The sequence below is a fragment of the Astatotilapia calliptera genome, chromosome 20 (assembly GCF_900246225.1).
Source record: "Astatotilapia calliptera chromosome 20, fAstCal1.2, whole genome shotgun sequence".
Taxonomy (NCBI): domain Eukaryota; kingdom Metazoa; phylum Chordata; class Actinopteri; order Cichliformes; family Cichlidae; genus Astatotilapia; species Astatotilapia calliptera.
In genome coordinates this window covers 29,900,566-29,965,626 of record NC_039321.1, presented here as the reverse complement: position 1 = coordinate 29,965,626, position 65,061 = coordinate 29,900,566, and the positions used below count along the sequence as shown (strand labels likewise).

Sequence of the window (65,061 nt, the reverse complement as noted above, 5' to 3'; positions counted from 1 at the left end):
TCAAATTATATGCATGGATTATGCTTTTTGTTTCACTTTGTTGCATAGAAGGAAATCCTCCATTAGCAGCTGCTCACTGTTGTGTCGGGGCGCAGGTTGTTTGTCTCCGCGAACTCGGTTTCTTTTTTTTTTTTTTAAATGACATCAGAAACAGCAGTATGCGACATTACGTGATGGCAGAGCTTCAGTTCATCCTTTGTCTTTTTTTTTTTTTTTTTTTTTAATAAATAGGACAGGGGGAATGAATGAGAGAAAGAGGGGGAGAGAAAGAAAGAAAACCAAAGGGGAGAAGAGACGGTGAGAAGGGGGGGGAAGAGAGAGAAAAAAAAAAAGAACTCCTGGGTCACCTGTATGGAGAAAAAAAAAAAACAAACAAAAAAAACAAACAGAGGAGACAGCAAACAACAAAGAGCAACATAATAATAGAGAAAACAAAGCACCATCACAATAAACTAGCTAGTCATAGATATCAATATTTACTAAATAATAAACGATATTGTGCAGCACGCAAGATAGACAGCGCACAGTGTGCTTTGAGGCAGCAGCCAAGAAAGCTTTAGTCCGCGTCTGTGAATACCCATGTGTGCATACCTGTGTGGATCAGCATGCTTGCATTCCAAAGGTTTCTCCATGTAATGATCTGCGAACTCGGTTTCTGACATCACTGACTTTCTGTGGCCTGCTACTGCTATCCCAAGCATGTGTGGGGGCTGATGATGCATGGAACAAAAAGTAGCAGATATGGAGATAAAGGCTGCATGTGTGTGTGGGGTGGAGAGGAATAAACAGTAATGTAGATGTAAATATTTAGAGAGATATTCTCACTGTCAGACAAACATCGCAGGTTTGAAAGATGACCAGCAGTGCCCTCCCCAGCCCTCTCCCACATACAACCCCGCCCCACCCCCACTGCCCCCATCTCCTCACAGACGAAATGGGACACTCCAGTGAATACAGAGCATGCAGGTTGGATCGCACAAACTCTTCAGGAGCAGGGTGAATGTGAAGTGTCCCACCCTTAGTTAGCTAAAGTGCTGGTATTTTCATTTCGTGAAACTTAATCCTTTGACACATTTTGAGAAGAAGGTCTCGCTTCACTAATGCAGCTAGGTGCTAAAAGCTTGAAATGCAAAAGCGCTTCTGATGAATGCAGTCAGCATTACTGTATCCTAGCTTCTTCCAGGTTATCAGACAAATGCAAGCATCTTTAAAAGGAGGGCGCACGCGGTGGTTCAGCTAAAGATATGAAGTGCAAATCAAACACGAACGTGAGAAATAAACCTGAGCGCTTTTCTAGCCTGAGTGCGTTGGATCAAAATGCAAATGTCTCAATTACGGTTTATACTTCCAGGAGCTGAATGTTCTAAGATGATGCTCACTGAGTCCATCCAACTAATGATTTTTGGATTTCTGTTAAATGCCACTTGTTTTCTCAGGGCGAGATTGTGAAATCATTAGGGCTTTTATCTTTATCGACTTTCATGGCTAATTTCTGTTTAAATATCCTGACCTGGGCAAACTGACAGACCAAATAGCCAAGTTATTGCTTGTGAAATTCACTAGCAGCCAGTTTTAAAAATAGAGATTAACGACCTCATTTCAGTTTCACTTCAGGTTCTCCCGTTTGCTTTGAACTTTGAGCACAGAGACACCAAATAAAAATGGTTTTTATCCCGTCGATAAACTGTCTAAAAATGAAGAAGCTCCTTGCCTCTTGCTGCCATGTTTTTTGGATTGTTCATTCCCGGAGGTGCTGCAAAAAGCAACTGTGACCAAACACTATATCTAATTCTCTCTGTGTCTTTGGCCAAACAAAAGATGAGTCATATTCTAAAGAACGAAAGAGACCAGAAAAGAACAGATGAGCAGAGCAATGGTAGATAATGCTGTCATGACATCACCCTGGCGCTGATTAATGGGGTATCACTGTGTCTGTATTCAAACAATTTATGTGAGCAGAGGAGAGCCCCACAGCTAGGATTATTTCCATGATAATATTTAAACAGAGCTGGTGTATACTCTACTTCAAGCCTGATATGCCCTGTCAGCTGCACCTTCAGTGTCCTCATACCTAGGCCCTGTCATAGCATTATGTATATTTGTGTATGCATGATAACATGTGGGCTGCAAAGTCTTTGGAACTCAGAGAATCTATTGCATGGCATGATATGAGTAACTGCAGTTTCCGTATTCAGAAACGGATTATGTTATTCTAACCTCTACCCCCATCTAACCTCTGTTTCTCATTTGGCTTTTCTGCTTTTACTCTCAGGCAGCCGTGAAGCAGCATTCGTCTATGCCATCTCCTCAGCAGGAGTAGTCTACGCGCTCACTCGAGCCTGCAGCCAGGGGGAGCTGAGGACGTGCAACTGCGACCCACACAAACGCGGACGAGATAAAGACGATAGAGGAGAATTTGATTGGGGTGGCTGTAGCGATAACATCAACTACGGGATAAAATTTTCCAAAACCTTCATAGATGCCAAAGAGAGAACGGTCCGAGATGCTCGGGCACTCATGAACCTACACAACAACCGCTGTGGCAGAACAGTAAGTGTGTGACTGCTATGCATTGAGACACACTGAACATAAGGAACCCCTGATGTGGATGTTTCAAGCGTACATTTAACAACATTTAAAAGCAAACAGACACTTTCAGTTTCATATTCGCGAACTGGATAATCATCAGTGGCTTTCACAGTTACATTGTTACTGAATCTACATGTGAAAACTATGGTGGCCCTGAAAGGTTAAAAACACTGCTGATTAAGAAAACAGGAGCAAAATAGAAAAATGCTGCAAAAGCACAAATAAACATATTAAAGTTCAATAAAACACAATGGAAAAAAAATCTCACAAAAACAACCCAAAGAGGGAACTCAGAACTCGCATGTCAGAATTCAGGAGTGACTTCACTCCCGAGTTAGCGCGTTACAGCGCTAATGGTAAATGGCCTGTATTTGTATAGAGCTTTTACTAGTCCCCCCCTAGGGACCCCAAAGCACACACACATTCACACACTGGTGGAGGCAGCTACAGTTGTAGCCACAGCTGCCCTGGAGCAGACTGACAGAGGCGAGGCTGCCATATCGCGCCATCGGCCCTTCTGGCCAACACCAGTAGGCGATAGGTGAAGCGTCTTGCCCAAGGACACAACGACCGAGACTGAACGAGCCGGGGCTCGAACCGGCGACCTTCCGATTACAAGGCAAACTCCCAACTCTTGAGCCACGATCGCCCCGTGATAAAGTCTTAAAAGTGAAAACAGGATTTGTTTTGGTTATTAGCAGGATAGAACCAGTCATGTACAGCCAGCAATGCAGCATATTTGCTCTTTTCCACTTAAAAGCACGGCTGCAGCACCTTCATGCATAGAGCCTGGTCAGTGCTCTGTGTATGGCTTATTTAGCAACTCACAAATACACAACAGTTGCAAGTTTTAGAGTTTTAGTACTGTCCAAGTATTCACTTGGACTGTTGGGACTTAGGGTTGGTGGGGGTGTTCCAGATTAAGATTTTGACATCTTATATAATCTGGAAGAGCACAACAACAAATCAATAATTGTATAACATTTACACACAGTCTTATTAGAGTCTAGTGAATAAAACACACGTTACCCTGCATTTCTTTTTCTCCCTCACTACTCCAAACATTCTGTCTCAGTGCGATCCTTCACATGTTTTGGTTTTTGTCACTTCTGCAGCTGTTTCGTCACATTAATGTCTCTCAAAAACACTTCCATTGTGTTTTGTGTGTTTTTGCTGTTTTTTTCTTAAATTGCAGTGTGGTTGACCTCTCAGGGCCACCGTAGAAACCATCTAGGCAGAGATGAAGACGGTGTTGTCTTTAATTCTAATCCGATGTGAATCGGATTCATTACAAAATTCAGTAGAACATCTCTTTCTGGAAATGGCATCCAGCCCCATGGTAATTTGCTGATGGCAGTGACGTTGGGAAATTCAGTAAAAAACAAGCTAATTAACTCAAAATCTGAGCTAACAAAGCTAAAACTACCCACAAGACATTGGGTGTAGTAAGAGGTGCATTTAATGAGGAAATATGTCATAATTTGTATAAAAGAAAATAAAAATAAAAAATCCTGCAGTGGTGCTGCATTCTGAGAATTTGCAAAATCTCCTTCACTTAGGCGGTGAAGCGCTTCATGAAGCTGGAGTGTAAATGTCACGGAGTGAGCGGCTCTTGTACGCTACGGACATGCTGGAATGCTATGTCAGACTTCAGGAAGACGGGTGACTACCTGAGGAGAAAATACAACGGGGCTATCGAGGTGATGATGAATCAAGATGGGACAGGTCTCACTGTAGCTAACAAGGACTTCAGGAAGCCTACCAAAAATGACCTGGTGTACTTTGAGAGCTCCCCGGATTACTGCCTGCAGGACAAAGCAGCAGGTAAGACGGCAGAACTGAAAGACGGGGAAGCATTTTCTCATGGATGTTGATGGATTGCCCCGACTGTGTTATGTTTTAGTGGTGTTATGTGTATGCTGTGTGTATACTCATGCATGACTAGTGTGTTTGTGTGTGTCCGTGTGTGTGTGTGTGTAATGGTAGTCAGATAACACAGCCTGTGTGATGTCTGTGGAAGCTAATATCCTTGTACCCTGGGGAAACAGCCGTTGACGGCCGTGACCACCTGACCTCTGTCAGTCTCTGTCAACGCACACACACATATACACATGACCCCATGGTCCGGGGATGTCTTCATCAACCTTTGCACAATGCACCTGATCATTTATGTCCGTTTCTGATTGGCTCTTTGATGGATGCATTACTATCAGACAGTTTTTGGGGCACTGACATCAATGCCCGCATCACCGAGAAGCTCTTCCCAGTTCTCCCTCACCCTTGCTCCCTTTGTCTGCCTTTTCCTTTGCCCCTCATCTGTCCTCCCCCTCTTTCTCACCTTCCCAGTGGAATCCACAGCCTAGGGACACAAGCAGCTAATTTAATTTCTGTCTGTCACAGTCTCTCTCCCTCTCTGTCTGTCTGAACTAAGCATAGCTGGAGGCCAAAGTGGGCCTCAGAGTGTGAGAGCCTGTCTGTCTGTCACGCTCCACTGTCCATTTAACCCGCACACACACACCCATACACACACATAGGGTGGCTTCAAAGGGAGCAGTGGCTTGGGAAAGGCAGTGTAACTATAGGCCACTCTACCAACACCGCATAGTTGTGTGTGTGGGTTTGTTGTTCTACGGGCAGCTTGTTGTGATAGGTAGCAGTTCAAACAGGGAGCTTCTCACACCAAACATGAGCGCTAATCTCGTTTGGGGTGACTTTCACATAAGACACAGACGATATGAAACGGCAATGCTACGATACATTCACTATTGGCCAACACGTTGCACTGATCAAACCTCTGACTTCTGTTGCAGAAATTAAAAAAAAGATTATTATTTGTATTACAGTGATTGCAAAGGCAAAGATAAACGTGTTTATGGGACGTACTTAAAGATGGTGAATTTTTAAAAAAAGTAAATTGTTGTACTTACATATTTCTGTTTTTAGCAGCCAGAGTACCTATCTTCTGATCATATCTTATTGTATTTCATTTTTGTTTTATAATTCAGACATGCAGCTCTGCCTCTTTGTTGCGCAGCCACGTTTCTAATAAAGATTTTGGTTGCTTGAAAAACAAGACAAAGATATTTATCAGATGTTCAACACATTGGATCCAGGTGTGCTCCTGCAGGGCTGACATTACCTGCTTGCCTCCATGTTTATCCTTGTGCCAGAATCACTTCATACCTTCTATGGCACAATTTTCATCCTCTTTATACTTCCCAAAGACAGTTTGCTTTGGCAGGTGATTGGTCAGCCATCGGGAGATGTGACCTAACTGCTACATGCTCTTCCTAATGTTTTTCCCCGTTGTCTCGGTCTCGTTATGTCTTGCCACCTGATGGAAAGTATCTGGCGAGAGGGCTGCTGGGTGTGCTAAACTGTGTGTGCTTGAGAAATGTCTCTTAAAAAAACAACAAAAAAAACCCAAGATGCTAAAGGTTTAATTTTATGTTTGCAATATATTTAAAAACAACCTGGATAAGAGTCATGTTTACCACTGTGTTATTTCACCTCTTCTTCTAGCAACACTGTAAATGTTTGGGAGCTAAGCAGACTGCTGCAGATCTAAAATGTTTTCCCATTCTTGTTAGATATCAAGGCCTCCTTTGCATCATTTTATAATGCGCTGAATGTTTTCTGCACTGCAGGCAGCCTGGTGGGGCCGTGCTGCAGTAATACATGCAGGATGTGGTTTGCTGTTGTCTTCCTGAAATAAGCAAGTCATTGCCTGAAAAAGACTTAATTTGGACAGCAGCCTATGTTACTCAAAAACCTGCAATATTCTTTTATATATATATATATATTTTATAAGCTCTAAATTATGTATTCATTAAAAAAACATACACAATGTCTTAACTTTTTAGGAAATTAGGTTTTACTTTTGCTGACAGCTACTAACAAAAGGAGCCAATGCGTAAATGCAGCCATGTTGCGACCAGATGAATTTCAGATATGAAAATAGGAGGGGAAGACAAAAAAGAGTGTAGATAAGGATGACTGCATTATGATCAATCTAAATAATTCAGAACACTTTTAGTGTATGGTATTTTATGCACAAGTTGAGACCTGTAAATCATCAGCGTGACTCTATCGATATCTGACGACAGCCTTGTGTTTAGAGCTGAGTAAGTAGCAGAGAAGTGAAACGGGACCAGTAAATTCTGTTTTGCCATTCTGTTGCAGGTTCCCTGGGCACAGCCGGACGGGTCTGCAATAAGACATCGCGCGGCACAGACGGCTGTGAGGTCATGTGCTGTGGGCGTGGCTACGACACCACGAGAGTCAAGCAAATCACCAAGTGCGAGTGCAAGTTCAAGTGGTGCTGCTCTGTGGAGTGTAAGGACTGTGAGGAAGCTGTAGACATACACACGTGCAAGGCTCCCAAACGAGCTGAATGGCTGGACCAGACCTGAGGACACGCCCCCTTCGCTCCCTGCAAAGCAACCCCGCCCCTTTCCCCTGTGCAGGATATCCTGTGGAACACGGCATTCTGGGAAAGTTTGTCCAAAAGTGCTCTGGATCTCCGCCTTCCCCTTTCCCGCAACCTCGACTCAATGCATGGCTTTTCTCCCCGTCTCTGTGAAAGCACTAGAATTCAGTACCCGTCAATATGAATTAATACCCATTAGCCCCTGTTTGTGAAAGGCCCTGAGACTGAACTGCTGGGATCAGATGAACAGTGATACCACCTTTGGGGTTCAGGTGGGTTAGGCTTTCACTGAAGACTCAGTTGTTGGGTTGAAATGGTTTGCTGCTTTCATGATGCTTTAAAGACGAATTTTGACATTAACTGAGCCTTCAGACATATCCAGTATTATTACAACAACATCATATACTCACATAACGTTGCTTCGTTTTGGGGGAAACACACTTTTACCTAAAAAAGAAAACGAAAAAAAGAATACTAGGTTGGACTTGGTAAGTGCAATTTGAGTGGACATCTGAGTGTAAGTTTGGCTGTGTGCGGCCAAGCAGTCCAAACAGAGGACTAACAGATGACGGAGACACAGACATTGTGTTATTGGAACTTTGAATGCGACTGCGAAAACAAAAAAACAGAAGAAGAAGGAAAAAAAGCTGTTTAAAGCGATTTATTTAAGCTGTAAAGTGCTGTTTGGTTTCTCTTTCGAGGAAGACGCTGCACTACATTGGCTGACAAAAGGAGAGAGAAGAGCACTCCCATTACTGTGATTATCTGGTGTGCTCCAGTTTTCAGCTTGCTGCTGAGAAGAAGATGAAGAAAACCGAGGCCTTGATGGCTGTTCAGTCACACCAAACCATAACATCAGACAGATTTCACTTCTTTGCTCTTCATCTTGCTTGTATAACATTGTGTATATTGCCTTATCTAAGCAGATGTTCATATGAAATATATGGTGCATTAGTCTGACACTGGAATCCTGGTTTTTTGTTCAGATGAGCATATCGAGGCTGCAGAGCCAGTCTGTAAACATTACATGCTGTCATAACGTGCCGTGTTATTGCCCACACACACACACACACACACACACACACACACACACACACACACACACACACACACACACACACACACACACACACACACAATGGAGCACTAATAATACAATCTATGTCAGTACAAAGGCTGATTCTGTGTGGGTTGGGGAGGGTGTGTGATATCAGTCAAGGGGAGGGAAGTGTTTGATTAAAGGCCCAGCTTAAACCCCAACCCCTGCTGGCCCTATCCCACCCTGCGCTATGTGGAATTCCAGGTGGGTCCCAGGCTAATGACTAGATGGCTGTAATTACCCGGGGCTGTTGATAGCTGGTGATTGGACATGGTTGTGCCACAGAGGACCTAGTGTGGGCTCCTGCTGGGACCACATTTAATCAAAGGCTTCTTGGCCGGCTTATCAAAGGGAATACTTTTCCAGCAATCTTCTTTGCTTCAGCCCCCTCAGCTCCCCAGACTCTGTCCAGTTCAGTCTCAGTTATATTAGAGAGTCCAGAGACTCCCGATAAGATGTACGGGATATCACATACAAGAACAAAAAGACCTGACAGATAAAGCTTTGAACTGCTGCTTCTTCACCACAGCTAAAATTTGTCTTATTACAATTTTTTGATGCAAGGTTGTAATACCTGAAGCTGTTTCAGAAACCATCCGTTCTTCTCCTCAGCCCGGAGAGATCATCTCTGGGCTCTCTGCATCTGCAGGCTGTGGTCTGGAGACCACAGTGGTCTTTTAATAGCCATGGGAGGCCAATATCATTAGATAAGATAAGCTTTATTGTCCCTTAGGGTAATTTTATCAAGCCATTCCAGTCACTGAGACTATTCTAGTGCCAGCGTCTGGTGGCAGAGTCTATCTGTGTCCTGGATGCCAGGCTGGGAGCATTCCAGTTCAAGAGTATGACAGGCAAACCATTACTCTTTGCTGCTGGCAGGCAGCAGGAAGAGAAGAGGGAGGCTGTACTAACTGAGGGGACAAATAAAGCATCAAACAACACAGAGGGTTTAAAGGATACATCATTTTCTTGGTCAGCTTAGATCCTTTCCTGTTTGGTTACTGGCACAGTAGGTTAGGATTACTCACTAAATTAACTGCTGCATTTAGGATTTTTTTAATTGGGTAGCTTAACTAACACAAACAGTAAGATGCAGAATAGCCAAAGTAAACAAACCAAAAGTAGGACACAATTTTGCAAAGATCCGTCACATTTTAGAGACTGCACCGCTCATCTCGAGGAAAGTTTTTGGAGGTGGTTGGTTTTCCAGTACAGCGAGGAATTATTTCATGATTACTGACATTACAGGTGTGCCAGCGTGTTCTGACTTCCAAATAAAGAAGCCCCCCCTTTTCCCCTGTTGTAGCAGCGCTTGCCATGTTTCCAGTTCTCAGCAATTAACTTAGTGGGCTATTATCAAAATCAATACAAACAATGGCCAAAGCTGTAACATAAAATCTAGGCTGTAGTAAATCAAAGTTATCCGTTAATCCCGTAAGGCCAAGTAGCCTGACTTGGATCACTGCTTTGAGAGGAGCTTTGTGGTAAAGTCACAAGGTACAAGCGCTGCTCAGATGGAGCTGAATTTTCTGCATTTTCTCTTTAAAAAGCGGAGAGCGTTCAAACTGGTATAATGAAAAATGCTGCTGTAAGTGTCTTTGGATTTTTCTCTCTCTCGCTTTTTTTTTACAGTTTTTTTTTTCACATTTTCTAAATTTTTGAGTGTTTTTTCATTTTAAACACTTGCTCTATATTTTCTCTGTCTTGCTCTCTAAACTCCTCCTGTGTCTCAGTACTGACAGTTAAAAAGATTGATAAACCTTATGCCCCGGCTGTAATGCGTGTCAGTCTGAGCTCTGGGAGCCAAATGACAACAACTCTGAGAATAGAGAATGAACTCCGGTTACATATAAATCCGTGAACACTCATGCTAGGTACATAGGCAGAACTTAAGCTTACACTGGAAGAGAGATTTTAATGACAGTGGGGAGGAAGACGCTGACTTAAACTGGTAGATTTAGGAGAGAAAGAAATGTATAAGGTTACCCAGAGAGCTGGCGGGCATGTTTATCAGCAGATCCTAATCTGAGCCAAACTATGCTCCTCACAATTCATCATCATTACCCGCCCCGTGTGGCACATCTCTTTGACCGCCCTCCATCCACCTCCCCCCTCCCTCGACCACCTCCGATACAGGCGTCCTGTTGGTGGGAATCTAGCCGGAGATCCACCTTGGGGGTGGTCTGGGTGTCGGCCATGCGATCTGTTTTGCACACATATTCACATGTACGTACCTGCACGCTTGTATAGCACCCCATCACTGCTCCCTGAACTACCCTATCACCTGTCTGGTAAAACCCTCAGCGTGTTGGCGGTCCTTCCTACTGTGTCACTCACCGATCATGACCAATGCATCGCAACATACAAGTGTTTGTGTGTGTGTGCAGTGGGATGAGTTTACGCCTCAAGGCCAGAAGGACCTGTTTTCAGGTTTAACGTGAGTCTAGTAAGGTCGGGGGTCATGAAGTTTAGGCGTATTAACAGAAAAGCTCTGGCACTGTGAATGACCAGCAGCGATTTGCTGCCTGTTGACACCTCCTAAACATTAAGAGCTTGCTCATGTAGCTAAGCTCTCCTCAGGCTGGCCAGCAATGAGGTAAAGCTATTCAGGAGAACACCTGCTTTGCTGGATTTAAATCTGGCCTGCAGTGAGCTGCTCACTCTTGTCAACTCCTTCACTCATCTTTTATTCTTTTGCTCTGCCTCTATTTGATGTGGTGGGTGTCAGCCATTAGGTATTACACGGTGTAGCTTTGCAGAAACACTGTTGGATTGGAGGGCCTTTGGGAGCAGCAGGAGGTGCAGATTTGTTAGGGAGCTCAAACTAATATTTACGTGACCTCCTGAGACCTGCCTGAGGAGTGTAAAGACAGAAAGGGAGGAAAAAAGCACGAGTATGAATTGATGTGTGCTTTAAGTGGAAAAAGGGATTATGACATTAAAGATTTATCTGCTGAGATCCACTGCAACTGCCCTCCAACCCCCAAATTGTCCAGTTTTTCACTAACTGCTGCCTTTGCTCAGCCGCTCATGTAGCTGAGTGACTGCAAAGCATTGTGGTACAGCAGTGCAACGCCAAAACTATAGTCAACACACTGGTCTGAGAGGCTTGCCAAATCAATTCTGGCAAAAAAACCTTTCCTCTAAACTTTTTCATTCACACATACTGTTGTAGATGCAATATTTCCCTTGCTTTTGCAATTTGCTCCAACTGACGCATACAAGCATATGTCAGTGGACCTAAAGGAATTTTCCAGAGCAGAAAGCTTGTTTGACCTGGTCCATCATCAATTTGTCATCACTAATATATTCGTGATTTAACTCCTGACTGCTGGGCCAGAAGTCAAGCTTAGTGTTGGCTTGAAGAATACACAGGCGAGAGCTCAGTGCTGAGCCGGAGTCAGACAGTTAGAGAGTTAGTCGCGGTGAATTCTTCACCGTACAAGGTGTGGGCTGCAATGTGACGAGGTTTGTATATGTGTGTGACAGTGAGAGTGTGTTTATCTCCCTCCCTGTGTGGGGATTTACAGACACACCTCGCAAGGCACAAACAACAGTGACCTGGAAAAATAGCCGAAATTCCACCAACATACCAGGAAATCTGGGGTTTAGGCTGACAATACACAAGCAAGACAGAGGTGTGGGAAATGGGAGAGATACAGGGTCAGGGTGTAGGCCTCACAGATACAGATACCAATGAGTGATACCAGCTGACTCACACTGATGCTGACACTAACAGTGATAGCATGGCTACCTGAGTGGCATTGACAGATAGATCCTGGAGCGCACACACAATCACGGCTTCTAATTAGCATGTGATGTGCCACAAAGCTATCCTTGTTCCTCAGACTTCTGGAAGTGGGAACAATATCTAGTGTTACCAGTGTTACAAACCGTCCAATCTGATCTTAGTAAAAGTCCCTTTTTTGTTGAGGTAAAGTAGTTTAACTGCACATTTAATCTCTGGGATTTCTAATTTTCATAAAAAGAAGTGAAATTTCAATAATCCCAGCTTTTCTACATGATAAAGAAATGCTTTATCGTGCAATGTCGTGGTTGAGCTGAGAAACATTTGTTAGTAGGACTGAAATTACTGTCCTGTGATTATAAAAAGTTTCTGTTAATTCACAGAAAAATTCCTATTTATTTATTTATTTTACTGTGGAATTGTGAAAAACAAATTTATATAGCCAAAAGTGGAAAAACATGACTTTCCGCCTCATTTAATTGATTATATGTTACTTAATCACTTTGGTGTAATGTGAATGTCCATGTGGGTGAGATTGGAGTTTTTGCTGGGCCCATTCTGGCCCCTGGGCCTTACGTTGGACACCTCTGTTTTAAAAGATCTCAATAACAATGTTAAGAGGCAAGAAAGTAAAAGCATCCACTGGAGTGTATACCTGTACTCAAACACGTTCACAACTGTGTGTTTGTTGATGCTGAGAGTGGTGTAGATGTGTCGAGTCACTGGAGTCAACATCCCTCTGTCAGTCTCCAATCGTCCTCACCTTCAAAAACACAAACCACTGAAGACACACACAGTTTCAGCCATGTGACGGATCCCAAACTCTGACCGCACAAACAAACACTCTCCATGTGGAATGTGGGAGGCTGTTGTTTGTGTTCGGAGGTGCACATTTATCCAGTGTTCTTTCCCCAAACGCTCTGTAAATTTGCATTGGCACAGAAGCCGGTCCATACACACAATTACAGAAACCTGACATTATCTTTAGCTTCATGTCTGTTTTACTTTTCCATCTACAGCCATTTGCAGAAGCAGCAAGCCTCCCTGCTTCGCCTGTCGTGATTTCACCTTCTACCCACATTGAGACAGTTGATCAGGAGCAAGGACACGGTACAGTAGCCCCTATCGCTCAGTAAACAGTGGTAAACAGAGCAAGCGCTCGGCATGAAATGGAGGAATACTGCACACAAAACATTTACATAGAGCTGCCACAGGAACAATATCATTTCAGTTTTACAATAAAGTGCTGGCCTAACAAAAACAACTGACGGAAACTCATCTGTCCCTCTGCCTGTTCGGAGTGACTTGTTTATGCTCTGGCCTCCCACTCTGTGTAAGGAGATAATTCAATCAAGTATAATAGAGCTTTCACACGAGCTTAACCCAGCTTCAATCCTAATGCTGCCGGACCAAACCTGGAGCCTGATCTCATATATCTAGCATTTCATCCTGAACCACAGCAGCAGATGAGAGGTTTTAAAGTTACTGTTCATAATTTGACATTAATGAAAATCAGAGGATGTAGTTTTACTGCTAAACAGTGAATCAGTTTAATGTTGTTCTAAATTAACATTCGTGGTTTATTTGGAAATTTAAAAAAAAAACACAACTCAAAACTAAAGCAGTGTGGAAAAGATGACATCATAACGCAGTGCAACAACCTGCATTATTGCAGATAAAGGTTTAGGTGGAAAATAGAAGCTTTGTGTTGTGACTGGTGCCCCAGTGCCTGAAAGAGTGGTGGTATTTTAAATTGCACCCAGGGGCACACCACACCTTCTTTTGGCAATACTCCATTGTGTCTACATCTCTCTCCAGTAACTACAGCCAACTACTGACATTGTTTTGATCCATCTCAGAATGGAAAACTGTTCCTCTCGTGCAGAGAGTGTAGGGGCAGCCAGCAGCACTATAGTTAGTATACATCATGCATAACACATGGAACTTATGAATGTGTTGTATATACATTGTTCATGCACAGACCCATGCCCACAGTGTTACATGCAACTGATAAATTATCTAAAAGAACATTTCGTCTTATCCTCCATATATGTTTCACAGTTGCAAAACCTGTGCAGCAGCATGCAAGTTCACTAAATCACCAGATGCTCTATTCAAACACATGTGCTATATGCAAACACTAAAACTGGGTCATAGAATTGAATTTATGGCATCTGCATGATGGACGCCTCGATATTACGGTAAAGAAAGCTGCAAGCTGGAAAATTATTTGAGACATATCAGAAACGTTTTCCATTCTGGCAACATAGAGGCATAGATGTTAACTGCACATGACTTTTATGCATGCACGTGTTAAACACGAGAGGGTAGCGTGATTTTGTACAATGCTAAGATAAAGCGCACTCACATCTTCATTACTGGCTAAGAGATCCAAATCTATCAAGTGTTTGAACTGGGATAGTTTAGAGGAGAGTAAACAACAGTCTAATGTGTTTATCAGGCACTAAAGCACACACCAACAGCTGTTTACCACACAGAGAGCCAAAACGCATACAACAACAGCACCAAGGACATGCAGTCTGATGGCACTGCACAGTATAAGTGAAAGGTGATGTTGAGAGGGCTTTGCCTTTGAAATGTTTGGGAGAATGTGAACGCATAATTACCCCCCATGTGAATATCCAGCTGCTGCAATATACCACTATCGTTTCAACAGAGAAAGGGAGAGTGAGACCTTAACATTTCCTACTCTATAGTGCCAGTCAATCAACAAATTGCCTAATGCATTTTGACAAATAAATACAGTGCCAGACAATCAACCAGAAGGAAGAAAGTGAGGCATGCAGCCATGCTTTAAAATAAAAACTGATAAATTAACTATGCATAGAGTAAATGCTTCTTACAACTGGATTTAATGAAAAGAATGCCAGGTTACTTCAAAGACATAATTTAATTCAAGGCATAGTTTCTTTAAATTCAGATGTGGATGAAAATGACATAAAAACAATTTCCTAAAAGTAACATTCTGTATGTATCATAAAAACAAAACACTAACGTTTATGGCAGGAAACCATGTTCATCCATTCTGAATAATGACATGCTCCAACATACGATCTGAGCATTATTCAAAAAACCCCAAAACCAAACCAGTGGGATGTTTTGGGAGCTACTGTATGCTAATTTGCTGTGAGCTGGATGAAAAACAAAATGCTTAAAGCTCGTATAATTAATATGCATTTTCTAAACTCAGTTAGTCTAAGAGACTAACTGAGTTTAGTTTAATGGCTTAAAATAGCTTGCATGGCATAGTTTAAAACTCATAAAACCTCACCAACCAGCCACTTCAAAGTTACTAGTCTTAACATTAAAACTTGTTTTAAGACTGCGAGTGGAAAAATTGCATTCAGTGGTGGGAAACACTACCAGACACTGTTTGCATAACCTGTGCAGCAAGCAAAGACTGAAAAGTTAGAACCAGCGCTGGTGGGGAGTTAACAAAGCACCACACACCTGCAAAACTGCATATTGTGCAGCAAAGTTAGAACAGTTGTGTGGTGTAGGTGCAGCTCTTCCTGCTTCAGATGTTAGTGCTAATACCGATTTCATTAGGTACCCGTCTTTAATGCAAATATCTAATGAGCCAATCACATGGCAGCAACTTAGCACATTTAGGCATGAAGACATGGTCAAGATGACAAGCTAAAGTTCAAACTCACTGTCAAAATTAGGAAGAAAAGTGATTTAAGTGACTTTGAATTGTTGTTGGTGCTAGATGTGCTGGTCTGAGTATTTCACAAAATGCTGATCTACTGGGATTTTCACATCTCTATCCATCTCTACCTGACTCTAGGGTTTACAGAGAGGTCCAAAAAAAAGTGAGCAGCAGTTCTCTGGGTGAAAAGTCTTTGTTGATGCCAGAGGTCAGAGGTGAATGGACTACTTTCAAATGATTAAAAGGCAAGAGTAACTCAAATAACCACTTCCAAAGTATGGAAAAGAGCATCTCTGAATGAACAGCACATCGATCCTGGGCTAGACCACATGGGGGATATTCCATAAGGGGATGTTTTCTTGCCACAATTTGGCCCCATATTACCACCTGAACATTGTTTAAGCCTACCCGAGTAATGTTACCTGACTATGTCTATCCCTATATGACTACAGTGTACCTATCTTCTAACGACTCCTTCTAGCAGGATAGAAGCTCAAATAATCTCACACTGGTTTGTTGAACATGTCAGTGAGTTCAGGACACTGAGTTATTGAACTGAGAGCTGGTGACTGTCCAAAACAGCACTTTTGAGATGAGGTTAAATGGGAGTTTGCATCATGGATGACCAGCTGACAAGTTTGCAGCAACTGCTTGATGCTGTTATGTCAATGTGGACCAAAATCAGCGCCCTGTTGAATCTATGCAAAGAAGAATCGAGACGGTTCTGAAGCCAAAAGGCCGTCCACCCTGAAGCTGTACCTAATAAAGAGGTCAGTAAGTGTATGGACGGATCAAATCTTCTTCAGTTCGACAACCTGTCTCAGCTTATTTATATTCTTAAGCAACATTTGACAGCAGACTACATTACTAACAATCTTTTTTTTAACCAAATAATAAAATATTTTTTCATGTTTCGACAGCACTATCATGTTAGTCTAAACTGTGCACACACAACTTGCTTTGGTTACATGGAACCAGGCTGTTTTGTCTGGGCTGTGTAACTTTCTATAACCAGGTTAGCCTTTTCACATGTGGAGATTTACACAAATTAAGTCATGAGATTAAATACCATTTGTTATTAAATTTAGTAATTTTTATCTTCTTTGTTTAATTTGACATGTGAGGTTTAGTGTTTGTATATACTGTAGTCTGTGTGCGTGTGGGGGGTGAGTGAAGGTGGACAGTTGCAGTATTTCAAACAGCTATTTTTGTCTGTCCTGTGAGCAAGGACCTCCCGCACTGCTGTTTGTAAGAATATTTTTCATGCTTAGGTTAAATAACCAGGTTGTTTAACACAATCTCTGAGTGAGAGGAAGCCTGAGAAACTTTTCCTGGAGGAAAAGTTTACTGGTAGTTAGGGAGAGAGGTGACGATGAATCAGACGATCAGCGTGTAGCAGTGTGGCTTCATGCTGAGAAATAGCACTGGAGATGTGATGCTTGCTTTGAGAGTGTTTATGGAGACGTACAAAGAAGGTAAGGAGGAGTCGCACTCTGTCTTTGTGGATCTAGAGAAAGCATATAATAGGGAGCCAAAAGAGGAGCTGTGGTACTGCCAGGAGTGGGACAGAAGTATGTGCAGGACATGTATGAGGACAGAGAGACAGGGGTGATGTATGCAGTAGGAGTGACAGATGGGTTCAAGGTGGGGGTGGGATTACATCAGCGATCTGATCAGAGCCCCACCTTGTTTGACATGGTGACAGATGAGGTCAGGCAAGAGCATCCTGTGATGTTTGCAGATGACATTATGAACTGTAGTCAGATTAGGGAGCAGGTGAGAGAGAGCGAAGACGGAAAGAACAGAGGAAGTGAAGGTGGATGAGTTTCATTTCCTGGGGTCAATGGACAGAGCGCAAGAAAGGTAAAAATGAGAGACAGACAGGGTGGAAATAGTGGAGACAAGTATCAGAGGGGATTTGTGACACAAGGACAGAAGGTACTGAGATCTTCAATCACGTACTTTGGAGATATTGGCACCAACAAAAGGACATGAGCCTGAGCTGAAAATGCTAAAATTTCTATTGGGAGTGACCCAAATGGAAAGGATTGAGCAGTTTGGAGACAAAGAGAGAAAGATAAAGCTGAGATGGTTTGGATATGGGCAGAACAGGGATAGTGGGTATATTAGTCATGGATGTTGAAGATGGAACTGCTAGACAGGAAGAAAAGAGGGAGACCAAGTCAAGAGTGAGGAAGATTAAAAGGAAAGTACATTACAAGTCTTTATATGACCTCTATTTTTTTAAGATTGACATTTTATTTTACAAATTAGAGATCAGAGGGATCCTGGATGGCATAAAGAGCATTTTTGTGGCATTCACTGTATGTTATCAAATCTGTTTGAGCCACATATTTTCTGTAGGATATGATGGTTTTAGAACTGACTGAATCTCTTTCCCTTTCTCTTTCTCAATATGTAAGAAGAAAGGGGCCAATAAAATCACAGACACAGCACATCCAAATCCTATTATGTGATTAATATGAAAATCCAAAATGCAAAATTGGTGTAAATGAATCAATCTGTTTTGCAAATATGAGTGGAATCTGCATGCCACGTGTGCAATTACCCAAGAAGCAAGCACTGGAGGCCTGGTTGGGAATCTTAGAGCAGACCATGTTCAGATAGTCTGATAAATGTTATCTGCTAAAGTCTGCATAGATTGCTAAGGCCGGTTTCTATAGCACCAAGGATCCTTCATGCCTCTCTCAGGCCCTGTGTGTATACTGTCATGTCAGGAAAAAAAACAGTATCATCTGGCATCTCCAGACATCATTATCACAACCATCGACTGTCCAGTCCTCACACACACACACGATCATTACCTTTAGCGATATGCAGCACTCCGACAACTGTAAGGACGGCGGTAGGTTGAGGGGGTCTGAGTGTGGGACCGAGCCCAGAAGAAAGAGGCCTCTCTGGTGTGAGGAGGGCAGGATCAGTGTGGCACTCAGCCCTGTCTGGATCCAGTAGTGAGTGTGATGCGAGAGGGGATGGTAGGAGATAAGTCCACTTCACCAAACTCAATGGGACACTTCAGCAGAAGCACAGCTCTCACCCTGAGCACCGTCTGTCTGAGAGTATGAAGGACAGAGACTTTCATTTGATTACAACAAAATTCAAATGAAAAACTGCTTACTTGTGTTAGTTTGTATAGTCATTTATGGTCTGAGTAGCACCATATAGTCCAGCGATGGTGCATCTAATAAAGGCAGCATCACTGCAGAGGATATTTCATTTGTATAGGTAGGTACAAGCATTTAAGTGTGTGTGCGCACAGTGACAGAGACAGATTAGGTGTCTGAGAGGGACAGATGGCCTTACAACCAACCTCCACTCACTCATTGAGTGAGATAAAGAGCCACATTCTCTCTCTCTCTCTCTCTCTCACACACACACACACACACACACACACACACACACACACACACACACACACACACACACACTCCATTGCTGGCATCCAACCAATTGTGTGGAGAAATAACTCAACCCTTAACATGAACAAATAAGTGTGGATATTAGGCCTGTGCTGGGTCCGCTGAAAAACTGTAGATTCATCACAAGCTTCAAACAAACAGATTAGAAGACGACCGTCGTGGTATTCAAATGGACTTATGGGATTTGTCCGTGTATATACTCGGCCGAGCTGTGTGAGATTCGGGAGGGTTAGCAAGTATGAGTGTGTTTGTGTGTGTGTGTGTGCCAAAACAGTGACAGGACATTCTTCTACAAACAGGTTTTCAGCAAAGCTCTTATCTCCTGCTCTCTCCTCATCCATCCCCTTGTTTCGTCCTCTCGTCTGCTGGAAGAAACGCCTTTTGATTACATTTCCATCACAAATACGCTTGCAAAATGCAGCCTATTTCTCAGGAAGACAGCGTTGTAATAGGTAGACGCTTAAACCAGATATAGAACAAATGACGGACAAAGTCAAGCAGCATTACTGGTTTGTGAGTGTTTTGGGAAGGTCTGTGTTTCCGGGTGACCCCAGTGGCCCAGTCTGCCTGTCTATTAGAGCCGGGGCTATTAGACCATCAGAAAGTGGGAGCATCCCCTCTTGCCATGGTGATAAGATCAAGGCATTCCGACAGCCAAAGCGGTCATTACCCTGCGCTCTAGCCCATAATGTTCCTCTATTAAAACACCCTGTTGCCATGGAAATGCAGCTGTGGCCATTTAAGTCATTTCTTGGCCCTGCTGTCTCTCTGGGTCATTGACACACACGCACACAAACACACAATGCGCTGACATGTCGACTGATAAACATTTACACATGCACGCTGCTATCTGGGGCACTGTTTCCCTCCAACACGCACAGCAGAAACATGCACAGGTCCTGCTGTCTGGGCGTCTGGCTCATGTGGGGTCACGGCTGACCGGGCAGGAAGATGGTGAACATGGATGTCAGACGGTACAGTAAGACAGCCTGGAAGGCGGAGCCATTGTTACAGAATTTGGCTTCAAACACAGTCACAGACGTAGTCAAGTAGATGGATAGGAGGCTGACAGAAACACACGACAGATGCGTGCACAACACAAACACTGATCAGAGTAAACAAACACGTCGGGATGCTCAGAAGATTGTGTCAAACAAAGCCGACCCCCCTGTTCCACTAATCCTTTGGTGTCATCAGTAGACACCTCCTACGCTTGCACACACTTACAAACACACACACCAAATAATTCTTATAAACCACCAAACTCGACATCTTCCAGAAAAGCTTACCTAACCCTAATGAGCATACTGTAAAGCTCAGGTTTATTGAACTCAGTTCATCTCTGTTCTGCTTTTTTCTAAATGCACCAACTTTCAGAGTTTTGCTCTTAGTTTAGTTGTTCTTAGCCCGTCTTGGGGTAGGGAATAACATTATAGTCTGTGTGGTGAGGGTTCATCAATAGCCCTTCTTGTTCTGCTACCTTAGGCTCAAAATCCTGAAAAACAGAACCACAAGCTAAATCTAGAATAGTAATCATTGATCATCAGATCCTCCATCTGCTTGTGTTTTAACATCCGACCTTAAGAGACATCTAAATGGATTTGACAGGTTTAACAATTTCCAATTCATGTGATATTTTCTGTGCCTTCAATGTAATTTATTTTAATACAAAAGCACCTCATTCTACCAAACACATGGGTGATATCCTGAATGAAACTTGTAGTAAAAAGTGCTTTGAATTCCATTTTTTAAAATGCCATATAAATACCAGTCCATTTGCCATAGTGGTCTCGAGCAGTAGTTCTCCAGGTTTCCTTCGGACATTTCAGACCTGACGATTTTCACAGGTCAAAGTATTGCATGAATCAACCATCAGACACTATAAAGTGTGTCTGATGGTTGGCGATGATCCCAAACATGTTGCCAATGAAGTAAAAGTACACATAGATAGAAAAACACAGTGGGATGCACCCAGTCATGGATTGGTCTTCCAAGAGCATGGAAAAAACAATTATTGAAGCAAAGTATGAACATCGTGACAGAAGACATGATAAAAGTCAGCCAGTATCCAAAGAACAGCTTTGAATGTCCTTCTCCAAAAAACCTATAAACTATACCTGAAGTCTACTTCAAGCTGTATTAAAGAATAAAGGTGGTCACACCAAATATTCACTTTCAAAATAAATCACAGGATCGGTTTCCAATTTTCCTATAGAAGTATAAAGGAATGAGGGGTGGCTTGAGACTTTTGCACAGCACTGCAAGAAATCTAATAGCTTTAAAAAATCGTTGAACTTAAAAAATACAATAAATATACCACAACAAAACATTTAAATTTGACATTTTACAAGACCCTCATTCTATGATCACTGAGCACTGCAGAAATACTCTACATGCAAGCTTAATACAACAACTTTAAACACTTCAAAACATCAAAAACACATCAATCAATCAATCAATCAAAGCTTTATTTGTCACAGGCAGGTTGCCCTGCACATAAATAATCTACAGTTTGTTTTAACTGTATACTTACATTTATCAGAAATATGGATGCTGAATATTAGAGAAAGTCAACAGTGTGTCCCTTATACAGAGCAAAGTGGCCAAAGTTTGAATGTATGAAACTTATGAGCTCTGCCTTATCAAAGTCATTTCCTACCAGCTGGGGTGCACAGTAGCCTGCATTACATGCACCGGTATAGTGTTTTATGTGGGACTTTATGGTGGACTACTACACCAAAGGTGTTTTCTATAATCATTTTTCTCCTGGCTAATGTTCTGTAACATTAGCTCGTCTTGTATCACAGTTTAATTGCTAGCTTTTTTTACACAGCTGTAGAAAATACCAACATATAAAATACTGATAATCTGAACTCCTGTGGTTGAGCTAGGTGGTAGCTTAGCTAGCTGTTTTTATTAGTTACTTTACCAGCTGTACAAGCTAACTATTGTCAGATTTATATAGCTTACCCAGGTTACAGCTAAGGTGCTAATAATAGCATTATTGCTAGAAAATTCATATAAAATAGAAATGCCAAATAACTTAAGTGCTAACTTGTGCAATCATATTGGCATGCACTCACCTACATCTTTATCAGGTACATATGTTCAGCTACTCATCATGGAAAAACCTAATCAGCCAATCACAAAGCAGGACCCCAAGTCGCTTAAGACCAGTACACATCCTCAGGACAGCCTGCTGAAGTTAAACTGAGCATCAACTGAACAAAAGTCATTTTTAAGTGACTTTGATTGTGGCATGGTTGTTGATGTCAGAAGGTCTGGTCAGAATATTTAAGAAACTGCTGATCTATTGAGATTTCCCAAGAGAACCATCTCTAGGGTTTATAGATAATGGTCCTAAAATATATATCCAATAAACAGCAGTTTTCTGTGTAAAAATGAGGTCTGAAGAGAACGGGCAGACTGCTTCGAGGTGATAGAATGGAAACAGTAAATTTAATAATCACTCTTTACAACTAAGGTATGCAGAAGAGCATCTCTGAATGTGCAACATGTAGAATCTTGAAGCTACAGCAGCAGAAGACCACACCAGCTGCCACTCCTGGAAATCAAGGCTATAGTTCACACAGGCTCACCAAAACGGGACAACAGAAGTGGATAGATACATAAGATTAGAACTACGTTCTTGGCACACCTTTAGCCTCCCTGTGTCAACTGAGCATTGTTAAAATGTCACAGGCTACCTGAGTACTGTTGCTGATGATGTCTATCCTTTGATAATTACAGTCTACCCACGTCACAAAGCTCAAATCATTTCAAACTGGTTTCTTGAACATGACAGGTTACTGTACTAAAATGCCTTCCACAACTATCTAACATCAAGTAGCATTGATATTTGTTTTGTTTTTCATATCAAAGCACAAAGAGAAAAGTCTTTTACTTAACAGCTGATTTATACAGGAAGAGCCAATAGCAAGTCAGCCTATACTGATATATACCATATGATATCTCACTGAAGGTCATGAAATATCTTTTCAGACATTTCTCATCAGTCTTTTCCCCCCTTTTTTCTGTTTTTTGCTCTTCCTCACCCTCCAATTTTTTTATGGTTTCCCATTTTTTCTTCTCTTCTTTCAGGTATTTGTAGTTGTACCAAATGTTTCTCTTTTCTTTATTAAATTTAATTTTCTTTATTAGATTTTTGCTACATTCTCCTCTGGTTGATTGTATTTTTATTCCCTGTCTTTATGCTCATTCTGCAGTTCTTCATTTTGTGTTTGTCTTTTCAAACTCTTCTTTGTCAGAATTGGTCCCTTTGTACCAGAAATCTCTGCACTGGATCATTTGGTGTGTGCGATCTCTCGGGGTACAGCTTTCCTTTCGACAGACTTCACATACCCTTTAGAGCCAAGGTGTACCTCAGACTTATTGCTGAGACTTAGTGCCCCAGTGAAGAGGTTTAAACAAATCCTTTGTATTTTGGATAGAGTCACAAACAAAAAACACAAACACACTTTGTCCACACAGCAAACAGGATCAATTTTTAAAAAATCCATTTCTTGAATGAAATCTATTACTTATAAGGCCTCGTCTACTGTAAATATACCACTCACCTTTATCTTTTTATGGTATTCTTTCTCAACTGAAACATGAATCTAATACAAGGGATCCACATATATGAAACACATGTGTACTACACTCTAGTCCTGGCCCAACTTCCTGTCCATTTTCAGCTTAAGAGTTTACTGATTGCTTTTAAGGCTCGTAATGGACAGACCCCAGTTTATATCACTAGTGTCGTTTGTTTATGTTCAGCTCCCAGGTCTCTCAGATTTACTGGCATAAATCTCTTACATGTCCTAAGGTCAGGCCTCAAACGAAACGGTGACAGACCTTTGCAGCTGCTGCACCACGTTTGTGAAATTGGCTACAGCTTAACACAAAAGGAGTGCCCTTCATCTCTGCTTTTGAGACTATAGGCTCAAAACTCATCTTTATTCTCTGTCCTTTCCATCCCACTTATCTCCTGTTTGCTGTTACCTCTGTAACTCTGTCTCCTGCTGTCCTCTGGTGGTTGTTGTAGTTGTTATTCATTTGCTTATTGCCGATGGCCTCTTAATTCCGTGTCCATGTTTTACATAATTACATGCACATTTGTGTATATAGGTAGTCAGTGAAAGCTTTGTTTAAATGTTCTTTATAAATAAATTTGACTTAAATCTATTAATATCTAGATAAACAGACAAATTAGAAATGTATTTCATTATTTGTGTGAACAACAAAAAATAATTTTAAAACTAAAAATAAAATAAAAACGTTCAAATGGAAATTTGATTTATAGAAACAGCAAGAGAAAAAAAAAGGGGGGGGGGGGGGGTGTTACTATTGAACTGTTGCTTCAGCATTTAATGGGTTAAATCATGATAAGAGCCTTAAATAAAGATGATATCACTGAGTATTCTGTGAACTTTCTGTGCTGTTTTTCACAAATGTGCAAATGTTCTCATCTCTCTCCTTCGAGGTTCACGTGTGTCAGCCAAACACCTCTAACACATCTACTTTATTTATTATGATTATTTGGATTTTATGTTGATGTAAATCTGACGTTTTGGTGTCAAAAATGGAAATCTAAGTATTCTTCTATTTTCTACCACTCATGCGGGCATCCTATTGTCATTCTTATTTAATTGCTTAAGTTAATTACTTTAAACCTAAACACAGCAAAAAGTAAAAAAAACAAAAAGGTAATAGTAGTTTATTGTGGGTCTGCACTTCTGTGTGTATAAGACCAAAGCAAACACACTTCAAGCCTGACACACATTGACCTCAGGGTTTCTGTGGGACCCTTGAGTACATGTGCTTTGTTTTAGGTGAGCAAACTGCACCACCATGTGAACCCACAGCAACACTACAACTAAAGTGCTAACTGGTCGTCTTTTTTTGAAGACTAATTAGGTGTCATCGCTTTTTTTTTTTTTTTTTAAATCACATCACATAGACACATCTACCAGACAATAGCTCACCTAATTTAACTGTTTTATTGTAAGTTATTGTGTAAAGTTCATATGTAAATTGAATAAAAATGAATGAAAATGCTGAAAAATCTAGAAGTGCACTGGTGCTGATTTTAATAGCAAAGGTTAAGTGCAGAGCTGTAGTAGCTACAGAGGGACAAAGCTGCTGAGCCATACCATGAAGTTATAGGAATGAGTTGATGAAGGTACGTTAAGAAGAGAAGTGACAATCAGTGAGCAGCAGTTTGGCTTCATGCTAACAGAAAACACCACAGATGCAATGTGTGGAGTTGCAGTGTGTCTTTAAAGATCTATGGAAAACAGAGGATGGTGCCAAGAGAGTAGCTGTGGTTCTGTATGTGAGGGTGGTGCAGGACAAGTATGAGGACAGTGAGACAGTAGTGATACGTGCAGTGGGAATGATAAATGGCTTTGAGGTGGGGGTTGTCCTGATTCAGTTTTGATGTGCTGAGAATAAACAACCAATACATAACAACAGGCAATGTTCTCTGCAACTCTGCACAAAGCTTCCTGCTCTGCATAGTTTCAGTCTGGGTAAAGAACCTAATGACCTCTGGCACAGTTTATAACTGAAAGGTGGCCTCGTTATTAAATGCATAAGACAAAATACACAGCAAATAAAACATAAAATATATTTTCCTAACAGGGTGGTATTACATGAACGATCAGTGCCTCTTCTTGTTTGTAATGGTGATGGATGGGTTGACTCCTGAGGTCAGGCAAGTCTCAATAAACTGATGTTTGCTGACAACATTGTGAGCTATACTGAGAACAGGAGGGGGAGGGAGAAGAGCCTGGAGAAGTGGAGCAATGATTTGGAGAGAAGAGGAATGAAACAAGACCACATACACTGTCACAGTGAAGACGCAAGGTGTAGAGATCAAGAATGGATGAGTTTAAATACCTGGGGTCAACTATTCAAAGCACTGGAGAATGCACAAGGGAGTGAAGAAGAGAGTGCAGGCAGGATGGAGACTAGTGTCAGGCTTGATATGTAACAAAAGGATGGCAACAAGAGTGAAAGGGAAGATTCACATGATGGTAGTAAGATCTGCTGTGATGCATGGTGCGGAGAGAGTGACACTAACAAAGACAGGAGGTGAAGCTGAAGGTGGCAGAGTGGAAGATACTAAGACTTGTTTGGTGTGAGCAGGGTGGGCAGGGTTAGAAATATATCAGAGAGAGTCAGGTTGAGCTGTGTGGAGATGAAGTTAGAAAGCCAAGGCTGATTGTGACATGCGCAGAGGAGGGATAGTGGATATAATAAACATGGTGAATATGGAGCTGACAGGCAGGAGAAAAAAAGAAGAAGACGGAGAAAAGACTTGATGTAGTAAAGGTCTAATAGTAGAGGCCTGTTCTGTTACATGAGACAGAGACATCTGCTGTAAAGGTAGCAGTCAGAAGAAGAATAAGTAGAAGCAGAACACTTTAAGCTCTGCATTTGAATTCATATGAAATATTTTTTAATTCCTAATCTCGTGCATTTTGGGGTTTGCGGTTTCTATTTAATTTGTTGTATTTTTTACATTTTTTTTTATTATATTTGTATATATAATAGGGAAGCACCACACAGGGGAATGTGAAAATCGTATAACATAGAACATATTTTTTTACACTCTTAGAAATATAAGGCGCAGAAAAGGCGACTGATTGAAACCCTCAGTTAAAGTTATCAGGCCCTATTCCATTTTCTAAAACATGCCGACTTGTTTGATAAGACTTGAGTTTGTTTCTTTTTTTGGGGGTAAGGGTATTTATAAAAAAGGGTTTACATATTTATCTAATACGTAAAATACTCCCAGTTTGAGGTTATGAGGATGCACAAATCCTTTGGAGGTTGTTTTAGCAGGAATCAAATGTGATACAACAAAGATTTGGTGCTACTTGCTCTGGTGACCCCATGTGAAGGAAGCAGCTGAAAGTAGCTTTTCTTTGGATTCTTTTTATGAACTGCAAACCAGTTGGTTATGGTAATGTACCATAGGGCACATATGGACCCAGCACCATCGGGCTTAGGTGGGCAGCCCACTATAGGCCCCATTACTGGATATGTGGGGCACATCTGGCCCTGTGCTGTTAGGTGGGGCCCAAATAGTGCCCGAAACCTACAGTGTTGGCATATTGTTAGTTTACTGCAGGCCTACATGAGCCCCCATTGTGGCCCCCTCTCTGCTTTGCTTAGTGTGGGCAGTCCACAGTCAACCCACATCATGGGCAACCCCACTGGGCACATCTGGGCCCTACATTTCCCAACAGGACTGTGTAAAGTGTGAGTCTGCAAACCTCTGCTCTTGCCCAACACATGCCCCAAGGGGACAGGTTCTGATTGAGAACCCATCAGTTGTTTGAACTTTTCTTTGTGGCTTAATAAAACTCTTATTCCTTGTCTCATGAACCACCTCAAAGCCAAGACAAAACAAAAGGAAGGTTTTAAGACAAGTTGTCAAGCTGACCCTGTTGTTATATTCTGTGTCCATGTAATCTTTCAAATATGCCACATGTCCATGCACAAGGACATTGCTTCTGATAAGCAATGTTTTGGCTGTATCGTGTGACCATGGAAGATGGAAAACTTGTCTCTATAAAGACAAGGTCACAAAGCATGCAGATTCCTGTCATACAGTTTGCATTGTTGTTTGACCCTTTTGCAGAGATTACTGAAACTCATAAAGACAACCCGTTTGTGTGAACCTCAGTTTCTATCAGATTTTGCCAACAGAAGCTCACACATCCCAAGAAGCTTTGAAGAACATTTAATTAATTAATTAATTAAAACTAAAAAAAGAAACTCAAAACTAAACAAACAACGCGCTGCCTGCTGGAGAGATTAGAGAGAAAATGTTAGCTTCCAAGTCTTTTTAAACAGTTAGCTGAATGCCAACAGGTGTGAGCTCTCTCTGCGCCTCACACACCTGCCTGCCTCCTACACAACACCAGAGAGGGGAAAGAGCGCACAGAGTCAGTAGGGTTGTGTATTCTGTTTTATCTTGTTTTATCTTTATCTTGTCCAAGGTTTCATTTTCAAGGTTTCCCCTTTTAATTTCATTTGCAGTCGATTAAAGTTTCCACTGGTGTGTAAAGGCTGCACTTTGGCCTTTAAGGGGCTCTATCTCTTTCTTTGTGTCCTCTTTTTGTTTTTCAAGAAGTCTCTCTTTGCCCTATTACCAGAAGTAGAAGAGTCACAGGGCTGTTGGTACTCGCTTTGTACCTGGTTCAGTTTTTTCAAACACTCAAACGCATTATGTAATGTAAAAAAGGGTTTACCTTTTATTTTTCAGAGTAATGATTAATAATGATTATTAATTGGCTGAGCTAACAGGTGTTAATGCTCAATGAACACTTAAAAACACTATTTATCAAGCTAAATAGGCATAAACAATCAAATCAATATAGAACAGTCCTCTTAACACAGGAAGTGGCTTGATGAGAGTTTTTATTCCACACAACTGTGTACTGAATCACACAACTTGTTTCCTTCTTTTTTGCAGATAAGTATCTCTGTGTGAAGTGTATGTAGTGTAAAATTAAGCTATGTCAAAAAATGAGGAAGAGTCTAAGTATCCTGTTTTTTCTGTAAGATAAATGGTTTCTGCTGACAACAGAGATTGAGGAATACAACCAGAATGTGGTTCTTTGTTTAGACTCGTGAAAAGCAACACTGAACATCTTGTTCTGTGTGTGATGTGACTCATACAGACTGTGGTGTCAAAGCTAAAAAATCATGGTTTCTCTGGCTGAAACCTTGACGACTTAGGGCCTTACTTAAAAAAAAGTCATGCATGTATAATTTAAAAAGTCTTAACTGAACGTACTATAAACAATACTCGACGCATGCTCAGCATTTCAACTCAGTTTGTCAGACTCAGAGTGAACTCTTACTCAGGCAGAGGAGCCCTGTTTTAGCACTGACATGCATTCAGACACCTCATTAACGGCATCAAACTGCTTATTTGTGTTTTCATCGAAAGACATAACAACACGTTTATTTTGTCGTTTTTATTTGTCTCTCATCTCCTGGGACCGCTTCTTCCGCACTTATATGTGTTCTACAACGTGCACGAGCGCGCAGGGGAGGCAGGGGAGGGGCCGGTTGCGTTAGGAGACTTGATTGGACAATCCCGTTTCAGAACAGAAAATAACCCAATGGGCTGCTGTCAGTGTTGTCAGTGTTTGTAGGGCCGGTGCGCAGCCACAAGTGGGTCGGGCCACAGGGCAAATGCCCGATATGTCAGATTACAGGTCGAGGCCTGTTTGCGAGCATGTTCGTCGCTGTTATTGAATTTCCATGGCTTTGATAAACAGGCGGCTTGTTATTACCACCTAATGGCAATGTTTTGCATATCATTTTAAGCGAATATATATCTGTCTTCCTTTCTGTCCTTGATCCTACTTTAGGAGTGGGATGATGGGCCAGAGTATAAGTCGTGTTTTAAGTCATAAAGCTCAATGCATGCTACAGCCATACCATTCATTATGTTTCTTTTTCTATTTTTGAGTCAATAATAAAACAAAAACAAATTAAGACAAATTTAATTATGGGCGTTGTGTTGACCCATTTTGATTCAAGGAAAGAAGTTCAAGGAAGGTAACTCAGCTTGTCTCGTGCCATTGCAACCAGTACGTGGTTTCAACAGATATTAGAGCGAGATAACAGTCACGCAATTAATAGTGACGTGGCAGAGACTGCCTCGTCCTATGGCATCGCTTTATTGCGCTGTTATGTTTTGTTTGCAGATGCTCTCAGATGATTTTGCATCTCAGCGCGTTAAGTTTCATTTCTCCGGCCTGACTGACTCTCTGGGTGTGCCTGCTTTTAATCTCCGAGCATGACTGTTTCAGTACGCAGCAGATAGCATAGAGGTGCTCCGCCCATGCGGGCGGTCAAGGAATGGAAAGCTAAAGCCCAGTCTTAGGGTATTGCTTTATGAAATAAACACAAGCTGTGCGTTGATGCGTTACATCCGCATTTAGACGATCGGCACGGACGATTTAGGATATACTCTGATAATATCAACTATTGATCATGGTTAATGTGAAGTTATCTATCCGCTGCCAAATTGGACTCGAGTTCTTCGAGTTTTTGAAGGAGACTAATCGAGTATCCATCACAGACAGGATTCAGCTGAGAGACATTTACAACAATGAGTTCCGGATGAGGTGGGTTCTTGATCACTGTTATTTATAAAAATATCCATAACCAAAAACTGCAGTAAAAGTTGAAGTACTGAATCGACTTCTTGAAGTAAAAGCCAAAAAGTGCAGGCTCTGAAATGTACTCAAAGTGAGAACGTAAAAAAGTAGGTCCTTGAGGGAATTCTACCACCAATTTTTGTGCAACTGAACCTTGTGCCAAATTAATATAAGACTGAAATCAGTCTGTTATGTAGGATACCAGCAAAACAAACAAATTTATATATATAAATTTTTCTTCTGATGTCTACATTGTGGAGGGTGACTTTGCCTTGAGTACAATCAGAGGTTAAAGTGGAATTCGGCTGGTATGGAAGCCCTAAGATCAGTTGTTGTCGTTTAGTGGGGAAAAGAATGATAACTCACAATTTTATGATCGGCTAACCTGCTGCTCTTTGTGGATTTACAGAAATGAATTGAACAAGATGTCAGCAGATGTTTCACAACCTATCTCGGCTTTTTTCCATTTCCTAAACAAACAGCATTGGTATAAATTTTACAGGTCATACACAGATGTGATTGAAAATGACGACATTAATCTTTAAATCTGTATCAGAAATCACTGTGCAGTCCTTCCCTTTACACATAACCCCTCTTTTTCCTTTTGTCTCCTGTCTGTCTTACAATTTTCTCCATCTCTGACTAAAGTTAGAATTCTCTCCCTGAAAAAGCAGCAGTACAGCAGCTGGACCTTTCGTTAGCAACACTGTGCGGCAGACTGCGCACAGTTTGTGTTCTTGCTGATGTTTGTTGAGTTAATAGAAATGTTGCATTTGATATTTTCTGCCACTTGAAAAGTGAACTTACTTTGTTACCAATGATATTCTTTGTAAACACTTCAGGAATCCAGAGGCCAAAGATCCAAACTTTGGGTCAGTCCTGTATGCCCTGAAAGTGTCCAACAAAATAACAAGACGAAGAGACACTATTCGTTTCAACTCCAAGGTATGCACTACTCCTCTTTCATTATCTGTTATACCAGAATCTCTAACGGTACATGTGTTTCTTAACAATTACTGATTTCAATGATTGATTGATTGATTGATTTTTTTACCATAAAACTTACATTTTCACATTTTATTTAAGCACATCACTCAGTCTTGTAGTTGAGATAACAAGGCATGTCTGATATTTTTTTAGAATCTCTCAGTGATACAACTTCAAGTGAAACATTTAAATTTAAAATCAGTTAATCATACAGGTAAATAATGTTTATCTGATGAAACAAAAACAAAAACAAAATACTGGCGGCTGATTATAGCCCAATGAAATGAATCTTAGCCTTTAGTCATTGTTGGGTAAAGTCCAGATGGCAGCTCGTGGATTGAGGTAGGTGCGGTGCTGGTGTTGAGTTGGTGATCACGTGCCACACTGATGTTCCCTTAGAGTCAGTGCTACAGTGTCAATGGAAAATTGTATTTAGTAGTCAGTATAATCTTTTAGTGATATAAGTTTGCTTATGGTAGGATGCTGTTTGTAGTTATTTGGTAGTGACAGGATGTGTGATTTTTAGCAGGCTTGGTTCACCCCCACATCCTGGGAGCGTGGGAGAGGTCGTACCTTGTTTTATTGTTTTAACGTAGCTATGTCTGTTTTAGTCTAAGTGCTTTAACTGCTGGACTTCCTCACCGTGCCATCTAGGGTGGGGGAGACTACCCTCTTTATGACCAAGGATGTACCTTTTGTGCTTTCATGTTATATGACCCTTTGATCAACACACACACACACACACACACACACACACACACACACACACACACACACACACACACACACACTGGAGTCTCTTAGAGTGGAGGCTACCCTTGCTAGCAAGAAGTTCTGTGTGTTTCTCTTCTCTGAGTCTTTACTGAAGAAGTGTTTTAGAACATTTTCCCTAACATACAGTATAAAGAAGAACAGGGCTTTATTTGGAATATCTATTCCATAATTGTGTTTACATCAAGCGTCAGGATACAGCTAATCCGCTGACATTATGCAAATGTTTTTACAGTGACTGTGAGGCATATATACCACTTAGGTATCAGCAAAGACTTCATTGTTAGCTGTTACTTCCTGTTTCTCCAGTGCACAATAGTGAACATATTTTTATTTGGTTTTCAAGGTTTTATGTTTTCAACATTTGACAATAAAATGAATAAATGAAACAATTTTTTCCAAATTGTGATGTTTTTACAGACATAATACAGGTCATTGATAGTAGTCGTAGTTTCTCTGACAGTGTTTATCATTTTGGTAATTTCCTTCTGTGACTTTTCCAGAATAACTTTTGTATTTTAATATAACCGTACCAATAAAACAGTTATCTGCCCTTCCATTTTCATACCTGAGAATGCCACAGAGTTAAATCTGGGCTATGCAGGCTTATTTTTTTTTAATGTAAAAAGGCAAACTTCTTGGTTATCACAGAGGAGGTCAAAGAGTAAAGCTATTCTCAACCTGTTATATGTTGATATAAATGAGTGTTCATATCTTATCTCATATCCCTCCCCGTTGCTTGGCTCTTGCTTGCTCACAAGGGGTCGTCTGATTGTTGGGGTTTTCTGTGTATTATTGTGTCTGTCCGTCCGTCCATCCGTTCAGCATTTTGAGCACTTTTTAGCTGTTTTCGTGCCTTTGGAAGGATTTTATCAGCAGGATAGCACTAAAACCATCTAAGAGACCATCATGAACTTCACACACGTGTAACAGTTGAAATCAAAGTGATGATTTATTTGGAGGGAGTGTGCTTTGAGCCATGAGTACTTAATAAAGGTTATCCCAGCACAAAGGTATAGCTGCAATCTGTTCTTTTAGCAACATAAATGTTACATCAGAGAAATTTATTGAAATGGGCTTTTGAAATTGGTATTGTGAGTTTTAAATCATGATGTGCCATCTACTGTACACCTCATGTATTCTAACTTCAGTGTTAGAGGAGGTGCAAGTGGAAGCAAAGTTCATATTTACAGTAAACATTCTTACCCTAGTTTGCTATTGACAGAGGGCAACTGTTTCCTTGTTTTCAGCATGTTTGACCTCACCTCATAGTAAAAAGCCAAACAGGTTCTAAAAGACATTAAGGTATTATTATTGTCTAAAACAAAACTGGTTCAGCTTGCTCTTCTTCTTCTTTTTTTGTATTTGTTAATAGGAGGATCATTAATTGTGTTAGCAATGGTTAAAATAAAATAGCTTTTTTTTTTATAGGACAACATTTTATAGGACTTAATATTCTTAAACTGTCCACAGGAATCAGTTTAAAATTTTGAAGTCAAAGCGAGTTAAGGAATCAGAGTTCACGTAAGGACAGGATGCTGTCACTTCCTCAAAAATACATCCTGTTGTCTGAAGAAAATACTTCAGAGTTTCTTAAGACGACGCTCATTCTCTTTCTTGGTTGCAACTTTATAAGCTCAGATAAATAAAGCCAGAAACGTGACAGTGGTTTTTCTTTTTCTAAATCCTAAAATAAAACTGACATGAAGTGATGATCCACACAGGTCAAAGCTCTTTACGTGGACCAGTGGCAGTGGCAGAGAGACCGTAAACCGACGCCTGCCCAGAATGGAGCAGCCAGTCCGGGGATGGGACAGACAGGAGCCTCTGCAGATGAGGCAGAGACAGGAGTAAGATACCGGAGGAAAACGGCCAGTCTCCTGATGAACAAACTCAAGTCAGAGAGGTAACCTGGCACAATGCAACTCACAGTGTGAACATGCTTTTTATTTTTAAGGCAAACCATTAGGAATGTTTTTGTTTAATGAGTAAATGAAATGTGAAACATGGGAAAACACAACTCATGTGTGAAGGAAATTGCCGTCCCGGGTTTCCTCCGTGGCGTGAGCGATAAGCAGAGTTTTGTCCTTTCCTTATAAGACTCCTAATTATTCAAAGTAACACTCAGGTATGCCGTTCAGCTGGGTTAGTTACGATATCGGGAGCAGTTAGGAGAACAAAGTGATACAGAGACTGTTCAGATTGCTTTCCCAGAATCAACTCAAAGGTTTATTTGGTACACAGCAGTTTATATAGAGAAAAAAAGGTTCGTGTGTCAGCTTTCCCAGTTCAAACCGGTACAGACTAAATAAGGAAACGTCTTCCTGCCTTCTGAGCAAAGTATCCCTTGTGTGGTTTATCAGTTCAGCTATAATTTATGATCATCCCAGCAAAATACACTCCTAGACATAAAATACAGAGTTCTTTCATTAGTGAATTCTGAAACAAACCACCTAGCCTTTAACGAGCCTTTTCCAGGAGATAAAGAAAAAGGGAGGATGGGAGTAAGGAAGTGGTCTCGTCTCTGTGGTGTTTTCGACCTTGGGGTACCAGCTTGTGAGTCTTACACATTAATTCTTGGGTCACAGAGAAAGAGAAAAACAACTAGTAGATGGGCCTTATTGAGTAACAGTTTTCCTGTGTAAAACAATATCCTGTAAATGCTAACCGTGGTATCAAAATATCACAACAATGTGCTGTGGCAAACAGGCCAGGCATGTATGCAGAACATGGAGGTGCGAGTGTGGCTACTTCAGTCCATTAACCTCTGTCACTCACTCAGAGCATCCGCCTCTGCTGCCTGTATTACTTCTGCATGCAGCTAGAAAAGAAAGGCAAACGTGAAAGAAGTGGCCTGAACCCCTGCAGTAAAACAGTGAATCAATGCCTCTGATCTTCTCCCACCTACAGAACCCACTTCATATCTGACAAAAATGGGATCAGCATCACATCCGAACGTTCGTTTGAGAATGGAAAACTTCACTTACGTGTGGAAGAGACCTTTGAGGTATTTAAGCCATCAGATTGCAATGTTCCCCGATATATACATGTGCTTACAAACAAACAAAGAAAAAACTTTACAAAATGATGTGTTTTGCTAACAGAGTGAGATAACCCTGCATGTGAAGAACACTGGAACAGAAACTGTGTATTTCACCTACTACACACCTCTACACTGGCTCAAGTGCTTGTCGCTGGTTGACGAGCAGAAAGTGACCAAACAGAACCCCCTGACACTAAAACCAGGTGACGCGAGCATCACAGATAAGCTAGCTCGTTTGACTCACATTTGACTCACAGATTACAGGTTGAATTTGACCATTAATGCACTCAACATCCGGGTTTCAGGTGACAGCTATAAAATCCAGGCTGTCTTCCGCTTCAGCTTGGTTGGTTTCTATCCAGCTACACTCGCCTTTGAATTCAAACCAGACCTGCAGCCATCCTCTGCTGCATTTTACATTGTGCGCTTTATTGAGGCTGAGTGTGTAACTTCCTTGGGACTGGAGCTAGCACCTACAGCCCCCTACAAACCTCGCTCCATCCCCGCCTGGACTCCTGAGGTTGATTGCATGACTGTGGAAGGGGTGCCACCTGAAGGGTACTAAGCTTTATTTAGCTGTTAAACGTACTCTGTAAATGTACAAAAATACATTTTCTGTCTCTTTTATAATACTACACCTTTATTTGTCTCCTTAAGGCTGGCATTAATACATCTAAAATACGTGGTTAAGCTGAAAGAGTATCGAGTACCATCATACATCCGTAACCTCCTTACATCACTGAAGTACTCATCATTCAATGCTAAAAGGTAAGAAAGAGCCTTGAGATTGTGGTAAATGTTAAATGGTAGTTTGCCTCACTCATGTTTATTTTCCATTAGTTTTTTATGAGGTTAAAGTGTTTTAAAAATTGCAGTGTTATCAGTTTGTTGTCAGTGTCTTCTGATTTCACTAATCTGGTGACATCTTTTATGATATTTAACAATGATCTCTTTTGAGACAATAGGACAAAAACATAGATTAACTAGAGGGGCAGTGGAAGAACATACACCAAGGCAATGTTATTTCAATTCCATTCTGCACTAAAACTAATTTAGTCGTCTTCTTTTTTTTTGAACACCTTTCCACCAAAGCAGTTTTACACAACTTTTCTGTGTGTTATCGATCGTAAATGTATGTGAATGTCCTTCCCAGCTGGATGGGATGTTAGTTGGTCTTCCACATTGTGGGAAAGGAGCAGGTGCTTTTACCACTAGAAAGTGGGCATGATGTCTAGTTTCCCTGCATATCCAGTATTTCCAGTAGTGACAATCCTTCTAAAAGACACTGCTGTTTGCTATATGTGAGAAAGGGCGACTGTGGAAAACACGTCATCTCATTCTCCTGAGATTGTCCTAAATTTGTGTGTGATATGGCTCAATTTTTCATAAAATTCAAGCTTGGTAGTTTTTGTGTAATCTTGGTGACAAACAGCAATGATCAGCAATTAAGAAATTGATGTGATCTACTGAGATCCTCTAATCTCAACTCAGCTTCTGTGATATGATTTGCAGTATACAATGTCATCTGTTTTTCATGTGGTGTGTCTCAAAGAGCCATACTGGAGAGTCCCTTGAACTGGGAGAACTACACAGAGAGGTTCCAGGTGCTGCTGTATCTGGAGGAGCTTCAGATGGAGGTGGACATCAAGAGATACAACATCCCCAACACTGACAGAGGACATGCTACCATGACTAAAGACAAAACGAACAAGAAGCTTCTTGTTCTGGAGGTAAATGTATCAGATATGTCAGATATATGATTCTGATCACATTTAGTTGTTACCATTAGTTCAATTATAAAAATGTATAAGACCAACTAACAGCTCAGCCTCTCTTAGTGCTATATGTAATATGGTGAGAAAGAACAGTACAACACCTGAAAAATTAAAGAAATAAGCAAGTTGTTAGTGAGCATATAACTGAAGGTTTCATTCATTTCATGAAGAGTTATAAAAATTAACACGGAAAAATACCCCTCAGTTATGAAGGTCATTCATTTAAACCCATATCAAACTCATACAAAACATACTACATACCTAAATATGGTCATTCTTCACTGACCCATTCATATGTTAAGCTTGTTTTTCATGTCGGTTCCTAAAAATGACAAGGACCTCTACACAACCTTGACTGCTTGTGGCAGCTTGTGGGACACATTCAGCTCATGTTTGTGTCATCACGGTTATCCTTGTGACAGATAGCTCTTGTCCCTTTTCCCAGGTGCCTGGTGTGGCTGAGAACCGTCCCTCTGTGCTCCGAGGAGATAAGCTGCTGGTGTATCCTGTTGGAGAACCAGGGGTCAAGTACTGTGGCTACGTCCACAGTGTGCACCTGGACAGTGTTAAACTGGGTTTCAGCTCCCAGTAAGATGATGACTGTTTAGCATTATAAAAGTACAAATCAAGGGAGATTAATACATTTCTAGTAAAGTGATATTTGTGGCATCTTAGGTTTTGTGAATTTCTTTACAGGTTGGTCAGCCGCTTTGTAGAAGGTATGAAGTTCAGTGTTGAGTTCACTATAACCCGCCTGACTCTGCGTCTCCAGCACAGAGCGGCAGAACTGGCTTCTTCATATAGACTGGAAAGCGTGTTGTTTCCTGCTGAACCCAACATGTCCTTTCAGCCAAAGGACCTTCCCAATCTCAGGTTAGAAACTCTAGTGGACTGATCATATACTTTTTTTAATACACAGTGCATGTGTTATCCTTTTTCTCTACATGTAAATAAATAATGGATGATCATCAGTGCTGCACTACTCAGCCGAGGCTGAAATTTTGGTTCTCTGTATACACTTAAAATGTATAAATCATCCTGAAATGACAGGAGTGATTCAGGCATGTGATTCAGCTCTAAAATTATTCCTTTTTTTCCATTTATTTTTCCATCAACAGGCTGTTTGATAGGCAGCTGGAGAAAAATCCAGAGCAATATCAGGCAGTACAACACATTGTAGCTGGCTCATCCAAACCTGCCCCCTACCTGATTTTTGGTCCACCTGGAACTGGTACTGGGTCCCAAAGATTGCTACCCTCTGCTTTTGAGCTGCTATAGAAGGAACTTATCATAAGTCTGAAAATGCAACTCAGCTGATGCCGTTTTTATGTTTCCTGTTCTATTCAGGAAAAACAGTGACTGTGGTGGAGGCCATCAAGCAGATAGAGAAGACACAAGCTAACTGCTACATTCTGGCATGCACTCCAACCAACAGTGCTGCTGATCTGCTTTGCAAGAGGATTCTGGAGCATGTGGACAAGCGTAAAGTATATCGCATGTATGCCAGCAGCTGGGACCCAAAACTTGTTCCTGATGAACTAATGGTCAGTGCTGGGAGTTCATTTAATGAAAATGATTTGTTTTTCTTTTTTAATGGAGATGCAGTTTATCAAGAAACTAACTCTGCATTACCTTTCATTCACCTGTGATATTAGAGCAAACTTTCATTCAGTAGTTTACATTTAAGTATCTACTATATGTGAAATGCACTTCATGACTGTAATGTTCATGCATGACACACTGAATGAGGACTCACTCACTCATTTCTTAACCACAGTGTTGTTGTGCGTTCTAGTGCTTGATGCTATTGTATTAAGTCTCACTGAGGTTTATGATACGATGGCACTTTACAGGAATGCTCTAACCTGGTTGGGGAGTGTTACATTTTCCCTGCTAAAGAAGAGCTGATGACGTATAAGATCATGGTCACCACCCTGTTTACTGCCGGAAGGTAGTGAATGACTCACACTGCAGTCATATCTGCATGACACTGTCTATAACATTAACACAACATTAAACATGACAGATGAACGTGGCAAATATGACTTTGTGCCATGTAAAGATTTGTTGATCTGTGCAGATTCGTCTCAGGTGACATTCCAGCAGAACATTTCACTCATGTGTTTATTGATGAGGCTGGACATGCTGTGGAGACTGAGTGTATAATACCATTGGCAGGTATAAACAACAAAGAGTTTTCCTTTCTAGAGCTGTACTAAATTTGATTTATATGATGATTGATTTTTGTTATTTTGTGGGACCAAAGGGTTGCTTGATGCAACGGCTGGTCAGGTTGTTCTGGCTGGAGACCCCAAGCAGCTTGGCCCCATTCTTAGATCTCCTTATGCTCTGAAATACGGCATGGGTAAGTACAGACGTAAGAACACTTATGTTGCCTTGCGCACAAATCTACTGTAATACAGAGAAATAAGGCTACATAGTATTTTTCCTCCTCCCACAGTCCAAGGACGTGCGTGTTTTTGGGGATTCTGAATTGGCCACAAGGTGCTGAGAAAGAGTATTCCAGATGTGACATTTGTTTTGAGTGTGTTGATGGAGAAGTACAGAAAAGGTCAGAAGATGTTGCACTGTGTCTTTGTGGATCTAAAGAAAGCAGATGATAGAGTGCCAACAAAGGAGCTGTGGTACTGCATGAAGAAGTCAAGAGTGGCAGAGAAATATGTGAGAGTGGTGCATGAGGACAGCGAGACAGTGGTGAGGTGTGGAGTAAAGGGTGTGGGATTACATCAAGGATTGGCTCTGATCTCCTTCTTGCTTGCTGAGCTTGACATATTAAAATTTTCTTTGAGAGTGACCAGAATAAACGGGATTAGAAATGAGTACATCAGAGGGACAGCTTAGGTTGAGCAGAGATGGTTTGGACATGTGCAGAGGAGGGAAAGTAGATATGCTGGACACAAGATGTTGAATGTGGACTGAACGGGCAAAAAGAAAAGAGGAAGGCCACAAAGAAGATTCATGGATGTAGTGAGATGGAGGCAGATGAGCTACTGTGGCGACCCCTGGATAGCCTTTCAGCCCCCCCCCCCATGGCCCTGGCTTGGACAAGTGGTTAAAAAAAAAAAAGATGAATGAATGGATGGATACTGCCCGGAACTGTTTCCCTGTGTGTAGCAAACTGACATTTGGTTTTAAAAACTCTGTGCTGTCTACAGGAGTGTCCCTCTTGGAGCGGCTGATGAATAACTTCTCTGTGTACCAGAAGAACGCTGATGGTGTGTTCAGCAAACGTTTTGTTACCAAGCTGCTGCGTAACTACAGGTGTGCTAGAAGAGAGTCTAAGGATGCTCGGTGACAAAAACTTGATTTGCTTGATTTGCAACAATGTGCATTTTTCTTTCAGGTCTCATCCTGCCATTCTCAAAATTCCCAATGAGCTTTTCTATGACGGGGAGCTGCAGGCTTGTGCAGATGAGTACGCACGAAACTTCTACTGCAACTGGGAAGAGCTACCAAAAAAGGTAGTGATTCTTCTTTTAACAAGTGTGCACTGTGCAGTGTATGTACAATTCACTAGCTGGGACCACATCCTCTGTAATGATGGGCGATGAGGGATGAGGAAGTGTGAACTGGTGCTGCGGTTTGGGGAAGGCCTCGAAGGGGACTGGCGACCAGTGATGGGAATAACGGCGTTACTTTTTTCAGTAACAAGTAATCTAACTAATTACTATTCCTATCCGGTTGTTCAGTGATGACGCGACGAATCCTACTTCCGGGTCTAAAGTAGTCTGCGTTTAATGTGGCTTTTGTGTTGTTAACATGTTTAATGTTTTGTATTTTCTTTTATTTAATCTCAAAAAGCTCCTAAAACAGTCAGTGATCACTGTTGACCTCCCTCGGCTTTTATTACCGCTAATCATTTATTTAAGCTCAGTTTTTAAAACCTTAGGATGTAGCTACAGCCCAGCCCATGCAGCAGTATATGAATGACTAACCTTGTATTGTGGATGGATTATCTCAGTTGTTCTCCTGGCTGAAGTTTGGTCCTTTTACAGCATCCTGCCATGCGATTACATTTGTTCCTGACCACCGAGAACACTCACGTTAACTTTTATCGAGTGGAAAAAAAGTTAGCTTGTTTATATTATGCTAACATAGCTGTGTCGCTAGCGGTCACGTAGCACATCATTATATACCAGCTAGCCAAACTTCAGTAACCCTACAAACGTCACTGCTGTTTAGTTTTCTGTCTTCATTTATGCTGGAAGTAATAGCAGAGCTGTACGTTTTAATTTGTTTCCAAAACCCCGCAGTCAGGACATGCTATATTGTATTTAGATAGAAGCTAGCGAGCTAACTCCCTGCTAACTTCTAACTCCGTTAAATGTCATAAATTCCGTTTTCACGGATGCCTGGATGTTAAACTCAATTGTTACACCTGGTAGAGCAGAACGCTGATCATTTTATTAAAGATGAAAGACTTTAGACAGTTTTTCAACTCTCAGTAATGCCACAGTGATCGTTTGATATATGGACCTACAGCGGAGTTTAGGCCCAGACACGGCTAGTGACGTCAGACTGAACAACCGGATTGTTACAATGCCGTTACAGTTACTAACAAGGAAACGCGGTCCGTTACTATTTTTCAACAAACAGACGGTTGAAGCTGTATTCAGCTGTAAGTAATCTGGACGCTGCAGCTTTAAGCAGCTGCGCGCTCCCGCGGACGATAATCACAACACCTGAGTGCTGCTGTTTGACTGAGCAAGAATAAAGTAGTCATGGTAAGCCAATCACATGACCACTTAAAGACAAAGCAACAAGGTGACATATACCAGTTTTTAAATTGTGTTGATAGGCCACTTAAAACCAGAGTCATGATAAACAAGATATATGCCTGTTTATTCCTCAATAGTGTCGTCACGTAAGGACAGCGCTAGCAAGCACTCTCTTCTTATGCCCCTCCCTAACAGGGGAAGTTTTAGGAGTAGAAAAAGAGAGCGAGCGAGTTTTGAGACGTGAGAGATTTGTGACGTTTAGCGTGTTTGGAGTGTGTAGTTAATGTGCTGTCTTGTGTAGTTAGTGTGTTGTGGATAGTTTTGTGTTGTGTGTCAGAACAATGAGGCGACTGCTGTCTCCAGGTAGAAACAGCAGTGATACACCTGCTGCTGTCAGAGCTGCAGGTATCAGGCTGTGATGTTTCCTTTATAGTGGACAGAAATGATGTTTTTGCAGTGGCACAAATAATTTGTGGCATCTTATTGAAGAACAGCTGATTGTTCTGTAAATAGTTTGAAATGGTTATTTAAAAAAAATCAAGGTAAAAGGTAAATGGATGCAAATAACTTTGTTGTTTGCAAAACTTGTGCATAGGATTTTAAAATTGACATTTATATTTGCATTTAACATTATGAAATATGATTCATTAAACATGTTTGTGGTTGTTACAGTAAAAAATATCACCTTTTCTCCTCGGATTTAGTTTTTTTTGTCTGATTTTAGATCAATTGTGTTAATACAGTCTGTAAAAAATGAAAACATGACTGTAGATTCAGACACGTGAGGTTGTGCTGAAAAGGATGAGACCAAACAAGTAAATAGTTTTTAAAGGTGAGATGTGGAGGAAACATCAAAAGTAGTTAAAAATGGACAATTATACCCTGGACCCCAGAGGGTTAAACATTTTTTTTTAAAGTAACGCAATAGTTACTTTTCAAGTAATTAATTACTTTTAGAATATTGTAACTCAGTTACTTTTTTTGAAGAAGTAACTAGTAACTATAATTAATTACTTTTTCAAAGTAACTTGCCCCGGGCCGGGCAGATCCCCAGGTACTAACGAGAAATGAATGAAAGGAAAAGAGGAGAAGAGAGGGAAAATGGGGGGGGGGGCATGAAAATGAGAACAGCAGGTATTGGTGAAGGGGGGCTTTTATAGCCTGAGGCCGGAGGGGGCGTGAAGGAGGAGTGGTCCCGCTCCTGAAATTCAGATGATATCTCCACATAATTCATTTACACATCCAGTCTTCTTCTACTGCTTTTGGAAATCAAAGCAACAAAAGCTTTGCTGCAACTACTCAGAGCAGTGAGGTAGTTAAAAGTTTCACCAATTCAAAATTTATGTCTTTCAGAACTTCCCAGTGATCTTCCATGGGGTGACTGGCATTGACAAACGTGAGGCCAGCAGTCCTTCTTTCTTCAATGTAGCTGAAGTGGAGGTGCTGATGGACTATGTGCGGAAACTGCTGCAGGCACAAGGCAAGAAGGGCGTGGCAAAGATTGCACCCCGAGACATAGGCATCATCGCCCCCTACAGGAAGCAGGTGTGATTAAATTTTTTTTATGTAGTGGTTACAAACCTTTGCTATAACTACAAATGAACACACGTGGATAAGATGCAGATTTAAAGGTGTGGTTAGTGGTTATGTTTTTCTTTGTGTCACACAGGTGCAGAAAATCCGCAAGGCACTGGAAAAAATTGGTCTGGAAAAAGAATTTCAATTTATGAGTATGGAAAACCTTAAGGTAACTAAATGTTGGAGAGTAAAAGACTTCAAAACACAGAGTAGCAAGTGTGTCAGAAATGCATATTTGTGTGTGTGTGTCAGGTTGGTTCAGTGGAGGAGTTCCAGGGCCAGGAGAGAAGAGTGATTTTGGTGTCTACAGTTCGAAGCAGCCCCAATTACACAGAGATGGACAAAAAGTTCAACCTGGGCTTTGTCAAAAACGAGAAGGTAAATAACGCAATCCCATACACAGACACACAAAATGAAGAGCCTGCATTTACAGATTATTGTGACACGTTCTTTTGTTGTCCAGAGATTTAATGTGGCTGTGACTCGAGCTAAAGCCCTGCTGATTGTGGTGGGAAACCCCAGAATTTTGGAAACAGATTCCACCTGGGCCCGGCACGTGACACACTCCTACTTCCGCTTTCAGCAAACGTTAAATTTTAAACTCAGCTTTAAATTTGAACGAGTGATCTGTGCTGACTTTCTTGTTCACTCTTTCTCTGTTCGCCTGCAGCTTCATCCAGTACTGCAGAGATGAAGGAGGTTACACTGGATTCACTCGGGCAGAGGAAGATGTAGATGTGTTTGCTCGACTTCAAGCACTTTACATCTCAATTGAGCCCACAGGTAGCAAACAAAGGCTAATTACAATAATTGTGCCACTGAGTAAAAACATATGAAACTGAGGGTAATTCTTTCATAAAAACCTTCCTCATATGAACATGTTAAAATTCTCCACCTTGAATTTTGCTTTTCACACCAGTTGAGACTGCAGAGAGTGTCATTCAGCAGCAGCTGGACCCTGAGTGGAGGAATGACATGTGAGCCAAAGGAGAGCCCCAAAAGCTGTTCAGAGGAATTCATTTCAGCACCATCAAACTGTCCTAAATGAACACTTTGCTATATCAAATGTCCAAAACAAGAGAGAATAACCAAAGTATATTTTACTAGATAATCTTGACCAAAGACAATGATAGACATAACTGTTTTGTGTTTAAAGCAACTATGTTGTCTCAGGGAACTGCACCACTAACACCAGCAACTTCTCACAATTACATGGTGACAATAAATCTTGAGACTGAAAAGTTCCTCAAGCAGCTCAGAAGTGCACTTTTCCAGCACTAGGAGAACAGATGAAGCAGTCTGTGCATAGGACCGAGTGTGCTTTACAAACGTGCACTTTATATGCAAGGATTCTTCTGTGTCATCTGATCATCAATAGAATCCAAAAGGAGCAGTTAGGGACCACGCCTGACTTTGCGAAGGAGCAAATTACTTGAATTTACAGTTTTAAATCAATCTGTGCTTAAGTATTAACTGGTTGTTAAATAACTGAAATGTACATGTCATAGTGTACATAGTGTTGCCTGCCCATGTATGAGACTTTCAATGTATTTCTTAATTACAGTTACCAAACAGCAATTTTATTCATTTTCTTATCAATGGAGTAATTGTAAGGTTCATTTTAAATCAAATTATTTAAATAAATCTAAGATGACAACACACGAGGTCACTTTAATGTTCAAACCTACCAATTTTGTTTTGTTGTTTTTTTACTTGTAAGTCTGAGGTCTCTTTAATTCTCATTTTAAATATTATACCAAGGGGATGCCAAAAGAAAGTTAAATGCTGATTTACTTATAGAATAGAAGTCAGTTGTAATAAATAAGAGTAAACCGTTATTGAGATGTAAATGTATTAAAACCATCTCCAAAACCAAACCAAAGTAGTATTTCAAAAATACTTTATTAACATGTTTCAGACATTCAAAACTTCCTGCTCCTGTTTGTAAAGCAGCTTCAATCAACCTTTTCTCAAATTTCGTTGTGACATTTAAGACAGAGCCACTGGCCAGACATTAGCCCACGCCCACTCCAAGTGGAAGAATGTCTTGCTTTTGTTATTGTGGCAAGATGAATATTTGTACGATGTAATACACAAACAATTTGGTCTGGGCTCTTTCTGAGCAGGAGTGCATACAGCCTTTGCCCTGTACTTCTTTATTTTGGCTCTGAAGGAGACACATGCGTAAACTCTGGCGTTTCATTCCCCAATATGTTTTTTTTTTAATTCAAATTCTGTTTTACAGTTTTGTCACATTGGTGTAAAATCTCTTCATCTTTACGGTTCTAGCTTAGGGCCAAAAGACATCACTGTTACTCTGGTTTTTGCCTGTTCACAACTCAAAGAACGACCATACAGTGACTAAGGGCTCCTGTACACCACGCAATGATGTTTGAGCTGCTAATCTAGTTGTCAGCTACTTTTACACACAGACTAGGCTGATGTTATGTAATATTAATATGGCTGTATATTGTGTGCATTCATCCACAGTGAGTCCAGTACACAGTATTGTGAGATGACTGTATACTGGACCTCAAACAGTACAGGCAGGATGCAGGGCTCATCGGGGGGAAGCTGTAATGACGTCTGCCAGAGCCAGTGTGAGCACGACTGCACATATTGTGTCCAAGACAATAGACCACTGTCTGCAGTGCCAGTTTAAGCCATCGCCATGGAGAAAGACAGAGACCGAGGTGCAGGCCGAAGCCTCTCCATACAGTCGCTCCTGCATTACTTTATGTAGGTTTCAGTGGATTAATGAAGTGTGAACAGGCTGTAAATTTAGTCCTTTGTGTCAGAAGAGAAAGCTGTGGAAAACAGCACTCTGCTGACACAGCACTTGGTGAAATAGAACTTTCGGGGTCTAAAATAAATTGTCTGACAAAAAAGGAATCAGGACTGAAGCTGATGTATAAAAGGAGACTAAGTGGCACACACAGGTTGAAGAGAAGCAGAGGAAAACAGCAGACGTAAAGCTGTGTGCAGCTCATAGCTGTGAGAGAAAGTCCACAAAACCCTTCTCTGTAAACAAACATAACACAGTGCCCAATGCATGACATTTATAAAGTATATGCACATAAATACAAACATACATATAAAAGTAAAGTAAGCGGGTTGGTCCTTCAAACAAGCTTGTGTTCTGGTAGAGAACAAACAGGAAAGAAGCAATAACAGAGTGAGCTGCAGAGGAGGCTGCTTTAAAAAAAGAAGGCTGATTTGTTTTGCTTTTAAACAGGTGTGTCAGTCTTTCATATTTGCCGGCGGCACATCTGCGTCTGTGAAGTCCATGGAAGCCATTGATTTAAGGTTTCGCTAGGTTTGCTCTGTGTGTCGGGGAGGGGCTAGTCCTCCCTCAGGTGCTGTGGCCAACACTCTGGCTGTTCACAGAATCTGGCAGCCACCCCTCTTCTTACGCTTGCGCACCTGCAGTGCCGCTCTGGTCGCCATCTCAAACACGTCCCGCACTCCGTCCTTGGTCTTGGCTGAACACTCCAGGTAGCCAAAGGCACTGATGCGGTTGGCCATGTCTCTGCCCTCTTCAGGCTTTACTGGTTCCTGGGTGTCATATATAGAAAGCCAGTTAAAATTTCAGTGGTTGTGCGTGGACATTTATCTACTGAGAGGATGTGTTTCCTTTAACACAAAAACCAAAACCCCCCCAAATACAAGACCTGTTTCATCTTGGCGAGCTCTCTGCGTGTGTGTTCATCATTCCTAAGGTCCTTCTTGTTGCCCACGAGGATGATTGGGACATTGGGACAAAAGTGCTTCACTTCAGGTGTCCATTTCTCAGGAATGTTCTCTAAAAGAATAAAGAAAAACTCCATATATGAAAATCAGAGCATTAGTTTTGCACCAGACCTTTTTCCTCCTGTAAGGACAGTCACTAGTTTCCCTTGTGACTGTGCACAAAAAAAAAAAATACCAAGAGGTCACTGAGAGCTAGTGTCACACACAGTCGGCAAAACAAGCGATTTCTCTCTGAACAGAGATTACATTTTGTGTTAGAGTAGGAATATCCTAAAGCATGGATGAGGAAAGCAAAGAATGGCTGTAATGCTAAGTTACAACCCTTATTTTCGCTCTTCTAAAAGACATTTATAGTACTTCGTGACTTTTGTCTTCTCTGTGGCCATGGCAATGTTAAAGGACTGACAACACAACAAAAGTAAACACAAGCATCCCACACTACCGGTTGCTCCACATATCTAACCAAGCCCAGAGACCGTGACGCTCTGCTAAGCTTTGCTTAACACCTAAGGACTATAAAAGAAGTTCCCTGCTGAGATTTTGAGGAGATGCTGAGGTGGTAGAGGAAACTGCATTTAAAAGCTGCGCCCAAAAAGTTTCCTGCATCTCATCCATAGTAACTGCATGTTCCTGGTGAACCCTCTCCAGTCTGTCATGTCTACCATAGCAATCAAAGCTACAAAGGTCTGCTGATGCCCAGACTTCATTCCTCAAGTTCATTGGAGGAGCGACTGTAATCTCGTGTGTGCCTACATATTAATGCATCGTAATGCAGTTCAACCAGTCAAGTCATGACTTTTCCATGACAGTGGAAGATGGAATTTCAACAGCAGGTTACGATACCAATGAAATATGTGGGAAAACCCTTTGTAAGAAGATGTAGCCCCATGAGCAGATAAAATCTGGAACATTTCCCTGCCAGGTGACCTTTGTTGTGAAGTAATCTTACAAAAGAATAATACAACACTGTCTCAGGAACTCGGAGACTTTGCTTGTTGATTTCAGAAAAATATCTTAACTGGGGCACAGCAATGAACTAAAACACACTTTCACCGCCGCCTTACCTAAACTGTCGGGACTGTCTATGGAGAAACACATGAGGATTACGTCTGTGTCAGGGTAGGAGAGAGGCCTCAATCTGTCATAGTCTTCCTGACCTGCTGTATCCCACAATGCCAACTCCACCTGAGAGAGAGGAAGACAAAGAACAAAACATATGAAGCAAGCAGCTCCAACACAGAGCACACACTTGCTAGCATTAAAATACAAAAACAGATTACAGACAAAAGAAATCCCATTGGACAGAGGGAGGAACATAACTGAGAACAACTCAATCCTCCACTATCGGGCCTAAACAGCAAGTCTGCAGAGGTGGAGGTGGTTCCCACAGGATCTCAGCTGTTAATCAAGCTGTTAGAAATCCCTCAGCGCCTCGCTTGCTCCAGATAAAAGAAAACGCTTGCAAAAATCATTTGCGAGAGGTCAGCATGAGCTGTAGCTCTAGTTACAATGCAACCACAAGGAACTACATAGGAATGTTTAGTACACACAAGCCTAGAAATGTCACTTCATGAGGAAATTATGGCTTTTTTAAAGTCAAAACTAAACTGAGGATTAAACTGCATTATTTATGCATTTTATTCTTCTGCTGATTTCATTTGCAGTATTTTTACTACTAATCACAGCTGGAGAACATCTTGATTGTAGTCCAGAGTGCAACAGTACCTCAACAATTCTTCTGGGCTTTTCTTACATCTCACATGTTTCTTGTTGGCTCACAAGCTTCTTACCAAGATTGCCCAGACACCGCACTTACAGTCTACGACAGGAAGGGTATTTTCAATATTTAATGAGATATAACACGTAAACTGTTGTAAAATAAGCTATTTCACACCAGGAAGAACCTCAGTCAGCTGCCCTTTGCTTCTATTACCAGTAGATGTCTCTCAGGAGTCAGGTTCCCAAGATATATCTTTTTTTCTTAGTAATGTTAACTGTAACGTAATATAAGGTCAAACAGTGTGTTATAAAATATTTCACTGCATCAAATAAAGTTGTTACATTTTAAATTCTTCCATCACATTCAACCTACTTAAGTAAAAACCAGCTGATCCCCAATTTTACAGCACAGGAAAAAGGAACAGGAAACGGGACATTAGTCATGATGTATTAGGAGAGGGGTCCCGACCTTGCACAGGAAGGTGGCACTGATCCATTTCCTGTTGCTAGCTGGAGATCTGCAGCTTTATAACAATGAAATAGCACAAATATTCTCTCAGAGCAGGCACTTATTGCCATCAATCTTGATGGGATGTGGTCCACAATCAACAGAGTCAAAGAGTGTCACATAAACCTGCCTGTTCCAAGAAACAGCTCAAATTTGCTCTTAGATTCTGCACTTGTGTAAATATTATATAAGCAAAAGTAGTGAGAGTAGGAGTAATACCTCTAATATAAAATGTCTCCAATTAATATTATCAATACATACACAGTGTAGTCAGTCTTTGCTCCTTTATTACAAAAGTATATCCTTATACTTTCATTTTCTTCATTTAATAACTGAAGGTTCACAGAGAACATTAGTACCCAAAGCACACGATAAACAATCTGCAAACTCGTTTTTTTGGACTCTTATTTATTCTACTTTTCAGAAACAACCTAACTACTGTTTAAATGGCACCACAGGAGAAACTTGGAGGGGAAATACTAAAACCTAACAAATGTCTTAAACAGTGACAAGGAGCTCCAAATAGATGCTGATATTTTGTAAGAATCACAAATAAATGGCTGAGAGCCACTGAGTCAAAAAACAAAAAAGGAAGAAGCTTTTATTACTTTTCCAAACAAAAAATAAATGTCAAATGGAAACTTGAACCTCTTTAAGTGAAGTTGTTACAAATACACAAAGGTCAAACTATTACTTCTATTTCAATAGTTTAAATTATTCATAGTCTTCAAACTGAAAACCGATATTTCAAATACGACGTATGTGCAAATTCCCCGCAGTTTGTGCGATTCCGTGTGCGTCAATGAAACTGTAAGTGTTAATACTTTTGACAGGTTAACTGGTATGAAAATAGTTATAGTTGTTTGTGCATGTTAAAGCTAAAGTTATGCCCCGGTACACAGATATCACGTTAGTAGGTTTATTTAATTATTTAATTAATTTGCACTAAGTTAATACCAGTGGCCAGAATCTCCTCCAATGATTACATCCCGCGGTTAAAGGATTTTTCTGTTGTTTATTGTTTAGTTTAGCTGCTGTTAGCTTGCCACATTTGTGCCTTAGTACTAGCAACTGGGAAGATTTGCGCTATTTAGCTAACTTCGGGTCTTACGGCGACCCCTAGTGGACATTGTAAAATATTGCTGTGTCTGAGTAGATGATGTGTTCTGATTGTTGCTTAGTTATCTTTGACCCTGCTAATTATAGTATTACCTGTTTCTGTTTCCAGACAACCATGCTTATAGTCACCTATACTGCATCTGCCACAATTAGAAGTGCATATCTGGCTGCATCACAGTTGGATTTATCCTGGCAAGCCCTGCTGTAACCAGTTCTTCTGTGAAGCTTCATTAAAGACGGTGAACTAGACTCCTGGACTGCAGCAGTCTTTCTGACTGAAGACTTGGGCCAGACTTGTATACCCAGCACTTCCAGTACATATATATTCTACAACGTACCTGTTTGGTATCAACTTCAATGTCAGCGATGTAGTTCTCAAACACAGTGGGGACGTAGACCTCTGGGAACTGGTCCTTACTGAAGACAATAAGCAGGCAGGTTTTTCCACACGCACCATCCCCAACTATCACCAGCTTCTTTCTGATTGCAGCCATCTACAAAACACAACAGTTTGATTAGTAAACATGTTTGTGATGATTAGTGAACTGGTGAGAATCAAGTGCTTTCAAACAGGGAAGGGAGCCACAGACTGTCTCACAAATCACCAAACACAAAGGTAAAGGAGAACAGATGTGCAGGGATGTGATCTCAGATGGATTTATATAAAGAGTTGTAAAGAGTACAGCACAGCACAAAATACTGATGCCAGCTTGCCTGCGGTCTACATGCTGCTGTACACTCATGACCTCTGTGCCACAATCATAATGATCTTTAACATGTCACTTCTACATCGCTGTGGCCAAGTGATATACAGCTCACACTGGTTTGGTCTGACACCTCGATGCTGCACACATTTCTCTTCTCTCATATCCCTGAAAGGCATAGATTTGAGTGAAATGTGGCTAGTCAGAGACCAAGAGGGGGACACACACACACACAGATCAATAGCCATCTCCCACGGGCTGACAATAATGGAGGGAAGGCAGCCGGAGATGGGACAACACACTGGCTGCCTGCCAGCAGCTTCAGCTTCCACCAGCCTCAAACTACCTGGACCAAGATTAGGATCAAAACCTCTGCAATCACTCACTCTCTCACACACTCTCTCACACACACACACACACACTCTCTCACACACTCACACACACACACACACACACACACACTTTAAGTAATAACTGATGAAAGATGTAGTAATATCTCCCAATTATTTAAAGTAGTCACTTGAGATGATGAACCAATAAAGAACCAGATCTGCTGATTGTTTCTGTTTTATGACCTGCAGCACGATTTGTTTATTTATTTTTTGCTGGTAAAAATTGAATGAATTCGACTTAGTCGATACCAAATATAATTTATAGTACCTGGTGAACACAGTTTAGCAGTAACGAGTCAGACATTTCCCTCAGGAGGCCAAACTGACAGGATGACCTTTGGACTCGGTGGAAGTTTTGTTAAACAACTGTTTTGCTACTTGAAAGGTGAGAATATCTCTGGGCTCGTTTCCTCTACTCCCAAATGACCAAACGAGGGATACGGCACACACAGGTAGAAATGAAAACTCGTGGTGATTAATAAGCACAAATACACCTGAGCACACGTTTAAGCCTCTTTCAGACAGAAATGGTGGTCTGTGTGGCTAAAAAGACCCGTTTATGTTGCCTTTGCTCATTCATACCAAACAAAAACAGCATAACGCCACTACAGTGAGTGCTTTCACATGGCATGCCAGCATCCCAGTATCAGAGGCATGACGCCCCAGTCCTTTGTGAAACAGGTCTGGGCGCTTGGCAGCCATCTTGAAATGCCTCTGGGTTTTTAAAGCTTAACGACAAGAGTGTGTGTGTTTGTGTGCGTCTGGGAGTGTTAATTAATACTCTGCTGATTATTTCTGCAAATTACTTTCCGTTGAAGTTCTTTACTTTTACCGCCATCTTCCTGTTGCAGGATGTTTCCACAGACTTAAATGCCACACCTCTCATTATCTTTCACATGAGTGCCACCAGGAAAAGCCTGAGTGGAAAAGCCAGTGACTCATCACCACTAATCAAAAGTCCTATCAAATACTCATATCATTGAAAATAGAATAATAAAGATAAAAAAAGTTGTTTCCTTAAAAATGTTCTGTGGGTGGAGCGCCGTGTCGCCGTGGACTCTAAACCTTCATAAAAGCTGAAGCTAATATTTTCTAGTAGCTTCTGAAAGCCTACTTACAATGAACCACTGACCCTGAACAAGCCTCCATCATGTTGTGGGCCTCAGTCATTCTCCTCCCCTCGTGGGAATAACAGCTACTAATTTTTACCACGAGAATAAAGACGATCGTTCCGTCTTCTTTTTTCTTCTACACATTAAATCAGGACAGTGTGTTGTCAGTTTGTCTCTTGAGAGAGCCACCTGTTCTCTCTGATAGCAGGCTGCTGCTCCCCCATACATCATACTGTCACTGCCAGAGGGAAGACACACAAACTCATCCAGAAACACATGCACACGTGACTTGGAGCTACAGCACAGCCCCAGAAAGCTTCACAAAATGGGGCTAGTCCTGCAGAGTTTGTGCTGTGATAAAATAATGCGGCATATTGATGATCGTGGCACTCAGAGCAGGCTCCCCACTGTGACAGTGGCAGCAAATGGTGCTTACTGGGGATAATGGCCCCTTTACTTTGCATTAATGTGTCTGTGTGTGCATACTGTGCCAGGACAAGGACAGGAGCAGGCACTACGAGCGCTCGTTCCCTAAATAAGAGTTACATACCGGTGTGTTCCATTACCCTTAGATTGCGGATAGAAACAATTCACTTAAAACCTTCATACAATATTCATACCATACACTGTTATAAAATATTCACACATATAACATCTGCATTTTTTCTCATGTATTATGCAAGATCAAAAGCAAATCAATGAACTAATACAACAGTAAGTAAACACTAATAACCAGATTGACCACAGGGGGAGTCTTCTCAGAGATAAGTAGTGAACCGAGGCTTCTTTCAGGAGGTAAGAAAAGGAACTCTGATCAATTCATCTCACCCTAAAAAGTGATTTATGTCATCCTTACACATTTAAATAACTGCCAAGCATTGCCTCTGCTATTATCAATCATCTTTCTCGTTTATCTTTTAGACTCCTTTAAGCGACTTCCTGGTAAGAACAACATGAGAGCAACTGGAGAGGAAGAAGTGAAGCTTGTGGGACTTCACCAGTTTTGTTATTTACCATCATTCTTCCTCACCAAGTTTCTTCCACTGGGTCATTTTCAATAAGCTTTACTGGAAACGGAGCAAACAACCATTTTGTATTACAGTAGTAAGTAACATTGTCCATGCTGATCACTGCACAAAGGCCTCCCATAGTTAAGCATGTTAGGTTACTTGTTGTGCTGCTTGTAGCTTTGAATGTACACGTGGCTGCATTTAAAACACTTAACAAACTACAATGATATAAAACCACAACATTAACCTCATAAAAAGCAATTGCAAGAAATCCCACCCTCAACCTCCTACAGTTTTATTGTGACATGTTAGGCCATGTTCAAAAATCAGTAAGCGTGCCTTGGGTGTGTCACAAGAATGGGATCCATGTGATGTCACAGTGGCCTTGCACCTTAAACACAAACATCAACTGTTAAGCTTTGGGTCCAAGTAAACTTTACGGTCATATTTGAGAAAATTCCAGTCAAGGCGCTCTTCATATAACTGCACTGTAGCAAGCTCTGTGCTACTACGATCACTGCTGAACAAGCACAGAGCCGAAGGCCGAGCTGAAGAAGAATGACAACATATCCTGAGTGATGAGCCATAGCGCACATGCAGCGACGGCCTAAGCACACGAGCCTCAAACAGGTCATATCAACGTGCGTGTTCGCACGTGTCTTAGGATGAACGAGCGGTTCTTGCATAATATTTGCCCTGCGTGGAGTAGCAAAGGACAAAGTTCTCATTTCCCACACAAGCAGCACAGATGCCGTTTTCTCCCTCGTTTCTCCTCGCTGGCAGGTTGTGACTCATATCTGCAGGGGTAACACATTAGCCAGTCTTGTTCACTTCAGGTGGTGGGGGTAAAAAAAACAAAACACAAAAATTGTCATGAAACACCAGGAGAAGGACTAAGACTAAAAAATAAATATATTTAAAACAATCTTCCTCTTCGTGACGTATGGACTGACCTCTAATCACAAACTCAAGGCACTCAAACAACCCTACACATAGTACCTCATTTGATTTGCTATCATGTACAGCAGAGGAGGGTGATTTAATGTTTTATATTATTTTATTTGGCTCACAATCTCAATTATTTAATGAACTGCATGAATCTCATCAATAAATCTATTACAACAACTTCCAAATGGCTCCAAATCTACAAAGCTAGATTATTTGTTGTGAAACAGTGAGGACAACACTAAATATAATGCAATGCAAAGTTGTAAGTTATTGAACTGAAGACAGTGGCAGCCAACAAAACAAGAGGGCAAACAAGCATTCTGAAAGACAGCAGAGATATTTCTGATCACAGCTTTCAGTGCGAAAGCAAAAAACCTTTTAGAAGGAATTAATTTAGCTCATCATTCTGCACCAAAAGATGGTAATCATCTTCTGACCAGCTCACCCAAACCTTTAAACAGCTTCTCTTCCAATAACACCTACCAGGCTTGGCTCAGTGTCACTGTTTTGGGGGTTTTCCATTTGGTGGTAGTACCTGGGACCAGGTTTCAATTAAGCTGAGTCGAGCTGAAAATGAGACATCAGCAGACCGCATGCCACCGATTGACCACTCCTTCACAAGTCTCAAACCTGCCATTTTTGGAACTAGGCAAACACTGCTTCAATGATGAGGTGCAGACGTTACCATCACCTCCATGTCATCCATTGTTTGTTTTGTGTTGCATACAAATGACATCACAGGATTTTTTTGGGCCGTGTTACTGTAATGATCCCACCCACATTGATGTGGTGCTCAACTGCAATGGAAAAGGACAGAGTACAGTAGAGCAGAGCCGAGTAGGTGCAAGTGGAAAAGAGGCATAGATGGCCCAGTGGATTTCAATTTCCTTCTCTTGATGTCTCGAGCGTGCCAGCTGCTGTATAACACCCTGCTGTGCTGTTGAAAAGCACAGCGCTGTGAGTGGGTGAAGCAACTGTGAAGCTGCATTTTGATTTTTGTTAACAGGCAGCTGTTTTGCGTAATTGGTACTGCGGAGTTCAACACCATCAGAGCTGATATGGGTTTAAAAAAAGCTTTTGTTTCCAGAGGAGCTTCGACTTTTAAATGACGACTATTTGAACATCGATATTTTATTCTTGCCACAACGAACATTTCTGTGTTCTACAAAACACATTACAAAAATCATCATAAACCACTTTAAGGTCCATGTAATGCTCATCACCTGTGTATATGCAGCTTCTGATTCATTTGAGCAAATTCATTCACTCTGCCAATGTAGCCAAAAAACAACGAAGGGCTTTAACTTTACTGGACAGTGATTAGTGCTGGATGACACGTCAGCATGCATTCTTACAATGGATTTTTGAAAGAGTAAAGTCTAAGACAATATCAGTTATATCGACATAGACTGGTGCTGTTACATAAAGGTTTCTTTTGTAAAACTGCGGCAGCGTTTGCATCTCTACTTCAATAAACTCTTCCGACTTATGCAACCCCACCCCCACTCTCCATCCTCGTCCTCTGCTGGGCATCTCTAGAGGAGATGCCCAGTGTGGGCGCAACAGAAAAATAATATCTCCAAGTTTGAAGATGTATGTTAACTTAATAATACAACAGCAAGTTCGTATAGACAACATACTGAGGAAAAAGTCACCCGGAGACAGCAGTTTTGTTTCTTATAAGTTTTATATTTCAGGCTTCGTTAGGTCTGAAGTTTAGAGATGTGGGCTGCACAGTTTAAGCTATACAGCAGTTATCTTGACAGTTAAACTGTTGAAGATAAAATACATTAATCACATTTAATGTGTCACCAATACCTCAAGCAGAGGACGTGAGGAATGCACACGTTCACCTCCCCCTCAGAAACATGCCACAGGGATTATCGTGCCTTATACATTCCTGTTAGTCGTGTCGCCTGCCGGATGTCTTCCAAAATACTAGATCACAGCTCAGACTGAAGACCCAGAGAGTACACAGGCCCAAACAGGCAAAACCGGGGTGATCTGAGAATATGACTGAAGATCTGTACCAACAATCCCATTTTCCATCAGGTCTGACGCAGAAGCAGGAAAAGGGCAGAAACATACTTGTTCTGAGTGCAAACAGAAAAATTTAAATTATCTGAGTGTCTGAACTTCCTGTTGTTCAGAGGTAGGGAGACAATACTCAATCTCTCATCTTCACTTAAAGAGACTACCAGCATCTGACCAAAGGTGGGAAAAAATATAGAATTAGTTGATCATAAAATCATCATTTTACTCGTCAGCAAGTCCTCCGTGTGACCAGATTCATCTCCCATATTTTCCTTTTCCATGGGAAGCAGCACAGCGCACCCCTGCTAGCTGTAAACTGACTGTACACTTCCAGGTGATGTATGAACAAACAGCTGTTAAAGAAAAATATTAACTGGGTATTAGCAGTTCACAATCTGACACAGTGGTTGGCCAAAGCTGCAAAGTGCATTCCATGCGATGATTAATGTCGGGTCACTAAGCGCTCACACACAGCCCTGTCTGACTGTGTAAAAATGTGGGAATACATAAGCCATGAGGAATCTCTCACCTACTTTCAACACCCCTCACCCTTTTCTTCTGAACACACAACATCCCTCTACAGCATCGCTGACTTTCTGTCTGCCAGAAAACAAACAAACATTTTCTAGGATCATTGATGTTTTTCAAGTCAATCTGAGGATTACTTTCTTGATTAATTGGTTGATTAATTAATTGTGTGATGTCTGAAATGTAAACATGAAATTAATGTGAGCTGAAGTAAAAAATGACAGAGACAGCAAAACTAAGTTTCAGTGCGAAAGTGATCGGGGACTATCCGTCTACCTGCAGGGAGTGTATGCCATCGATGGAGACAGTGTACAAAGTATGTGGTACAACTAGAGCTGGGCGATATGAGATTTTTTCATATCACGATATGTTTTTTTCATTTCAGGCGATAACGATATCTATCACGATATCAGCCAAATAACTATATTTGTAAGATTTAAATGTGCCGTTGCTCACAAGTAAAATGTGAAATAATCAGCAGCTTGTTTTTATTTAAATATTTATTTCCCATAATAAGTTCAACAGGGTAGATGTACTTAAGGAACATGAGACTTTTTCAGATAAATAAAGGCAAATATTGTAAACTACACTAAAGGCAGCCGCTAAAGCGTTTAAGTTTCAAAATAGAACAAACGAAACAGACTAAATTGTCAATTCCACTTAGAAACAAAATATTAATTCTAAAAATAAATCTTAGTTTGTTTTACAGAAGAACAGACAAAACTGACTAACTTTTGTCAATATCAAATAAACTGAGAACTAAAAGGAAATTCTCAATCTGTCCTTGTTGTATAGCTGAGCTTTTCAAACAGTTTTAACAGTTACTTTAGTCTGACAAAAGCCGAATGACGAATTAGCGCTTCCAGTCAGAGACTGAGGCTACGTCCACACGTACACGGGTATTTTTGAAAACGGAGATTTTCCGTTTTCGTTTTAAAAAATAATCCCGTCCACACATAAAGGCAGAAATGAAGGAAAACGCTGCTATGAACATGCCAAAGCAGCAGGTGGCGCTAGATTCCTAACCGTGCAGAAATGTTGGCCAATCAGAAGTCTAGAAGCCTCGGTGGGAAAAAGTAAACAAAGCTGGGGCATAGAAGCAGAACCGAGTCGTAAGTGTGGACGGACAGTAACTGTGTGTATATGTAAGCATTTAAACACTGCAGAGAGTAGAATTAACAGTAACAGTATTGTAGAAATTCATTTCACCGAAACAATAACGTGGCGCACAGTGTGACGCATGCACCAGTTTATTGTATTTCCAGACTTGTTTTCGGCACAATTTACAGTGCACGCTACTCTGTTTTTTGTCAGACTTGAAATAGCCGAAATACCTTCACACTACGGAACTTCTTTGGCTCTTCCGTTCGACAATCTCTCCGGCATTGGAACCATCATCTGTTTTCTCTTCGGTCACGCTCGGTTGATTTTTCTAGTCGGCACACTCATTTCCTCCATTACGTGCTGGCTCCATTACCCGCTGGCTGCTTCCCAAACAAACACACGTGCGGCTTGGCACTTGTGCTGTACGTAACAAGTCACGCGACGTGACGCTGCGGCTGTGATTGGTTCGGCTCTGCGCTACTTAATTTGGATTGGCTGACCTTTTTTTTTTTTTTTTTTTTAAAGAGGACAAGAGCGGCGAAGTCTATCGCGATAGCTTAATTTCTCTATCGAGTAAAAGTTATATCGCGATACATATCGTTATCGTTCTATCGCCCAGCTCTAGGTACAACCAGTCTGTGGCTACTCCTGTTTATGCTGCCATTGGATTGTCAACTAGCTGTCGAGAAGTGTGACGTTATAACATTACGAAGAGTTAAAAACAATCAGAAGTGTCTGCTGCAGCCACTGTCTACATTTTTTCAAGCTGTATTATTATTATTATTATTATTATTATTATTATTATTATCATTTTATTTTTTACATTTTTAAATATATTTTTAATCTTTAATAGGGTTTTTGTGCTTCTCCCATTCCTGGTGAAGTTGCATAGTCATCTTTCTGTGCACTGTCTTTGTGGAAACCCATATGCAAACAAACAACATTTTTGGTACTATAAATCACAGATTAAGGAAAAGTACAAACAGGATTCAAAGCACATCACAAAACTACAGCTACATTCCAAAACCAGGCGATCGTGGCTCAAGAGTTGGGAGTTTGTCTTGTAATCAGAAGGTTGCCGGTTCGAGTCCCGGCTTGGACAGTCTCAGTCGTTGTGTCCTTGGGCAAGACACTTCACCCGTTGCCTACTGGTGGTGGTCAGAGGGCCCGGTGGCGCCAGTGTCCGGCAGCCTCGCCTCTGTCAGTGCGCCCCAGGGTGGCTGTGGCTACAATGTAGCTGCCATCACCAGTGTGAATGTGTGGATGACTGGTTGTGTAAAGCGCTATACAAATACAGGCCATTTACCATAATAATTAAGTCAATTAACCTGTTCTCATAAACAACAACTCGAAAATGAAAGTCGATTAATTACCAATCCCTAAGTGGGGCCATGCATAACGCTGATCAGCATTTTTCTTAAATTTCCTTAAACATTGTCATTAAAAAACATTTACATTATTTTTTGCCAATCAACTAATCTATCAATCAAATACTGATTATAAACCAAAGCACTAACAAACAAAGTCTAAATTATTGGTAGTCTAAATACAGCTGATATTTTGAACTGTGTCTTAAAAGCACTTTCAGTATCACAACTGGCAATTTCAGACTGGATATTTTCTTTTTTCATTAATCTGCTTTGATGAATTGCTTTGTTAAAACAAACCCACCTGTAATACCCAACATTCACATTCACCAAGCACCTAGCCATGCAATCTGCAAGAACACATCATTATAATGAGCTCACTAAATTTGAGTGGTTTAACAGGATGCCACTGTTTCAACAAGTCAGATTGTGAAAATTCTTCCCACCTTGATATTCCACGATCGACTGCGAGTGATTTTATTGCAAAGTGGAAGTGTTAAGGAACAACAGCAACTCAGCCGTGAAGGGGCAGACCATCTAAACCATTCTTAACATCAGCACAAAAACATGTGCCACTTTATGGCACGGGTTTCCAGGATGAGTACTTCCTCTTGGTAAAATGTGAAGGCAGCCCCAGAACTTTTATCCCTCGAGTCCATGTAGTTCGTCAGTCATCCAGGTCATGGTAGTAAGAGCTAGGAAAGAAACTGACTGGACTTCTTTAAGTTTTGTAAAGACATTTTCCCCTCTCAGTTCTGAACTGAAGGAGCATCTTGTATTAGAGGTAAAATGTCTTCACGTTGAGTCACTTTCCTTCCAAGCTACTTAGATGTTTATCTCTAGAGTATATCCTAATATACTGGTCAGCCAAGCTAACATTTTCAAGGTTGAATCAAACTTAAGAGCAGAAGTGACTGCTCAAGATCCAGGCCAGGGAAGGAGCTAAAGTCAGAGAACCTAGCTGGAGCCCAAAATAGGACAGAGCCATTGAGACTCACCCAACCCAATTTATCACCGTGCACACAACTCGGCTGAGAGCAGAGGACGAAAGAGAGAAATCTCACACAGAATCATCCCTTCACCCGCCTCTTGGTTGCAGTACAAACAAAAGTCAGAAAGCTGGAGGGAGGAAAGCGAAGCACTGTGGTCAAAACTAGAACACGAGTTGCTGCAGCAGCAAACGATATGGAGAAACTTGAAAGCATTAAAGTGCAGCAACGAGGCCTTTGATTAATATTCCATGAGTATAAAATAAACAAATCTTTGAATTAGTCATGGGCTGTCTTGGGAAAATAGCTAATCAGGACTTGGATAGAAATGAGGAATGCATTTTCGCTTTCCAAGATTATAAAGTGTGCATATGCACAGACACGCACCACCTCAGCTCGGCGTGGTGAAGGAGCCGACTTGATTGCACCCTGTTCCTAACTCTGTTTGCTCTTTTAGCTCCTCTTTTCTACCCATCCTCCTCCAGGCTCTTGTTCTCAATCAGCCCTCATCTCATCCCTCGCGTTCTCCCTCTGTGTTGCAGTGTGATGTCACCATCAGGGAGCTAATGTTGCATATCCTTAGGGCGCCGCATCCCTGCTTCTTTCTGATTCACACACGCAGCACAAATGAAATCTGAAAACGAAAGCTGACACACATGTGCACAGCCTGTATGGAGTCAATCCTCCAACTGTGTCTCTCATCTGTCCTGTCAGCCTGTGAAGCGAGTGCATTTTATCGAATGTAGCACTGAATCCTCTGAAATAGCTCATCAAATCTTATTAGGTTTAGCCATCAACAGTTGGAAGTAATTGAAGGCGAAAAGAACTACAAACCAACTACAAAGGCATGATCTTTAGATGCTGACAAGAATAATCAAAAACATGTTTTTACACTGTCTGAAAAGATGTATCCAGTTAATAGCTGCAGTCCAATTAGGCTAAAAACTGAAGCGCCAATTGCACAACTATTAGGATTGAAAGAATATAAACGGAGGGTTGCAAAGAACAATTATGTTCATTATTGATTTTCAAGATTAGTCCATATTTTTTTGGCAATGCAGTGTAAAGAGGACTTCTTTAAAATGGCTTTTTTAATGCAGTCAGTACTACAAAAGACGGGGAAAAACCAGCAGAAATCAGAACTGATAACTGGTGACACCAACTGAAAGCATTTACCAAAGAGCAGCCAAACGTTCTGCTGGAGCAAATACAGTGTCGATCCAAGCAATTTCCCAAAGGGAATCTTGACTCAACATGGAACAGGCTACAAGAGTCTGAGAGAGCAGTACTTCTGAAGTCTGTCAGGAGAAAAAAAAATGTTTACATTATCCCTTTAAGGCTTCCTGAAACCTCAAACCCCAAGATCCAAACAGGAAACACTCCCAGACTTTTTTTTTTCTCTTTTTTTGTCTGCATGCTGCCCATGTGTGGTACACCCCACATCCAACGGATGCAATCTTCCATGCAGCCATGCTTGTCGATTGCAGACAAATGACTAGAAAACTGAAAAACATGTGTGCTTCATCAGCGTGTAAAACAAGCTCCAGTTTGATCCGTTTCCAGGAAGACTGGCTTTCTTGGAAATCGCTACTATTGGAAGGTGGTCCATTCTAATACTTTGAAGATCTATAAGCACATCAGCTGATAAACACCTATGGTTTTAACAACCTTCGAACTCCCCATAGAAAGGAAAAAAGATCAAATCTCAGCACTCAAATCTAAACAAACCCTCCCATTTTTTAGCACCAACTTCCTAAATCGTTGCGTTTTACGTTTTTATCGAGTGCTAGTAGTGTGCTTCCTAAAGGTTAGGTGGCCGCAATCAATCGTTGAAAAGTAAAAATACAGCAGAGCGGGTCAGTCAAATGTCAAGAGGAACAAAACGAGGTGCAAACACCAGGGTGAAAGGACCTCTGGCTATAAAGGCATACATGCAGCTTTTGATCCACATTAGTCTTTCATGAAAGCTTTCATGACCTACAAAGCTATTCAGCTGTCTGTCTGGCCTCAATACTGGAAAAAGACGAGAAAAGGTCACATACTAAAAAAAAAATAAATAATAAATGGATCTTTGGCAGTTCCATCAGTTGGAGACAACGTCTTATTTTTATAGGAAATACAGTCCTCTGTGAGTATTTTAGGACAACTTAAATCCTATACACAGAACAAGGCCTGTTCCAGTAATAGTTAAGGCCTAATGGACGTGTAGTTGTCCATTTGTTTTTTACTCCCCCTCAAGTCGAGCTTTTCTGCCGTAAACAAAACTGATGAGCAACTGGAGGAAATGGGAAATTTTCTCATTGGCTAATGATTTGCGACTAATCCTCACTTGCGACTCTAATAACGACCATATTATCCAACCCATTTTTTTATTCAGTATAAAATGAAACTAGCAACCAAGACCATAAAGATAAGAAAAGTGCTAACTGAGGTCACATGTGAAGGGAGCCGAGGACTTATTTCCCATAGATGTCTATACAACCGAAAGTCTCTCCTGCTCACTATGAACTTCAAGGCACTTCTCAAACCCAGAAGCGATATCCCTCTTTTACACTGTCTATGCTTCTGATTAATAAGTGGATTGGGTAACCAGTCGATCGACAGAAAATTAATTAGCAGCTAAGTTTGATTTATCATCCTCATTCAAGCAAAAACAATAAGCATCAACATGGCTCTTTGCATGCAACATTTTACAGACCAAACGATTAATCAAGAAAATAACTCTCAGCTTAATCAGTAATGAAAATACCGCTAAGGATGCCTTTACTGCCTTTGTAGCTGGTTATTATATTTACACTGCTTAAACTCTTTGTGGAATCTTTGCTGTGATTAATGATGCAATATAAACAGTAAGAAATATGTGTAATCTGGGTTATCATGTTTATCCAGCGCATTATCGGAAAACCTTGCAATGCATTAATTAATGCTATGTTTTAACTTCATAATATCTGTATGGATTCTGAGTGCGTGTGTGTGTGTACTCTTTCCCGTGTGCATTCAATAGTATATCCACTCCATGGTCTACAACAATATCCCTACTTTCTCAGCCCTAACATTGTGGATTACATCTCATCACACGGCCACATCCTTTAATACCTCAGATCGGGGATTTCCTTTACATTTCCCTGCACTGATTTTGTTTTGCTTGTTACACTGGGCAACACTTTCACTTCTGTCCACTACCTGCTGGGTCAGCAGTTCTGCTACAAAAAAAATGCATATATATATATATATATATATATATATATATATATATATATATATATATATATATATATATATATATATATATCATCATTCTTCCACAAAAATATTGACGTTGCAATCACACACGCGCGCGCAGTGGACAAACCGAGAAGACCCGTTTTCGAGGACTCTTCACGTGCAACATCCTGAGTGTGCGCGTCAGCCTCGAAAGATGGGAGCAGCTGAGTTGAAGAATAGCAGAGTTTTGCAGATTTGACTCTGGCGCAGACCCAAATACCGGCAGTGCAGTTTTGTTATGGTGAACATGCCAAGACAAGGGAACAAGTCGCTGTTGAGATGTGAGGGTCTGCGCTACAGAAGCCGAGCAGCACAACAAGGGTGTGGTGACTGCCAGAGAGGAATTTCCTCGGGACAGACAATGTAGTCTTTTGGGGTTTTTTATTTTAGTTCAGGTGAAAAGGACAGACTTCTGTCACCAAATATTAATAATTACATTTTTAAAAGCCACACAGTCGGTATCATGTATTCGAATAATTGAGCTTTCCGAGTATTCCTGCCTAAAAGAAATAAAGAAAAAACAAAAAAAACATTTTGTTCCAGCTTACTGGACAAACAGGTTCTCAAACAGAAAGAACTTTCTCACAGCAATTAAAGACGGGCTCTAAGGCTCCACAGTTAAAGTCCATTTAGTTCAATTGCGCAAGTATCGAGTGGGTAGAAAGGCAACAACAACATCTTCTTTAGGATATGGTTGGAGAAAAACAAACAGGTGTGCCCTCCGTGTGTCCTTCTCCTTTGCCCCATTTTAAACATAATAATACGAATAAACGAACAATAATAACCTTAAAGACTGCTGGAAAACTTCTAAACAAGTAACAGGTTTCAACTCACCGAGGTGCTGCTGGAATCTTAAATGACTAAGGTTATCTCTCCACTCGAAGCGGTGCTTCTTAACTACTTTTCCTTTTAGTCTCAAGCGCTTTATTCACTCTACACGGCTCTCGGAGCTCCAGCCGAGTAAGCGTAAGTATAGAAGCATTTATTTCCTTACCTCTCTCAGACGTATCCTCTCAAAGTAGCGAAGAGCTCCGTGTTTCCCCTCCTGTGGTCGCCCTTTTTCCTGAGGAGCCGTAATCAGAGTGAACGGCCGAGAAGCAGCCTACAGATAACTGACTAGACCCTCCCTCTCAGGTGCATTCAAAGACCGCTCGGAGACTCAAAGTTCTTTTGGTTTCAGGTTCAGGAGTGTTTCGACTACCTGCTATTTTGTCAACAAGCTTGTTTTCGCCACTTGAAAAACAAAAGCAAGCTATAACTATCATAATTATGTATAATTATCACAAATTTGTCACAAAATCGACTGTCTAACTCAAGGTTCTGAGAAAATAAGACGAATGGGAAGAGCAAATTGAAATTTGGAGTCTTAAGGTAGAAACTTTGAATTAATGACTTGAAATTTTGACTTATGGGTGGCAAAACAAACAAACAAACAAACAAACAAACACGC

General features: G+C 41.1%; 3 protein-coding genes across 3 annotated transcripts in view; 2 read left to right on the top strand and 1 right to left on the bottom strand.

Moving 5' to 3' along the window:
- LOC113012941 (protein Wnt-2b-A) overlaps window positions 1-7,978 on the top strand; it is a 15,930-nt gene extending 7,952 nt beyond the window's left edge. Inside the window, exons 4-6 of the mRNA XM_026153405.1 lie at window positions 2,273-2,550; window positions 4,149-4,413; window positions 6,772-7,978. Coding sequence (XP_026009190.1) covers window positions 2,273-2,550; window positions 4,149-4,413; window positions 6,772-7,001 — 773 coding nt within the window. The 3' untranslated portion in view covers window positions 7,002-7,978. The remainder of the gene's footprint in view (window positions 1-2,272; window positions 2,551-4,148; window positions 4,414-6,771) is intronic.
- Window positions 7,979-29,688: 21,710 nt separating this feature from the next.
- LOC113012924 (putative helicase mov-10-B.2) lies at window positions 29,689-44,750 on the top strand. Its single transcript, XM_026153377.1, has 23 exons — window positions 29,689-30,137; window positions 31,013-31,115; window positions 33,653-33,834; window positions 34,839-34,935; window positions 35,033-35,174; window positions 35,277-35,529; window positions 35,629-35,739; window positions 36,524-36,701; window positions 37,192-37,334; window positions 37,443-37,619; window positions 37,865-37,977; window positions 38,094-38,290; window positions 38,600-38,697; window positions 38,827-38,924; window positions 39,013-39,111; window positions 39,923-40,028; window positions 40,111-40,228; window positions 42,839-43,030; window positions 43,155-43,232; window positions 43,316-43,441; window positions 43,527-43,615; window positions 43,734-43,846; window positions 43,983-44,750. Exons 1-23 carry the CDS (start codon window positions 30,004-30,006, stop codon window positions 44,042-44,044), a joined length of 3,009 nt encoding a protein of 1,002 aa, XP_026009162.1. The 5' UTR covers window positions 29,689-30,003; the 3' UTR covers window positions 44,045-44,750.
- Window positions 44,751-44,949: 199 nt separating this feature from the next.
- On the bottom strand, window positions 44,950-64,783 carry LOC113012962 (rho-related GTP-binding protein RhoA-D). The gene is made up of 5 exons (XM_026153436.1): window positions 64,606-64,783; window positions 50,498-50,653; window positions 47,878-47,998; window positions 46,735-46,865; window positions 44,950-46,618 (listed from the first exon to the last, which is right to left on the bottom strand). The coding sequence occupies exons 2-5, from the start codon at window positions 50,651-50,653 to the stop codon at window positions 46,445-46,447; spliced, it is 582 nt and encodes a 193-aa protein (XP_026009221.1). The 5' UTR covers window positions 64,606-64,783; the 3' UTR covers window positions 44,950-46,444.
- Between the last annotated feature and the right edge of the window lie 278 nt (window positions 64,784-65,061).

Bases quoted from the DNA above. Each gene is read 5' to 3' on its own strand.
- LOC113012924 (XM_026153377.1), top strand. From the start codon at position 30,004: ATGGTTAATGTGAAGTTATCTATCCGCTGCCAAATTGGACTCGAGTTC. The intron at 33,835-34,838 runs GTAACCTGGCAC...TCCCACCTACAG, and splicing joins AACAAACTCAAGTCAGAGAG to AACCCACTTCATATCTGACA. The intron at 36,702-37,191 runs GTAAATGTATCA...CCCTTTTCCCAG, and splicing joins AGAAGCTTCTTGTTCTGGAG to GTGCCTGGTGTGGCTGAGAA.
- LOC113012962 (XM_026153436.1), bottom strand. From the start codon at position 50,653: ATGGCTGCAATCAGAAAGAAGCTGGTGATAGTTGGGGATGGTGCGTGT. The intron at 47,999-50,497 runs GTACGTTGTAGA...CCTCTCTCTCAG, and splicing joins TTGAAGTTGATACCAAACAG to GTGGAGTTGGCATTGTGGGA. The intron at 46,866-47,877 runs GTAAGGCGGCGG...TTATTCTTTTAG, and splicing joins AGACAGTCCCGACAGTTTAG to AGAACATTCCTGAGAAATGG.